We start from the raw sequence: 52,498 nt of genomic DNA on the forward strand, positions 1-52,498 counted from the left end.
CGTTCCTTTGGTTGGATAAACAGTCGGTAGCAAAATTGTTGCAACGGGTCCTGTTAGTGAATGTTTTAATTATTCGATAATGTAGATCAATGTTGAAATAAGGACAATTCATAAATGAGCTTCTGTCGTTGTTGGACCCAAAGACTTCGATGTATATTTTATTTTAATAATATTGCTAAAGACTTTGAGCTGAGCTGAGCATCTTCTGCTCTATGTGAGATTTGCAAGACGTACGTCGACTCGTTAGAGATCAGAGTACGAGGATTTAGTTGAAAAGAGCTTAAGGTCAGTATGCAGCATATTTTAATAGTATAGAGGCTTCAACTATTCTATTCTAGGCTTACCCTAGATGTTAAAGCTAACTTTACATTTTTCGAGTTTAGGTACTAATGTACGGAACAGAAAAGAACACAGTTCTTCGTACGACCTCGTGTAGCGTTGTATCCCTCCAGAGAAATGTGAATTTCCCATATCGCTGTGGCTCAGTAAAATCAGTCATTCCAAGAGATGCAATAATAATTTGAATAAAAACTAATTGCAGCATTTACCTTTAAGAAATGAGGCCATTTCTAGGCATTTGGCCATTTCGATAAAAAGTAAACCATAATTTGTTGTATAAGCTTTGCATAAGATTTGATGCACCCTATTACATTTCATGTACCCAATAACGAACTATAATTCTTCATTTGTAAGAAAGGGTATGAAGAGATTTTGTCATTAACAATGGCTTACTGTTGTACTGTCCAATTGCCGTCCCACAATTCTTCACAGATTATAGTTTTAGGTGGAGAACTAATCATCACTATTCCATAAATATGTCGATTTAAATCGCATGACATTCGTGAACATCATCTCATAAGAATTAATTATAGACCTAAAATTTAATCACAGTAATAGTAAAATGACAACTTCCCCCAACATTTGTCACCTACTGTACCTGGTGCGTCTTATCGCTAACGGTAAAAAAACGGGGAAAAACATTTGTCATACAGTCAGGACCTCGCTCAGCACAAAACCGAAGCATAGTGTAAACTTTTACATACCTATTTTCCAAAGTTTCTGCTGCAAACTCTAACCCAAAACACAAAAAAAACGGAGCGCATAAATAGTATCATGAAGCTTTCGTCTAGTGATAATAATACCTGTTTAAAAGCGGAAGTTACGCCGCAAGTTCAAGTGTTAATAATAATGTATGTTTGGTACGGATGAGAACATGAGATTAGTGCGGCTTAGTGCAATTGGTGTATACGGTGTATGAGATGCTGGCAATTCTGTTTCGTTTTGTGTCTAGTGAAGATGTACCAGACGATGTTTTGGGGGAACTTTCAACAATGTTTCGCCAATGAGAGAGTTTGGGTAGGATTTTTCTTAAATATTGACAGAACCATATTGACGTATTGACGTTTATGTCCTGGAAATTCCTGATGTGAAATTTCCAAACTTTGGAGTTTGCTGGAGTGATGCCCAACCTCCAATCCCGACATGCTTTCTCCTGCTGCACGTCCTTATGCTGTTTGGCTCCCAAAAATGACAGCTTGTCCCCAAACAACACTATCGCGTTGTTGGAGTTTTCTAAACTTTCGAGCACTTCAATCCTTACGCCTCTTGCTGTAGTACAGTATCACCATCTCAAGCTTTGTAAACTTTAAAGCACTTCAATCCTTACCCTCTTGTCGTTGCTGAATGCTCTGGCATCAACAATAAAACTGCACTTAAATTCCACTACAGCTGACGTCCTCCTAGCCCGGCTGTTTTAGCTACACCGTATGAAGCGTAGACTCTCTTCGCACGCCACCGTTACAAGAGACCGTGCTTATCAAGTACTGTGGTTACGTTTTTCCTGTAAATCACACCCGTCATCCTAGGCGTCCTGCGCGTGTGTGTGTGCCCAAAAGGGGAGCCGGGAAGCATAAATGTCATCACCATACATAAATCATCATTATGACGTCCAGAGAAAGGCGAGCGAACGGCACATCAGAAACCCTGGAGCAGTTGAGCCTTTGTGGAGTGCTTGGGAAAGCAACTGTGCGCCACAATTTGTAGTATCATCTCTCACACTTTCTGCAGCTACAGGCTGGGTCAGATCCTTCCGGGTGCTGAAGGTGTTTCTCTTCGTGTGTATCTCGTATGTATTGCACTACTCGCAGTCCCCTGAAGTGCTGATGTGTTGTTAAATGTGTCGTCGCTTTCCATCAGCACAGCACCACAGGCGCAGGGAGTGTGCCGGCGAATCAAGTGCGAAAACACACACTCCGAATGTCGACTCATCAGCAAATGGTAACGATCATTAAATCGAATCTTCATCTTGCTGTGCGCCTGTGAGTGTTTTACTGCCCCAAAAAGAGAAAGAGGAGCGAGTCCTTGGAAGGGATCCGGAGTCCTACTGGTGCACGTGTGCCCACCAACCAACCAGCCAAGTGTCTCTGGACGTTGTTTTATGTCATAAATATAATAACATAAATTCCCTTCTCCCGAGGCCTCCTGTTCGGCCGACCTCTGCTTGTGTGTTGGGACGTGGAGGACGTATCTCTTCCCAGTTCTTTCCCGTTTTAATGGGAAGCACAACACTTCATTGCCGGCCGTTGTGGCGGGCCTGTGCACGTTCGCATCCCACTGCGTCACTCCGGGTTTGGTGTACGTGCGTGTGTGTGCGTGTTGACATAAATGATAGTATTGTTACCCATATTTATGGACGGTTGCGTCGTCGTACGGTTTTTAGCACACACAGTTACGGGCTTCCTCGTGTCTCCCGAAGGACACAGCACACCGGCTGCACAACACACGCCACTGACCTTACGCACATGTGTGTGCGCGGCGGTGCCCTGATGTGGTGCGTGCGTGTGTTGGTGACAGCGTTAAAGGACAATAAATTTCGTACCACTTGTGCGAGGCGGTGTGTCCCGGGACCCGGGGTGTCACTTTCGCTGGCGGCCGCCCCGGCCCCGGGATGGGACCGTTTTGCACCGGTGAAGTGGATTTTAATACGGCAGAATAGCGGCAAGCGCCAGATTGAAGCGACACACACACACACACACACACACTTTTTCAAATTATTGTATTGCACGTCACGATGATTTCGGGGATGTAATTTACACACTCTGTGTGAATGAAGGGTGATCCGATCGCGTACGGTGCACGCTGCTTAGACTAAACTATATCCCATATTTGCGTGTATATAACTGTGTGATGAATATCTGTTGCAAAAGGGTGCCCTACATTGCAATGGGCGAAATCAAAGGGCGATAATTTATGGTTATGTTCTCGGTTGGGTTGTTTTATTTTTGCATTCCATTTTCTCTCTTTTGCTGAGTGCTGTGTGATCCGAAACATTGGGGTTCGATTAAGCGAAATTGCATGTGATCTTTGCTCTGTGGGTTGTATTTTTATGTTGCGACGGAATGGGCACAAAGGAATAAAGGTTTTGCTGTAAGCAGATGAGTATTATGAAAAGAAAAAAAGAAAAGCTATAACAATACTTACCTTAGCAACGCACGTACTCTAGTTTTATTACGCCTTGAGGTATGCATTTATTGTATCGCGAGTTAAGTGTATGTGTTTCGGATTCACAAATAAGAACGTCTGTTCTCGTTGGATTCTACTTACAGATTAATTTTTATTCGAAACGCTCGCTTAGATTTAACCTATCATTCCTATGTGCATGCATATAAGCAAAATAGTATTGCTAAATAGTATTGGTGTTAACTCCTCCCAGCTTAAAAGAACGATGCCCACATCGTAAGGAATCATATGATGAAACTATAACATTACAGGCATATAACCAAACAAAAACAGAGATGGGAGAAACATTTTATGCATAGAGCCGATGTATGAAATGCCAGGGTGTTCGTCCATAATCTCGATGAAAAACTCCTGTTTGGAGTTGGGTTCTTATGGTTTACCATCCCTTTTTTGCAATCTTTCTTAGATGTTCTACCTGCATCCGATATCAAGCACGAAATAATGCTTTTTGTACATACGTTGCAAAATTTTCAGGTGATTGGCATTATAACCATATTGTATTATCCACCATAGAAACATTACAGTTTCACGGATATTTTGTGTTCGAACGATAGTGGCCTTTTTCATAATTTTCAATTCTCACTCAAATCTGAATTCACAAGTGTTATATGTCAGCAATGCTCACTCAAAATATAAAGCCTTATATGGGACGAGAGCATGGGAGTTTAACGTGAAACTGTAAGATAGTTTTAAATTTCTGTTTCACATATTCAGCTGGTTTGAGTTATTTAATTTCTTTTTTTTATAACAAATTCTTCCACATTACTAATTATTAGTTAGATATTCTATCTAACTGCTAGTAGCCTGTGCAATACATGAAAATGTATATGAACAATGGTGCATAATTATTTAAATTTCAAAATTGCTAATTTCAGAACTCTTTTCTTCAAAAGAGACAAAAATAAGATTTCACATGCATCATTTCATTGATCAACTCAACTCTAAACTATCTCACAATTTTCAAATCATTTTTGTGAATTTTTCTATTTTCTTCAAGGTTTACTGTACTATTATTTACCTTAACAACTGTTTTCTTTTTAAATCTGGGTTTGTGCTTTAATCTCGCTTTAGTTTTTTCATAAATAGGTTTGTTTTCTGCTATTTGTATCACCTTTCGTGATTTATTGTGATACTTTAAGTCCTGTGATTGTTTTTGAATAAGATTTTGATAAACTGTTTCTATTATTTTAGATGAGTCTATGGAAGGTAAGATAATCTCTTGAGGTGTGTATTTTGTGGAGGAGTGAATGGTATTATTGTATTTTTGAACTGATATCTGTATGATATCAGGTGGTGATAACGTCGGGTTTTCCATCTTTGAGATTCGATAAATCTCTAAAATGGTTGAATGAAACCGTTCTATAATACCGTTGATTTCACTGTGACCAACAGGTGTGACGTAGGTAGAAATTTCAAGAGATTGGAAAAAAGTTTTCAATTCACGACTGCTGAAGGTCTTTTCACCGTCTAAGACTAGTATTTTTGGAGGATGGTATTTTGTAATCAATTCTTTAATAATAGGAACTACATCTATAGCAGCCCGTGTTGGAGTCAATTTAATTTGAGCAAACTTAGAAAACTTATCTATGTAAGTTATGAAATGATGATTTTCTATAAAGAAGATATCTATATGTGTAATTTCAAATGGTTTATGAGGAATAGGAGTTTTTTGTAAAGGGTAAGATACAGGCTTTCTATCGTATTTATTTATGTGACAAATTTCACATTCTTTTATAAATTCAATAATTTTTTTTCTTATTTGAGGAAAATAGAATCTTCGAAGAATCTGGCTTTTATTTTCTTCGGCACATCTATGAGCTCTAAAATGCTCTTTTTTTATTAAATTGTACTGCTCCTCCTCATCTTCTATATCTTCTAATATTTTTTGAGAAAAACGAATTTTTAAAAGTCTTTGATTCCCAAAATGGGTCCTATAGACTTCTTGAATTTGACCCATAATAGCTTCAGTAGTAAATAGGCCATTTATTTTGGAGTGATCGAAGTTTTCTTGCAAAATTTTAAGAATAGAAGCTTCGTTAATATTACTGATGGAAATAGTAATTCTTTTATAACTATTAAACAAAATTTTAGTTTCAATATTATCAGGGCCCATTTTTAAAATAATTTGTTGTTTAAATACGTTAATTGGAGCTTCTGTAGCAATAATAAAAAAATCGTCAGAAGTATCTGCTGAGTGTTGCGTACCTGTCATCGAAAATGCAATTCTACTTAGAGCGTCCGCAACTACATTATTTTTACCGGGCCTATAAATTAGTTCATAGTCGTGCTCTTCCAAATAACTTTTCCATCGTTTTAGCTTTGCATTAGAATTTTTCGATGACAGTGCAAAAGTTAAAGGTTGGTGATCGGTAATGATTTTAAAGGTGGCTCCATACAAATAGTTTCTGAAAGTTTTAAGTGCCCAGAAAATCGCCAACATTTCTTTTTCTGGTACAGAGTATTTTTCTTCTGCCTTTGATAAGGTACGTGAGGCAAAATGAATTGGTAGATCTTTTCCATCTTCATCCTGTGATAACACAGCGCCAATAGCAAAGTCGGATGCGTCTGTGGCCAAAACAAAAGGTTTTTTATAATCAGGATAAATAAGTATATCCTCTGATGAAAGTATTTTTTTCATCTTATGGAAACATTCTATTTCATTTTTTTCCAATTCTATTTTTTTGTTGGATGATGGACTCTCCTCTCCCCTTAAGAGGTTTGTAAGAGGTTTTGCAATTTTTGCAAAATCTTTTACAAATCGCCTGTAATAACCCATCATCCCCAAAAATCCTCTTAGTTCTTTTAAGGTTTTTGGAATAGGGTAATTGCTTATTACTTCTATTTTTTTAATGTTTGGTTTTATACCATTACATCCAATTACGTAGCCTAAAAATTCAATTTCAGAGTGCAAAAACTCTGATTTGTCGAGTTGAACTTTTAAGTTTGCTTCATTTAATAGTTTCAAAATTTTATCTAAATTAATTAAATGATCAGTTAAGTTTTTTCCAAAGATAATAACGTCATCCATATAAACATAACAAGTTTTACCAATTTCTTCTCGAAGGACGTCATCAATTACCCTTTGAAATATGGAAGGACCGTTTTTAAGCCCAAATGGCATTCTAACAAATTCATATTTGCCGTTGTTGATAGCAAATGCCGTTTTTTCTATATCACTCGGTCTCATTTTTATTTGATAAAAGCCAGAGGCTAAATCTAGCGTCGTAAAAAGAGTGTGTCCTTTCAGTTGATCAATAACATAGTTGATTTCAGGCATGGGATATCGATCAGCTATTGTTTTTTGATTTAGCTTGCGATAGTCGATCACCATGCGAAATTTTTTTTCTCCAGAGGCGTCTGATTTTTTTGGAACGACCCATACAGGTGCCGTCCAGGCAGAGTGCGAAGGTCTGATAATACCATTATCCAGCAATTCTGTTATCTGTTTATTGACCTCTTCGGTATACGCTGCTGGATAAGGATATACCTTTTGGTGTATTGGTATATCGTCAGTGGTATTTATACAACACTCAACTCTAGTAGTGCATGTAAGTTTTAATTTGGGCTCATAGAAAACAGACATATTTGAATCTAACACTTTTTTAAGTTTAGTTTGTTCAAAATTATTTAGGTGATTTAATCTAAATGAAGAATTTGATGACTGTGATGAAGAGGTATAAAAATTTAATGGTATTTGTAATGTTTGAGAAAAATTATGTAATTTAAGTACCCGTTTTTCTAAATCGATACTTGCATTTAAGTTATACAAAATATCTGTTCCAATTATCCCTACAAAAAAATGATGAAAAGAATGTAACATAAATCTACAAATGCAATTAATTTTAGGATAGAAAAAATTTAAATCGATAGCTGATTTCAATTGAAATTTACCACTAGCACTGGCTATATTTTTTAAAGGTATTTCAAATGGTTTAGCTGTTTCGCAAGATTCTGCAATTTCAGGATTAATAAAACTAACGTTTGCACCTGTATCGATAAGGAATGGAAATTCTCCTTTTCTATTTTTAATAACAATGTATGGGAGAACAGGTTCTACCATACATTGTTCATTCCTAAAAAATGGTTCGGTTGCTCTTGTGTATTAATATCTTTACCAGGTGCTTGGTAATTAGGTAAATATGTCATCTCGTTGGTATGAGTGATGCGAGCTTCTCTTTCTAACGGATGAATTTGCTGATTAAAATTTGATGGTGATGGTGATAATGAGCTATTAGTGTATTGATTATATAATGTATTCGGATATGTGTTAGTAAACTGGTTATAATGAGCATTAGTGTGCTGTGTAGGATTAGGGACGTACTGGTGTGGGATCGTGTTAGTTGGTTGGTAGAATTCGTTAGTAGAATTCGAATCGCTGTATTGTACAAAATTATTGCTTGTATTTGGGTTATGTATTGCATTTGAATAAGTATGTGTGGAATGATTATTGTATGCAATAGGGTTAGCTGAAGTATATCGGCTTCTAATACTTTCATCTACCTCCATGGGTACGGGTAGATCTAGTCGCATTTGATGGCTTCTGTTAGTATTTGTGTTACCGATCTGGTTTGGATTATAGTGATTGTTAAATGGTTGCCGGCGAGGTAACGGTACCGGGGGTTTTTGAACTTGAAAATTACCACGTGGAGTGGTAACCGGCAAAAATGGTACCGATAGCTCTTTTGGTTTGGGAATCGGAATAGAAGTATTGTTCATTCTATTACCACTAATGTATGATCTACAATCCATATTTTCATACTCTAAGCAAAACTGATAAGCTTTTGCTAATGACGTAGGGCTAGCAGTTTTAAGCAAAATTGACAAAGGCTTGTCCAAGCCTCGAATGAAAGCATCCAATGCTTTTTCTCTAAAAAAATCAATATGAACACTTGCGTTATTTTTATAACTATCTTGTGTCTGCACTTGTGTTACCAAAGATGCTAATAGTTCGTTAACCCTGCCATAGTATGAATTTAATGGTTCACTTTTTCCTCTTTTAACGGTTGTCAGCTCAAAATCTAATGTTTTTAAGTCTCGTTTATCGCAATAATATAATAACAACGTTTCTTTAATCTCTGACCATTTAGAAGTAATATTGTTAGAATTTAAGACGTCGGCAGCTTGGCCGCAAATTTTACGTCGGATTGTCTTTTGGATCAACTCATACATCAAAGAAGTTTCTCCTACTCGACACCGTTCGCAAAGATTCATGATGCTTTCTACATCATCTATCCAGTTATTCAACTCGTTTGGTTGTCCATCGAAATTGCGAAGATCTCTCACAAAATCGGGCACCTTACCGAGCTCCAGAATATTTGGAGCCGGTTGAACAAAACTCTGGCTGCCGTTGAACATTTTTTTACTTCGACACTGTCACTTTGCACCACACACTATGAATACTTACAAAATAATACTCACACAGACACTATTGTTGCTTACCAACGCTGATTTTCGTCGTGCTCCGTCGGTGATGCTCCGTTGTAACTCGTTGGTGATACTCCGTTCGGGGGAAGGTTAGGCAGCTGGTGGAGGGGAATCCTTTTTACCGGTCCGGTTACTAGGGGTCTCGTACAGCGATCGGGTGATAACCACAGTGTCCCAAGCTTCGCTTCGCTCTTTTGCAGTAGTGGCTCTTTGGACCACTGTTTCAGAGAGTATTGCTCTCTGAGATTTGTGAAGACTTTTTTTTCTGCTCTGAGCTTATCTCTTCCCGTCTAGGGCTCTCCTGATTCGGGCGCCAGTTAAGTGTATGTGTTTCGGATTCACAAATAAGAACGTCTGTTCTCGTTGGATTCTACTTACAGATTAATTTTTATTCGAAACGCTCGCTTAGATTTAACCTATCATTCCTATGTGCATGCATATAAGCAAAATAGTATTGCTAAATAGTATTGGTGTTAACTCGCGTAATTCAAAACATCCTGGATGTATGCAATTGTCTTGACAAAAGGTTGGTTTTACAAAGCAAAGCAAAGCAGCAGGGCCTTTCTTCCTGATAAACTAACAGTTTTCTGGAATAAAACATACACATTATTACAATACTAGTTAAATAGGTATCATATCATACATAATCAGTACTGATCAGAAATATAATTTAAATGTATGGAAGAGTGTACGAAATACTTTGTTACATACATCTTTTTAGAGAGTGTTAGCTCATATTGAGAATTCAGTATTAGTAGTCAGCCACTTTCCCAACCACCACCACCAGCCACCACCCAGTAGTATCTTGGGTATCATCAGTATTTTTCACAATTTTTTTTGATGATTTTCAACTGTTGTATTACGATGCTAATATATATTTCAATTCTTTCAACATGATTTTCAACATGCGTTAGACAATTCTTTATGATGTGTTGAAAATCATGTGGATAAATGAAACATTATTGTGATGCAAGTACAATGTGAAACAGCTTTTGAAGAACATCTGGCAGGCAGTGAAAACAGGGTTTTTTAAGTCACTTTCCAATGTGCACATTACAGGGTTTTCCAAGTCAGTTTAAAACTTGAACGTTGTTATTCACCGCGTGCTGAATGTTAATCCACAACAATCTGATATTCCATATCCATCGTTATAATTTTTTAATTTCTTCAGCATGATTTTCAACACGCCTTAAGCTCGATTGAGTTAACAGTTCTTTGTGACGTGTTGAAAATCATGTGTAAAAACTTAAATTTCGTTGTGAAGCAAATACACCATTGGACAGTTGTTGAAAAACATCTTGGAGGCGGTCAAAAATACAGGGTTATTCAAGTCACTTTCGAATGTGCACATAATTATTGCAGGATGAAAATGTTGAAAATCATGTGGAAGAACGCAAAGATTATTGTGATGCAAATATAATATTTAACAGCTGTTGAAAAACATCTCGCAAGCAATGAAAAATGTTGCAGACATTGGAAGTTGACTCGGCAAACCCTGTAATGATGTGCATAATGTGTAAAAGTTATAGGTAAATTAAACAAAAATCTGCAATCGCTTCTGATTCTAATGACAAAAATTCTCAAAACCAATTGAGTGTTGCTATGCTTTGATTTAATACTGCCATGGACTTGGATTAGGAACATTTTAGCATCTTAAAACCTTGTATGTCCTTAAACTCATTGAAACACACGCATTCATGTACACCCATTACAAGTGTTGCTAATATGGTTAACCTTTTCAGTGCCAGCTGGAGGCATTTTCAACACCGCCATTATCACTTTGCCAACGATATTTCATTCTCCCTTTTCCACCCGATACGGAAACACTCTTACCCACTGCACTGCTTACCATTTTGCATATATTCTCGCAAATACCCTCTTACTCCTCTCACCCCAGGGGGAAAAAAGGAAAAACAGCAACGCACACCCGATTGTGGCAGCGATCGTTTAATTGTGCGCGTCGATTTCGCCGCATTATTTTCCATCCAGCAGCAGCAGCAGCACTACGATTGGGTGCCATACGCATTTGCATAAAATAAACGCATAAATCCCTCCGCGAAATTATGACGTGACGTGCCTCGCTCTCACCCCGGTACTACTTACCCCCAGGTGGTACGCGGGGAAAGGACCGCAAAAGTGTTTTGCCATTATAATCTTTCTTCACGACGGCAACGACGTTTCGTCAAGGAGTGTGTTTGTATCGTGCGCGCAGGGCGGGATGATTGAAAGGCACTCAACCGTTGCTTTTGCGTTTGTCACGCACGCACCAACCGATACGGTTAGAACGGTTTTCCAATACCACACACACACACACCCTTACCGTTCGGTTTCGGTGCGCATTTCATGTGGCGAATTAGTGAAATTTATGACCCGCGACTACCGCCGCAGCTAAAACGCGCACCGCGGGAGACTGAACGTTGCCGATCAGGATTTATAATTGAATTGAAACGCGCCTCGTCGTCGTGAGGATAGTGTGCGTGTGCGTATGTGTGTTTGTGGAAAACAATTGGACATCGGGAAAAATGGAGAAACGCGCCAGCCCGGGGAATTGTTTACCCGTCTGGTAGTACCCGGCGTTGCGGCACAAGTGGACACGCGTCACGAGAACGCACGCAACAACGCACGATCGGCTGCGATGCGTGGCACGCCAGCGTTTACGACTCCCCATGGGCTGGTTGATGGTGGTGGTCCGGTTTCGCGCATTGCCCAGGCAGAGAGCCCCCTGGTTTTATGCGTGTTTTCGATTATTGTTTAACGTGTCGTTCGGTGGAAGTTTTCCTTCTTTTTTCCTGGGGCATGGTGGTGATCGGGCGACGATGAGCCTTTCTCAAAGTGGCACTTTTCCCTAATGAATGTTGATTAAATTGATACCGTCGCTAATTGGAAGCGAGAGCGGAAGAGAGACGGAGCTGGGAAGGGACAGAACTGCGCCTATTGTGCTTGTGGGATGCTTTGCCCTTTTGCCCTATGAGGGTGGGACAGTTGGTTAGGGCGGTTCGAAGGGAAAAAAACGAACATTGAATTAGAGATGTTATCGAGCATACGCACACTATTTGTTTTCTGTTTTATGGCTGTCATTGTAGATGTACTTGGCCAGTAAAAATAGCTTTGTATTATTTAAATGCATTTTGTTTAGTTTCAAACTTAGAAGCAAGAATTTGGCATCCACAAAGTCTTAGCTTGGTGCCTTAGTGTTGTGTGTCGATACTAAATTCATCATTAGTCTTGCTCTATTAAGAGACAGCACAGGAATGGTATATCTACGGAAGTCGTCTACTATTGTACCGATTGGAATATCAATCCGTTTGACAGCTAAGATGTACTGTTTCCAATCGGTCTTTGTCTCTAACCTTCGTCCTTCTCCGTATTCCTAGTCTTAATGACAATTTCGTAACGATCCAAGCTCAGCTACCGGCGAATATTCATGATCCATGTCTTCGTAGCAGTCATTGCTTCGGGCCAGAGTTTAATTCTGGTTCTGAGAAACACGACACATATGCTGTCCTTGTTCTAATTTGTCTGGCTTGGTCACCGTTACTATACTCCTGTTAGTGCCATGCTCCACGGTGACGACTCTAGTTCTGGATCTGATCACAGACGTTTCACTTGTTCCTTTCCGCATTTTTGTTCTTATATTAAACGTTTTTCAAATGTTGTACAGCTTCCTTATACCGCAAATGAATCAAATTACGGACTGCTTCAAATTCCGGACATTCGGCATGTTTGTATTGAATTTCTTCTTATCCAGTTCCTGGCCATACCGCTTTTTAATTTTACATGATTGCCACGATGTACTAGAATAAATTAAAAATGTGTCTGATCCCTAGTAGGCCCTGGTGCCACAGTAAATAAATATGTTCTGTCAGTCAGTTAGGTTCTTAGCAGTTTTACTTCAAACCCCTGCCAATGTTATTCCTTCGATAATTCTTATTAGTCGCGTCCACGTATTAGATATTGTGATAATAAGAAGAAAACAATGATATTTGAAGATTAATGTGACAAATGCCTTAATGACCGTACGGGAAATCTCGTGAATTCGCGTAGCAGTTCTTCGGTTCTATGCATCTACGAGTACAAGAGCAAAACAGCAGTCAAGCTCCGGTTTTTTAAGGCTGTCGTTCTGTCGTTCTAGAAGGATTCCTTCACCAAGAATTGGTGTTTGGCTCTTTAAATAACTTAAAAAACTAAAACGCTGTAGTGTGAGTATGAATTTGAAGATTACATACGAAGTTTTAGGCTGTCCGGAATTCGACTCGTCTACGTAACGTCTGAGTAATTGAAACATGGGCTCGAAACTGCCCGGAATATGAATCAAAATAGCGATGCAATATTATGATTTTTCGCAGTGTTTCTAGTAAATTTATTGTAATTATTGTAATTATAGTCAAATGTAGAAGGTATACAGACCGATTTAAATTGAAATAGTTAGAAAATATTAAATGACAAAAATCCCTGAAGTGTCCGTAACTTGAAGCATTACGGTACATTGCCGTTTTTGAGAGAGGAAAAAAGCGTTGTATCTTTTGTGGCGAATGATGTCATTACAACTTATGGATTACTCATTACAAAGTCACACGCAACAGCTAGTACGTTTCGGAAGTTCTATCGATATCTCTAATCGATCCCGTTTATCCGGTTGTCTCGCTTTCACTAGTGTGAGAAGATGTATAGCTGCTCTCTATTATTAGCCGCTTATCACATGTTCTTATCATACGAGAGGAAAGATGACGAGCGGAGTGTGTATCCTTTCTCTCACTTCCTCCGCTACCTTTGAGGGATACTGCGACCAATCGGAACGCTACCCGCGCGGGCCAAAATTCAAACTATCGTACCAGGAGATCATCCAAATCATCCTAACATTTTATTTTGCATTTCGTAATGAATGTTAAACTCCTTCTCTCCCCCATCGTAGCAAAACGTAACGTTTGACGACATCCTCTCCCATCGTCACAAGCGTTACGTACTTGATGGATGACGCCTAAACAATTATTCTCGCATTGATAGCCTATTGCAAGACATTTATCAAACCATCAGGAGGTGAAACCGGATGATCATAAAATCATAAAATCCCATCAAAAAACCTCACACGATTACAATAATCATTTGCAACGTACATCATTCCTAGCAACGATTCCAAGAGTGGCTACGACATCCACATCACAAAATGATTCACTGACTCCTGTTCCGTAGCGAAAGGACCTAGCGGTTATAACCCTCCCATGCTAGATCCTATGGAGAAGACTCCGGTTGGCAGATATTAATTAGCAAGCATTCATCATCAACAGGTTCATAATCGATGCCCGGAAGTCCCGGGATGCTAAAGGGGGTTTCTCCCGTGCGTGTGTCTCATAATGTGTGTGTGTGCTTCTCATAATGTTGTGCAGTTCGAAGGGGTCACACACGCTCTCTATCGGCAGCGTTGTTCCCTATTCAAATCACATCTGTTCCGATCGTATGTGTGCAGTCGCGCATTGTGGTTTTGCATCCCGCAGCGGAAAGGGCAATTTCAGTTTCCTTGCTCAGCGCTTCGTTTGGGCTTTATTCTAACTCTCTCTCTCTCTCTCTCTCTCTCTCTCTCTCTCTCTCTCTCTCTCTCTCTCTCTCTCTCTTACAGCCACACGGCTCCTTTTACCCCGTTTGGAAAGCACTCGAGCTAAACAAGAATAGGATAAACAGAAGGAGCTACCATCGTTTGTCAAGCTGCTGCTAGTGGCTGCTCGAGAGAGGGGACGCACTAACCCTGTAAAATGTGCTTCTCCCCGTTTTAAAAGGGATGTAATTCTTCCTTATATTGCCTCGTTTCAATGCTACCGCCGCATCAGCGCACACCAAACAACACGTAGAACATCAAGGATTGAAAATTGAAAAACCAATTCTCGCTGGCCCCAAAAGTGCGCCGAGCCCGGCGCCCTATTACCACCGTGCGCGTGCATGCAGTGGAAAACAAACGACGCTGACGATATTATCCCCGTTCGGCGCTTCGCCCGTTTCAAAGGTTACTTTGCGAAACGGGGCAACGAGAAGCGGTCGACCGTTTGCAGAAGCTCCGTTGCTTAACAACCGCACGCAACGCGGAGCACACTCGCGCAAAGGACGCCACATGGGAAATGGGCCTATCAATAGGAAAAACATAATCATAATCGTAAACTAATAGATCGATCCCTGCCTCAACCTCATGTGCTGCATCTTTGCCAGATTTAGCTTCCCATCATACACTGCGTTGTTTGTCGGGAAGAGCCATAGCGCAACCCCTTATATTTCGCACATCCAAGTACAACCACGTGCGTCGACAATAAACTGAAAAAAACCCCGAGAATTGCTCCCGCACGTGTGAAGTCGCGAAAAATTGTGAAAATTGTGCCAGCAGCAATCTTATCGCAGCGCAGCCAGCAGTACAGTGTGGCTTCGCTGTGTCATCCTGCGTTTGATGCGTGTGTGTGTGTGTGAGAGTGTTTTTTTTTCGTTCAAAATTTTGCACACACTCACCAACAAAATAACACTGAAGGGAGGAAAAAAAGCAAACAATTGTTATCCTCGTTTCTAAAACGGATTCAATTATTAATATTAAAATTGTATTTAAGTGACAATCGTTCCCTTTTTCCATAAGCAAAAAAGGAGAAAAAAACGAGCCCTCAGGGAAGAGGGTACTGTGTTGCCTGGATGCCATTATTAGCTATTGAAAAATGAAAATAAATCTAAGAAAAAGCAAAAAAAAAAACGCGAAAACTGTCAATAGGTCAGGGGTCGAGCGGCAGAGAGAAAAGACGCGAAAAGATTAAAGATGTAAAAGAAGAAGCAGAAAAAAAAGCTGAACCCAAACCCTACTTTGAGGGTGCCAAATTGTAACAAGAAGCGCTTTGAACAGTGAACAGTGTTCGCGCAAAGGGGCAGGGGACGGGTGCAAAAGTGTGATTGAATTTCAAAACCCAAAACCCAAACCAAAGAAGCAAAAAAAAAAAACTCCTCTGTCAGGACCGCCATTGAAAAGGAGAGGAGACGAACAAAAATGAGGGTGAAAACAACTCAATGTGACCAATTGTGTAGTATGGTTTTTTTTCACTTTGATTTTCTTTCCTACTTTCTCTCGGTTTGCGGTCGTTGCCCTCGCCCGGTTCGGTGGACAGGGGATAATAATAAGAGCTTTAAATTTAATAGCTCTAAATATCCTGTATCGGAAAATCGGGTTCGTATTGAATTTCAACTCCCGATCGAACTTCCTTTTCCCGAACGAGTTGTGCGATAAATGTCGCAATTCGTGGACATTTCACAGCTAATTGCATTAAATATTACATTGCAAAAGGACTCGAACAGGGAGGGCGATCGGAAGCTAATAAAGTTGTAGCTTTCAAGATAAATAAACAAGTTGTTAGTTAAGTAAGGGAAAGTACAAAATACATATGAGAATTAAAAATTATTATGAAAATGGAAGAATTAATTGTGGAAATAACCGAATTAATATTAATTATTTAGATTGAATTGGAATAATTTAGGTTTTGATAAAAATGTTTCCGTAATATAGGCGTTGCTGCTAGTTTTTTTTTAAATCTAACTCGCCTATTTTAGTCTATAAGGCAGCAATTTTGGATAATGTTCGCCTCTAAAGCATCAATTTGTTTGTTTTTTTTTTTTTAATTCAACCCAATGTCTCAAACTGTGTATTTCAAAATCAGTCAGTTTAAGTTATTAAAAAATATATATAAATTAAATATTTGTCAAGCAGAATTTGGAAGTGTAAATGGAGTGAAAAAATTGACATGCCTTTTCTGGTGGAAAAATGTCTTGAGAATTTATTAAATTTTTTTAGTTCTGTAAACTAAAAAGCAATCAAATTAACAGGGTTTTGTAGTGTTTTTGTGATATAAAACTATCGGTGCTATAAATCTTCTCCAATACCTTTTAAATTGGTCAATTAATGATATCTTCAAGGGTAAAACATTGTTCACTTGCAAACAAAAATAGGCGCGTTAGAGTCAAAACTTGATGCTCACTGACAAAAATTAAAGCCTTAGAGCCATAGTTTAGTGGCAACGACTGTGTTTTCGTTTTTTTCACGAATATAACGATTGTGTGCATAAATAAAGGGAAAGTTATACAATGTTATTCGTTTTAGAACTTCACATTCTACCTTAATTTAATTTAGTACTTTCATATGCTTTCATGCAATATATGTAAAGTAATAAATGTAAATATAACTATGCCTTAAAGTCTTCATAAGTAAATGTAAAATGAAATGTAAATGAATATTGCAAAAAAGGACGATTTATGGTGCCACTTCCAAGCTACCATCGCTAATCATTTCTTTTGACATTATAAATACATACAAATTCGTGATTTTACGCAAGATGTGTAAAGATTCCTCATCCAGTAATAATCAAGCAGTGAAATATTAGTCCATATATTAGGACTGAAAAATGATACAACAGAACACTAAATAGTAGAGAATAGAAGAAAGATGTTAGAACGCTGATTGTAATAAGAACATATTTACACTTCTAATATCTTGTTTCTAGCATCCCATTTGTTTGTTTCGATTGTTCGTTGTCCTTTCTCGTTGCATGCCATAGTACAATAATTCAATTCAGTCGCTAATTGAATGTCTTCAGGCATTCCTGAAGCAGAGCAAATAGAGTAAAAAGCCTAATTCTAATGTGGGCTAGCCTGCACCATCCCACCGCTCACATCCCAAAAAGGTTCCCAACGGTGAGAGCCTACATTCTAATTAGTGGCTGAGAGGTGGTGGTAATAATCATTATTATTTTGGTACATCGTACATTTGAATAGTAGGAGAAAAAAACCCGCGATTCCTTATCTCTTGGTGTTCGCTTGTTCTTTAACGCTCGATGTAAATTTGCTGCTGGCAGGCAATTGTATCACAGGGGTGTGTTCACGGAAAAAGTCCCATAGCCCATTGCAACACGGCACACAACAGCTACGATTTGATGTGGCTTTAGGAATGCTTCCGCAAACCAGCGGTTTTAAAGGGTTAGTTAAGGCTCGGGGTAGAGACAGCAAAAAAAAAAAAAAAAACTCGGGCGCATTTAATCATGAACAATCGCGCGTTGTAATTCAATCCATTCCGCTCGTCAAAGCTGCTTGTTATCAACAGCTACTGACTGGCGTTTTCTGTTCTCTCTCTTTCTTCTGAGTATCTCGCTCATTCTCTGTCTCTTTTCGTACCTAGTGTATTGTCAGGGCAGTCAGGGGGAAAACAGGCTCACCAACTAACCAACCCGTGCTGGTCCCTGTCCCTGGGAGTGGTATTAATTTCACGAACACGAAAATACTTCGCGCGTCCATAATTTACCATAATTATCTGTGAATATCTTGTCGGTTCGCGCTTAGCGCGTATTTTCACGTGATGGTCATTCATGTTCGCTGTGCATGGTTCGCTCCCTACGCCGCACCGTGCCTTGTTTTCCCCTTGTGGTATTTTCCGCCAGGATTCCCTCTCGGGACGGAGGATTGTGCTTCCCATTTGTGTGTGAGTATTGTGCTGCTTGCGTCCATCATTGCGTGATGATGTGTTGTGCTTTTTTGTTGTGGTGGTAAAAAATATTCTAAAAAAGCAAAAAAAAAGTCCCACAGAGAGAATTTTCATTTGACAACTTGACGGTTGCAAAACAAAAAAACGAGGTATTTCTTCTGCTTTTTAGATGCAATCTCGGCAATGTCGTACGACCGTGACGGGGAACTGCACACTAAAACAAAAGCAAATTCATCATTAATAAGAGGAAAACCCGATGAGCAGAGGGAGCATTTGGCGAAGCAGAAATTTTAATAAAAGCCATTTGATTTCCAATGAATTCTTCTCTACTGGACAGTAATGTGCTTTTCTTGTGGCACTGTATTGCTCGATGCTATGCAGTCAACACAGGTTTAGTGAGAATTAAACGTCTTTCTCTTTTTTTTGTTTGCCCCCAATAGCATAAAGAGCACTACGACTTCTCCAGATGATGGAATTTATTCAAATAATATTAACTGGTTTGCAGAATATTCCCAATCTACAGCTATATTTCTCCCTCACTCAATAATATGCGCTGTGATGTAAGATAAATAGTTACTCATTTGCTTGGCTCTTGAAGACTTCAAGTAGTATGAACATTGATGTCTAACATGTCGTCTACAGAACACAAAAGGATCGTTTGGAGGAAAATTTGTTGACATATGGCCAATAGAAACTTAAGATCTTTGAACAGAATTATTCAGAATAAGTATACGATTCTACACCACAAGCGACTTGTTGAGTAATATTAAACTTCTTGGAAGTGTCTCAAGGTAAGGTACATCTAAAGAATAGCGTTTTAAAGTAAGATCCGGTAGTAACCCATACAGGTTTTTTGTTTTATTGGAATAATTTGATTGTTCAGAACAGTTTCGCTGTCTTACGATACAGGTTTTGCCAAGGTTTTTTGTTTGTTTCTCAAAAATTATTGGTTGCTTCTCATATTTTTGTGGGTGTGTTCCCACGATGTTTGGGCATTTTCCAGAATTTGTTGGTTCAATTGTATTGATACAGTATCGGACAGAAAGATAGGGCATTGGGTTTTTAACGCACCGTGCACCCGTTGGGCCAAGTTTATGTGTGGTTTGTATGTGTTTGTGTTTGTGTGTGTGTGTATGTGTGTGTATGTGTGTGTGTGTATGTGTGTGTGTGTATGTGTGTGTGTGTATGTGTGTGTGCATGTGTGTGTGTGTGTGTGTGTGGATGTATGTTTGAATGTGTATTGATGTGTGTGTTTGTTTCACAAGTAGGTCGTTTCGGATAGATTTGTAAGTAGCTTTTTTGTGTTTTGGGTTAGGTTTTTGGTGTGATAAGCAGGACCACCGCCCTCGCGATCAGTGTGTTTTCGATATATTAACAATGTTACGGTCTTCTTTCGCCGTGGTCTTCTGAGGACGTCCGGTTGACTTGCGCGTTTCGGTTGTCCAAGCGCGTTTCAGTTGTCTAAGCACGTTTCGGTTGTCCGAAGCGCGTTTGCCACAAAAGTGCGCGATCGTTCCATTACGAACTCGATCCTTTTGCGCTTAATGCCAGCAGCAGCCATTCGCTTTTACATATGGCGCTGATAATCGGTACAACGTTTACCTCGACCCATTGTTACTAACATTGCTTGCTTGGACCGTCAAGAACGCGCTGGTTAAAAACTTGGACACGGCTGATCCCGTGCTCTGCCTGCGTTCTACTTCTATACGCGATGAATTACATCGTTGTCGAGCAGCGAAAACATCGCATGGATAAAAACTATCAACGAGTACGCGAGTAAGCGTCTTCCCTTCAAAATCGAGAACAGAATACTGCCGCGCTCATGAAACAAAACGCCCATTGAAAAGAACAACTGCGCGCCAGCTCAATGCACGCACAAAGTTTACCATTCGCACACAACGTGCAACGCAGAGATGCACGAAGGCCTTTCAATGGCGTGCACTGGAGAAACACCTGTGAGAGAATGCCGAGTTCATTGATATTGTGCGTGTGTCCATTTCGCACCGGTGTCGCATTCACATTCATGAAACAGCACACCTGCGTTTTCGTCCGAGGAACAAGGGCTGCTGTCGATGCAAACTTTAGTTTTTATCCAAGTGTAAACGCACAATGTTTCACATGATAACACACATAATAAGAATAATTTCAACGCAATATGACATCATGGCAAGCTATGTTTTTCAAACACAAACCCGCGCACTTGCAAATACACATTAAAAAGCACACTCACTTTCTACTACTACTACACACACACACACACACAAACACACACACACACACACACACACAAACACACACACACACACACACTCACACACACACATACACACACAAATACACACATACACACACACAAACACGAGTAACGTGGCAAAACAAGTGCACGGTGCATTGAAAAAAAAGGGTCCTATCTTAATGTCCGTTACTGTACCCAGCGGGATGATACCAATCGTTGAAACGAACCTAAAGTCTACGGGAAACTATGAATAAATCGTGAGACGGGCCCAAAAATAATACAGGAACCAACCAATAAATCGTGGGAAACTCTGAACGAAAGGATCCTCAAACCTTTAAATTACACATAACATGAAATAGTACACCATACAAAAATAACAAATCCAAAAAAAACCTATTTACTAAACCTTTGATTGCGAAACCAAACACTCCGATGGAATTTATTCGACTGTTCTACTCCATCCACTGAATCATCGACGTTTACTGTCCATTTCTGGTCGTCCTGGAATTACTGCCCAATTCTCATCCTGAAATCAGGATATTTTTTACCACCTCAGCCAAACATCTCCCTCCGTACATCATGTTCTGTAACACTCATTGCCACGCAGTATTGCGTCCAATAATCTAGCGCCGTTTATGAGTTCATCTCTTCTCCTCACCATTCCTGCCCGAGCTCCAACGCCAAACAATTCCAACGCAACATCATCAACAACAACAACAACAAAAAACTGCTGCCAAATTACATGCAATAAACCACGCGCTTCTAAGTTCAAGCCACTGCTGTGTGTTTTGCGACCCATCCTTATCCCTCTCACACAGATTTTCGTTTTCATTACTCACCATCAACTTTTGAGCAACATCCTTCGGTTGGCCGGCGCAGGTTCACAGATTCCCGGGGTTCACGGCCACCCTTCCTCCGGAAAACTACCCCACGGGGCAGGAATTTTCAATTAAAACTTAATTACACGCACTCCAACCGAAGTGTGTATTTGCGCAACGCAGCAGCAACAGCAGCAGCGACGGGAGAACGCACCATCCTAAAAGTATATTTATGGAAACATTCCCTCAATTTCTACGAACTCTGCAGCCTCTGCCAATGGGGGGAGAGTTGGAGCGTTTTTAAGGACACTGTAACGCCCGAGTAGTGATGGTTTACAGGGACTGTAAAACCTTTAATTAAGATCTTCTCGCATCTCGCTTCCATACGTCAACATCGCTCAGTTTGCGGATGACTTGACTAGTCTTGTTGTTGTTTTTTTTTTTGGTGTGGGTTTGTGTAAAAAACTTCCTTCCAATTTCCGATGTACAACCTCCTCTTGCGAATGCAACTGATATTCCACTTCCGGGAAAGTGCGCCATCTAGGCACGTGACACGACACAGCGCTGCCCACCATACACAATGTGGTGAAGCGCCACTGACCAAACGACCACGTGCGCGCATGAGGATGATGCCGTTGCTAGTACGTACTGGGTGTAGTAGTAGCAAGCCATGAAACCTCATCGTGCATTCAGCTCAGGATCATAATTACCAATTTTCCTCCACCGGACACGAAGTCACGATTTTCGATTTTAGAAAACGAACCAACTGGGTTTTTTTTTGTTGGTGAGTGTGCTGTGATTTTGTGTTTTTGGAACCAACCAGTGAGCTGAAAAAAACAAACCCAACGTACCTGAGGAGAACGCGACCACCATCATCCCGGGGGCTAGTTTGACGCTCGGGAGGGGGTTATGCAATGGAATGTGAAATTGTGCTTCCTGGTGCTGCGCTGGTTCCAGGATTTTAATTGGCCGTCCACCACCGACCGGTGCAGCGAACGGCGAACAGGCGATTGGGTTCGGAATTTATCTGGAAAAATACCTAAAACAATTAGTGTGCGCGCGCCACCCCGAAGTCTCCATTCTCTGTGCTTACAGTCGGTGGTGCAAGTGCAAGAAACGTTCCCAATTATAAAAATACCTCGTGAGCCGTTTTAACTCGATTTCGCCACGACCTCGAACTGTTCTTTATCTTGTCTTTGCCGTGGTTCTGAGAGAGCCCCGTGAATGCCAGGCATTGCCAACGGCAAAGCCGGATAGAATGGCTGAAAGTAGCCCGATCAAGTAGCCCGGGGTGGGGTAAAAGTAGAAAGTACGGCAAAATGGATGACAGCTAGCTCATAAATAGCCATGGCTACTACGCTTGGGATTGCACACAAAAACACACACAACTTCCCTTTGCTGCTCTCTTTCGCTTATCCCTCGCGCCTGAGCAGCAACCCAGAACGACAGCGAAACTGAAACAATATCTTACGCCCTCTCCCTCCAAAAGCGCCTTCCATTATCCTTGGTTCCTTTCGTTCCCAGTGGTATTTTGTTGCGGACGTGGACACACACCGCCAACCGCAGGCAGAGGAACAGGAGTAGCAGAACGGCAGAGTACACGGGTAAGGAAAATTCTCCCTTCAACAGTGGGCAAAAGGGAAGAACTTTCGAATCCAATATTTAGTTTACGGTGTTCTGCAGCGACCGAGAGAGGGACCGCATCTTCGAGCCGGACTGGCAAGAATACTCCTCCTCCCACTGGTGCGAAACTGGGGGAAGGAATTGAATTTCAAAATAACATTATTGGCATAATAACCCAACCAGACGAAGGACAGCCGGCCGCACCCCCTCAAAACCACCGGGCTCTGGGTGACAGAATCCAGGCCTCGGTTAGCATTGGTCCGATCGGGCTTACTTGCTTGTCGGATGGAAAGTCAGATCTTGTGGGAGCTTAATTTCCCACTCCTCCCCAACTCCACTGATGCGTAAAGGACGCGTCACAGTACATTCGGTGCGTAATTTTATGCCTGGTGCCTTCAAAATCCAGAACCCCGAGATCCGTGAAGGAGAAGGATGCTGGCTGTGTTTCCGAAGAGATGTTTGCTCTATCCTGGTTGAACACGTTTTCAACGTTCGATACAGCTTGTAACGACAAAGTAGATTTAAATTACAGCTTAATGGGGGCGAGCGCATTTGATGCGCCATCGTGTTGGTCCTTCGAACCGGATACAGCGCGTGACGTAGCAGTGGAGGTGCTACTTTGCGGCAAGAATCGTTTCTAACGATGTCGTCGATGGCGAGAGAGCAAGACAGGGAGAGGATGCATTAAAAACGCTCCGATAAACCAGTGATATATCGCCGAGCAAACTCCACCATCGCTTCCACCAAATCCTTATCAACGATGAATTATCGACGAACTCCACGTCTCGGATGTGTTCGGTCGCAAGCAAGCAGCTTGCCGAAAAGTTTCAAACTGCACCTCGTTTGGATTGCAGTTTCGTGCGGAAGTTACTTAGCATGTACCGCTTCCCAAGTACTGCCAGGAATGAAGTTAGCTTCAGCCGAGGGAAATAGCACACCGTCATGTGCATGCGGCTTTGGGACGTAAGTTGGGCGTAAAATGTGTGACCTGCAAACCAATCTACGGCTTCCTCGCACCACGTCTGTGTCTCGGTCAGGGCAAGCCAAGTACATTAAAACACTGCGGAAAAGGTGTCTGTGTTCAGCCAAAACTACTTACTCCCGTTAAACACTCACTCGCTCGGGGACTCGGAGATCAGAACAGAACTACGAAACCTGCCTGATCCACTCCATCGGTTGCTTTCTGCCCTGGTGTGCCTTAGCTCATCTGATTTACAATCCACCGGGGTAGTAGGGTCCACTCCCTCTTCACACGCCCGCGGAAGGCGTAGAGCTAACTTTGTGGTAATATTTTTCCAAGACGAATTGTGTGCCTCTGCTGCCGCCACCTTGGGGAGTTCCCAGCAGCAGCAGTGCTCTCGTGTGCATATGTGTGGAACAAGTGAAGTGTATCCGCTTTGCTCGTGCTCGAGCGTCGTCACACATCTGCATCTCTTGCCTCAATCCAGGGACACACCGCCACATGGGCGAAAGTTTTCGCACAACGATCACATTTTGAATTTAAATTACTTCCACCCAACGACGACGACGACGAGGACGACGGTTGTGCCAAACTTAGTCCTCGGCTCTCGTTGGTCTGCGTCCTTTTGCTGAAACGACGACAACGATGATGATGATGGTGGTTAGTTGCTGGCAGCGCTGGCTGGCTTTCTAAAGAACCGAAGGAATTATTAGCCCGAGTTGGTTCGCAGTGTAGACACGGCACCGCGCAGCCTTGACTTCCGGGGAGGCCGCACCGGAAGCTGCACGAATAATCGCGCAGCGAAATTAAAATTATATGTCATTTTCTTCGCCGAATTGAGCGAGCGCGCCCAACTTTGTGGGCTAGGATAATTATTCCACCCAACACAGCCGGTGGTCTCGGGGACAACTAGCCCGGCGACAAACGGCGCTTCAAACTGTCTGCCGTGACAACTTTGTAGCCAAATGCGCCGTGCGCATCCTTCTTCGCTACTGTCTGATTAAATTTACTTCTCTCTGTGTCGCGCGTTGATTTGATTCACCCGACCATCAGGCTCACCACCACCGCGCTTTCGAGAAGGCTTTGATTTTTGACCGTCGACTGGAGCTGCTAGCTGCCCTGGGTAGTACACACACACACACACACCTAAAATGAAGCCTAATTACACCTTTCGATTCAACCTCGTCCGCACCAACCGAGCTACACTACACTCAGCCAGTCTTCATCAGTGTGTCGCATTGTTCGGGTAGTGTCTGCCTGCCTACCGGTCGCCGGTTGGGTGCTGGGCGTTCGACTTCTCCCAGGCATTGGGGCATTGCATTCTCCGCGTGTAGCAAAACAGTTCGGTTGGATGGGGGAAAGAGTGGAGTGCTAATTAGAAGGAGACCGCGCGCGTAGCGTTAATTAGAGACAAGCCTGCGTAACTGTCATATTCGGGGTAGAGTTTGTCGCAGCCCGACATCGGTCTTGGTTCGGTGGCTCTCTATCTCTCTCTTGCTTCGGACGTTAATTTGAATTCGTCTGAATTGGGGTGTCGGACGAGACAACAAGCTATTTTATTTTATTTTAATTAGCACCGATAGAGAGCTGCAAAAGGGATACTTCGATGAACCTTATTGGTACCTATTCATGAACTCTCGCTGCGTGCTCTAGCCGCAACTACGCGCAAATAATTACAGCCTTCATCGTGAGCAGCTATGTTTGATAAAAAGGATGCTGTGGGAGGCTTTTTGACTGTCAGGAAAAAAAAACCGCACATTATTGCGAATGGCAATTAAAATTAACCCGTTCGCTGCTGTGGTTGTTTTTTAATTGCTGTACATTCTAGAAGTCATTTCATGACAAGAAAAGATTAAGAAAGAAAGGTTGCAGTATTTTTGTTTGCGTTTTCGTATGTATCTTCAATTCACTGCAAAAACTACTTCAAAAACGAGCTGAAACGATATTAATCAAACATAGATGTTAATTTTGCACTTAAAACTACCTCCACGCTGCATACACGCCCTCCCACATCAACGGTTCCATGGTGTAATGGTTAGCACTTTGGACTCTGAATCCAACGATCCGAGTTCAAATCTCGGTGGAACCTGTCAAAAATTATTCTCTTTTTTTATATACTTTTTTTTCAATTATCTTGATTATTCCTAAGGCCAGTATCTGTACAAGAAGGTAGTAATTTACTAGCATATTTAAATTTACTAATTACGCAGGTAATGTGGGGCGCCATCCGACAACCGATTTTAAGTGAAACGACGCGGTTGCATCAATGTCAATAATTACCATTCCTTCTGTTTCAGATTTTCTATGCTTTCCTAGCATTATCTTCAGAATATTATCGAAGGTGTTACATCAACTTATCAGTACATCATTCAACAACGACGTACTTAAGGGACACCGAAAGTTGGCTTACGGTTCGATAGCTTACAACATACTTTGGATTCGTCTACGGTCTCGATAGGCTCAGGTAATGGTTCCACCTTCTTCAGTATAATATCCGGTATGAAATGTTGGACGTACCTTTTCGAACTAAACTCTTTTGGTTTTTACTTTTTAAAGTAAATTTTTAAAAGCATTCTGTCGCGAAAACCTTCAAAATAAGCTACACGGCATACCTTACTTGCACAAGTTGTCTCAACTATCTTTAGTTTTTAAAGCTAAACTGGTTAAAGCCACCAACATTTATATTTTGAGGTAGTACATTTACAAAACAACGAACGATTTTCCAACATGTTGGATAGTGATCCCTTCTAGCGTATAATAATTTAAATATTATTATGGCTGCCGTGGCAAAACAAATAATTATACCAAGAAGAGTACGTTCAGTCGCCAGTGAAATGGTCTATTTTGCTACAGATTGGTCGTTAACAACGCCCTGCAAGTATATATTAGAATATTCGTTTATCAATTAATCTACAATGTGAGATGTGATGTTAAATTGCACCGTTCTGATATACCCTTTCATCCTCTTCCATTGCTGGATGTTGTACTCAAGTCAACTATCCCGTCCTACTTGACCCCTGTCTACAGATTTGTAATCCGATTTCGTACAACTAGTTAATATGATTAATATTTTGCCATTCTACCTGTAGTTATCTTGCATAAACAGTAATATTTAACATTTTGTATTATTGTATGAGCAAAATCACATACCATGTTTCGAATTGCACTCCTCCTAATACGCTTGACCTTTGCTCCAAAACCTTAGGAACGTTCCTTCCTAATAAACGACTCCGAGCCCGAGCTTCTGTTTGCAGCCGCTACCAGTTGCAGCATTTTGATGCGAATTTTTAAATTTTCCTCCGCTGGCATATCGTTCAAAAATGGCGTCAGGCTCATCAGGAAACGACAGTCCGGATTTTCGGCATCAGGCTTCACCCAGCCGCCACCGGTCGAGGTGCTCGAAGCGGATTTGCTGGAACGCGGCCGGAACTTATTCTTGTAAGTAACCTCACTGTCATCAATTGATGCATCATCCTCCTCCTTGACGTCCTGCTCATCGATCGAACGTTCAGAGGGACCTATGTCGTGTTTGATGTCCTCCTCGATCGGTACGAACTTGATCGACTGTTTGACTTCAGTCTCATTGGGATTGTTTTGCAGCGGAGAAGACACACGTTCCGGCCGGCATACCGTTTTTCCACCGTTTTTGCGTGCTTTACTCTTCTTCAGCCGAAAGTGACCGTGCAGGAACTGCATGTGGTCGTACAGTGGCCAGCGGATTGCTGAGATCGTGCCATCCTCTATACGTTTAGCCTCCCGGCGGAAGCAATCGCGCAGTGTTTTCCAGCGCACGCGCAACTGATTCACTGCAAACCGGGAAGGTGATTGTAATGTTGTTTTGTAAAAGATTTTTAAAGCTCATTTCCTTACCACTGATCGTGCTGAATTCCGTCCGCTGTATTTCCTCCCAATCTTCGATGCCCGACGCTCGACTGCGCAGATACTGGCGATGCCACAGTTTCGGTCGTTGGCGAACACATTCGATGAGGCGCAGCGTGCCTTGCTGGCCGAAAATTCGCTTCCGCCCAAATTCATCTTTCACCTCCGCTGGAAGCTGCTGCTCCGGGGCTGATTCCTCCTCCATCTCTGTTGCGTTCTTTTACCTGCGAGGCAACAACCCCGGCTGCTTGCTGTGCTGTTCGATTGTGTTGCGGTACGAACTCGCGTGAACACCAAAACACGCGCACCGGTCGGTCTGGGGTACGCAATCGTTGGCGATAGTGTGCTGATAAGAACGGCAAGAACAGGTGAGAAACTTGTTGCAGAACCTAAAATACAAAGAAACACGTTCATTGGGAAGGTTATTGCCACTGGTTCTTGTTCCATTTGCCGGTGACGGATTGACGTGTGCGCACATGAACTCACATGCGAATTTGGAGCGCTTTTCTTGTGTGTGCGTACACGAATTAGTTGTGTTTTGTACTTACTCGGAAAGTGTACCGCTAAGCAATGACGAAGTTTAATCCAAATCAAAACTGTACTTCACCTTTTTCTTCACCAAAATCCTTTCGCGTTGAAAATTGCACACCGCGACTTGCGTTGCGTCAAACTGGATCAAACGCTACGCGCACACACAGCTTACCTTGATTGGACCAGTTTCGTCTGCGTTATTGCTGTGCGTTTGACAAGCACGCACGCAGCTTCTTTCTCCTTCGCGCAGCCAGTTGCAGGACGTCGTCAATGTGACAGCATCGGCTACTAGATGACAGGCTCCCCCGCTGCTGGCCGCTCCAAGTGTTTTGTATTGAACAATCGTAGGCAAAAGGTAAATCCTCTGCTTGATTAAGTGTGTGGCAAAGGGCACGATGAAGTAACGTTGAACTTTCCAAGTTGTTTCAGGAGAAATTAACATTATTTACGGTTTCTTTTCTAGGACCTGCGACCAACCCGTTCTTCATGATGCGTGGACGAGTGCGGGACCACTTGGTTGTTTGTAAACACTCGGTAAGAAGGAAATGTTCTCCGTGCAAGTCCCTAATCTAAAACCGAATCCTCTTTTCACATGTCTTTTAGATAGATGCTGGACATAAGCGAAGCTGCTTTGGTGCCTGAAGCCCACCAAAAAGCTACTGAGCAGTGATTATTATCCGGCGTTGGTAGAAATTGCTATCGCGAACAACCTCCTTACGTAAACATCATTTGCATGCGTGATCCGGGAGTGTGGCTGTATGGAAACGATAAAGAAATCGTCTAAAATAGCTCAGTACCGATAACAAAACGGTGGTGTGCCACGGCTTGGCATGCATATCGTTTTTATTCAGGCGTTAGAACAGTTAAACCTTCATTTTAAGCGAATTAAAACTAACACATTGCTATTTTTAAGGTAGTTAATGATTGTTTTTGTAAGCACTGGTTGCTGTATGATCGATACAAGTGTTCTTTTCCTAGTGAATTTTTTATAATTGATACATTCCAATGCACAATATACCAATTTAGTTTTTTTTAGTAGAATAAAGCTTTTATATCGAAACTGCAACTCACTCGCCTATAAATAAAACCCTTGAACGCTTACTGAAGCAATACTTTCACCCGCGTATATTCAAATTTACGTCCAGAGCCAACTATGACAAACAAGTTGGCCATACTGAAGCTTGCTTGAGTGCGCAACGGTGGGCCCAACAACGCGAAACGAGTGTTTGCTAAATGTATCATTCTTTCTGGGTTCCAGGCTTAAATTTCTAGGCAAAAAATTGGATCATGATAGAATTCCTAAGACCTTCAGTAAGTAAATCACAAAACGCATTTGAATTAGTAAAGCAGCATACATCCTTAGCGGGAAATGCAAAATTCTAATATTTATTTAATTAATTTATTTAAATTGTTGCATTCAACAAGCGGCCATCTCCTGCCAGCCCAATCGGCCAATGTATTAAATTAAATTAAGAGGAAGAAAAACAAAAAAAAAAGCTCTCCGCTCAAAGAACATCTGCGATGATACGTTCGTACTTTTCACAGCAGCGGACCAACTCTTGGCGTAAAGCAATACGCAAAATCTCCTGCAATTTCTCATTGGACCAGCGCGTCTGGGGGCGTCGGCAGCTCCTGAGCACGGGATAGATTGCTCGGGTCAGAAATGCAGTGTCCGAATCGTAACCGGCGTCTTCGGCGGTTTCAGCGGTCGGGTTCGGGTCGGCAGCTGGCTGGGCTTGCTGCTGTGAGCCACCGGCATCGGCACGTACCCCCGAGGCAGCAGTTGCGCTGGCAGCACTGGATGTAGCGTCGGTGGAGCCGGACAAAACTGAGGTTGTTGCAGTCGTAGGGTTAAGCAAGTGCTGCAATAAAGATTGCAACATTTGGTTGCTGCTCGTTGGTGACGTCACACTAAGGCAGGCAATATGAGCGACCGTTCTATTCGCTCCGGACGATTCGCGCGTGGTTTGGACGGTTGGTGCCGGTTGGGAGCCGGGCTGCAGTTGCTGCGATGATGGCGCAGTAGTTGCCGGCTGCTGCTGTGATGATGGCGCAGTTGTTGCCGGCTTAGAGGCCGGCCGCTGCTGCTGCTGTGATGATGGCGCAGTTGTTGCCGGCCGCTGCTGCTGCTGTGATGATGGCGCAGTTGTTGCCGGCTTAGAGGCCGGCGGCCGCTGCTGTGATGATGGCGCAGTTGTTGCCGGCTTAGAGGCCGGCCGCTGCTGTGATGATGGCGCAGATGTTGCCGGCTTAGAGGCCGGCCGCTGCTGTTGCTGCGATGATGGCGCAGTAGTTGCCGGCTTAGAGGCCGGCCGCTGCTGCTGCTGTGATGATGGCGCAGTTGTTGCCGGCTTAGAGGCCGGCCGCTGCTGTGATGATGGCGCAGTAGTTGCCGGCTTAGAGGCCGGCCGCTGCTGCTGCTGCGATGATGGCACACTCGGTTCATCGATGCGCTCTCGTTTAATGCGCACCTCCGACGGTTCCACAGTTTGAGTGGATTGATGCTGCAGCTTTTTCACAGCCACAACGAGGAGGCTACGGCTTTCGGATGGAGCGGCGATGGAGGTGCCCGGTGCCGGATCATCTTCAATGATCTGCAATGTTTGTACGGCTCGCAATACTCTGCTAGCGCGTGCCGTGGACGAACGCGGCTGCTGATTAGCGCTTTCCCAAGTACGTTTCGATGCCATTTTCTTGATCGGAGTGCTTTTCGTGCTGGTTAGGAGGAGGACTGGCTTGATCGGAAGAAGTTACGTAAGTGAAAATGTTCTTGCTGACGCAATCGTTAGCTGCTTCCACGTGTCACTTCTTGATGTGCGGTTGTACCATTTCCAACAGTTTGACATTGATCTATGGGGGGGGGGGGACATATCGGTGTCATTACATGCTTACATGTTGACTACATTTTAATGTAGATTAAAGTAATAGAAGGCCTAGGTAAGGACAAGGACTGCATCTTAATAGATCTTAAATTTTTAATTTTAATATCGGGAACACAAATAATAAGTTTTCTTATCATCCTTCTTCAATTTCAGGGTAGTGGATACACAAATACATTAGCACGTGGTGACACTACACTTACCCTTGGAACTGTCAAACTGTCAGACCTGGCCGGCGATGACGAAGCACAATACGTGGAAGTGACAGTCGGTTACATAACCAGAAAAAAGAGGTTTCAAATGGCGTCATCCTTTCCCTAGAAGATTCTAGAACATTTGGGGACAACATCTGTCTTAGGGACTTAGTAATTATTAAATCGTATCTGCAAATAAACGATTCTCAACAAACATCGATCGTAATGAAACCAGCGAGGAACAGATCATCCAAAGGCGTCGCAACATTGGAGACTTTTACAAACAAATCTGAAGCCGGCATGGCGTCTTTACCGGGTCCCTCCATTTGTGCAACACCGTACCAACGGCGTCGTGGCGTTCAGCACATCAAGCAGGAACCAACTCCATCATCCGGAAGCGTTCAAAGTGAATCGGTACGGCCAGCAAAGGTGAAGCAAGAGTGCATCGATGCCCCAAGCCAGAAAGCAGCACCGCTCGTGCCACTCCAAGCTTCGTTGCAGTCATCTCTGCCTGACGAGATCGCCAGTCCACCGGTAGCGCCGAAACGGAAGCCACCTCAAGCACGTGCCACGACGACCCGGAAGCCAGCAGCAGCATCACCCTCCCGCCGACCATCCCGTGCAGCCGTCCCGCGGACAGCCGCTGCCGGGAGCAAGCCGCAGCAAGCCAGCCGGGCGGCGTCGTCCCGTAACCGCAACTACCGCATACCCATTCCCGATCCGGCCGGCAGTACCATCAACATTGGCGAGGATCTGGACTACGATTTTCTGATGACGCGCGTCTATCCGTACGTGTCCTGCTTTCCGGCCGCCCGCAAGCTGGTCATCTACGACAAGATGCTGCAGCTGGTGTACCGCGAGTACATGCGGGAGAAGCGCGCGCTGGACACGGCTGCAATTGCCGGTTCGGAGCTGGCCTGAGCCGCGGAACAGGCTTCCCTCAACGTGTGGGGGGTTGTAATGTAAAGTAGCTTTGTTTTTGTGAACCTCATTGTAGCTCAATTCAAATACATTCTTTGTCCTTCTGCGAAGGGAAGAAACATTGCTCGACATCATTGTGTGTGTGTGTGTGTCTGTATTGTTCTGAAGTAACCTCTCGAGAGCGCTCGGTGGAAAATTGTACAATACGCATGCTTTTTCGCAAAACGGAGAATGCGCCACCAACACACCCTTAGCCGGCTTTTTCCGCTCTCACCAATACACGGACTACTCTGTACGGGTTGCTTGAGTGTATGTGGATTTCGATTTCGTTTTTCCGTGCGTTGCCTTGGTGTGCGTTGCTGCACGGTTCATCGTTCGAAGGTGGCAGGAAGGCATTCGCCTCGGTATTGCGCAATCTCTTCCCGTGCTTCAAGGACTTTTCCAGAGGTTGCCTAGAACGAGTGAAAAGAGAGAGAGAGAGAATGGTAGCCAAAAGGGATGCATAGTATGTGTTGCTAACCGCACACCCTTGCAGGATATAGGACGCCTTTTCCTGGGGGCAGCTTGGACGACGGGGTTTGCTATATTTATATCCACTCATCCCCCATCTTTGTGTCGGCAAAGTGCAACATGCGTGTTTGATTGTGTTTGTGTCAGCTGCCGGCGTTTTTCCTTTTTCTACTGTTATGTAAAGTTCCGGACCTGTGTGTGTGTGTGTGTCTGTGTGGATCGATTCCACTTTTCGTCGACGTCACGCCACGGCAACAGCTGAGCGGTGGCCGTGTGGGAGACACGACCCCCACACGCCATGGTGGTGGTGGTGCAGGAGCGACCGTACATAGGCGATTTTTCCCCGCTTTTTCGAAAGGAAAAGTGGTGGATGTGCCCCGATCAGCTGAGTGCCCGCCCACATGTACACCGGGGAAGGCACGCGTACGGTGGTACGGCTGTATGCAACGGACGGGCCCACTTTTGCCTGCCCTGTGGGGCTTACACGCACACAAACACATATCCAGCAGGCTAAACTGCTCGAATCGAGTAGTTTTTCTCGGTTTTGGGGTTTTGGATTTTTATTTTTAAATCTATTTTAAGGTCTGTTTGTTGCTAGTTTTGCCTTGATTTTATTTTTCTTCCGAAATGGGTTTGGGGGAATTTGGGGGAACAAAGTGTGTGAAAAGCACCCGTGCCAGAGCGAGATGGAAAGTGACAACTTCTTACAAACGCCAGAAAAACATATGAGATATGTGTTGTTTTAGCATCCAAAGAATAAATTGCAAAGAACACTACAAAAAAAACACAAAAATAAGCGGAACAGAGGTTAAAGTATTTTTGATAAAGGGGGAAAACGAACCAGCTAACTAGGAATATACTATTTGGGACGAGGAGAAAAAACATCATTCATCGCTTTCTGAAATGGCTGTGTATGTGCGTGCATGTGTGTGTGAAAATTCGTGTGGAAGGTTTACTCTTCTTGCGATTGTTCTTCCGCCACTAGCACTACTACCACGTCTGTCAAACGCACCGTTCGAGTGACAGATGAAGTGACGTGGCAGCACTGGCTTGCTTTGATGAGTGGATTGGCAAAATGCTGTGCTCCTCCTTCCCTCCCTCCACCCCTTTCTCTTCGTAAGTAAGTGGAAAACAACAGTCGAAACGTGTGCGTGTGTGTGTGTTGCTTTTTGTTTGGTTTTTGCAAAGTTTTTGGCTGCTTTTTTTGCTTCTTCTGTTGATACTGTTTACCGCTGTTGTACAGTGTGTTGTAAGTACGTGAGTACACGTTCCAGGTGGGGTGGTGTGCGTAACAGAGAAGCATTGTTTTCTTGGTGCTGTTTTTTGCATTTTTTTGTATTATTCATGTCATATTAACACTTTTTTATGTGTTTCTGTATGAGGTGCCAGGAATAGTTGGAGATATGAATTGTTTTTTTTTATTTATTTTGAATTAATTTTCAAACTGGTTTTTAATTATTTAAAAAAAAGTATCAAAATTTGTGCTCCACCATACAGAAAAAGCGCAAATATTTATTTAAAAATTATTTTCCCAACAAAAAGCAATCATTTTGCGAAATTTGAATCTTAAAAAAAATAAACTTAATAACAGATTTAACAAAAAAAAAAAACTTAACCACTTGGTGATTGAGAGGGTATTTCAGGTAATCAGGAAAATATACTCTTTATATTTATCATTTTTTTAAACAAAACTCGACCCGTTTCATGGTTTCCTTCGCGACCAACAGCGTCTCCCGGCTGCTGTTCCCATTGACGTCAATTGGATGTCGGCATGTTTCGGCGGGTGGTGGGAAAGTAAAGGGAAAGCGCTACTAAGAATGAAAATCTCGGACCCAGCTGTGGGGGAAAAAAACGGAATGGCCAATGAAATGGTGGAGAAAAGGTGGTAGCAGCAAAACAGCAAACAACAAGAATCCGTCTTTGTGCCAGAAATGGATTTATATGCTTGTGCGTATTTTTGTGTATGTATTGTCAGTCCTCCTCTCCACACGCTCGTTTTCACGGATCGATTCTCCTGCTTTATCTTGCTCGCCAAAGTACGCAGAACACACCCATATACACATACACCTTAACACATCAAACTAGAAGGTGCAAAAATGGGTAAACATAGGTTAAACATTCTTGCGCAATTTACCTTTTCGGTTGCAACTGAAAGTGTGGATTTGTTGTTCTAATTCGACATTTCTTTTCGACTTCCCTTTTTGTTGTTTTCAATTTTTGGCGACTTCGTCGAAGGTCATCCCCACGACGTTCGTCACGTTTGCGGTGTACACAAACCACGTTGGCAAAACAACCTTCTTTTGCAAATAGAGCAACCAAAGGGAAGCGACCCAAAAAACAACAAACCCTTGCTATACACTTCGCCCAATTTCTTCCCTTCTTTGGGTGGACGCGACCAATGCTCTTTAAAACCCGTACAATCGTTTGTTGGTGCATGATTGTTGATATTCCACGTGCTCTCTCTCTCTTTGTGCGGCCCGCTACGCTTCCGGGAGTTGTTTGCGCTGCTGCTGTCCGCTGGTTAAAGTATTCGTGCGTAAGGATAGGCAGTAGGCGATGCTAGTGTGTGCGTTATTGTGTGTGAGATGGTTTGGATCGAGGTTTGCTTTCGTGTGCGTTTTTTTGAAATTCATAAAGTACCATGCGCCTCCATCGTGGTGGAAGATTGCGCTCACAATGGTTTTATTATTTAATTCAAAGAACAGAAAAATAAAGAAAAATGGGTCATGTTGGCTTACTTTATGCTGCATAGAGCATAACGACCAGTCGCATTTAAAACGTTCATTTATCATTATGACATGCTTTTTTCTATACTTTTGGTACAATTTTCGGCTACAATACACCAACCTTACCAATTTTAGTCAACTTCGTAATGAAATAATTCGATAAAAATTCGATCCCTTCCTAATCACTTGACCATCCTCTTTTCTACCTTCATCAAACTGTAATTTAATGCTACACACATTCCATCTTCCATCCTTCCTGTGCGCCATCTTCATCGGCACAGCTTAATTGTACTCGCTTCTCTAATACTACATAAGATTCCTGTTAGAAAAAAAGAAGAAGCAGCAAGTGTGATTTCTCGTTACGATTTTTCCACGACACCCTTACCCTAAACTCGATGCAAAACTCGATGTAAAGTTTCTGTCCTTCCAGGAAATGAATCCAGGGTGTGCCGGGTTACGTTACGAACCACCACGGCACCCCACCCACAGCGCAAAAGAACGTAAGAGAAGCACGTGGCCACTTGCTGGCTTGCGTAACAAGCGCGCGAGGGATTAATGGAGCGGTGGGGGGGGGAGGGAGATTGGTTTGTGAATTGGAAAGCATTTTGCTACGTGGTTCTCTGCCTGCCTGCCTGCCTTTGTCAGTCAGCGCGTTTAAGCAGCAGTGTTGTGTAATGTGAACGACCGCTAACCGCTACACAACGTGATTTAGTGTGCTTTAAACTGGGGAGGGGAGTGTGGATTTTCCCGGAAATCGGTTTGAAAGTGGGCAGACAAGTAGCTAATTGTAAAGTGGGATTTTGGGTGCCCAAAATTTATGACACAGTTTTGGGGAAAATCTTTTTGTTTTTGCGGTGGTGAGGAAGGGGAGTGGAGAGGCAATGCATTTGAAGCTTCGCTTTTCGACACGTTCAACACACACGTGACGCTCTCGGCGCTGGCGTTGGTTTGGCTGTGACAGGTCGTGAAGAGGACTAAGGCTTTTCTAAATCGCTCAAAAAACTGTTGGGACAGATTGGGTATTCTTGATTTAAGGTACTGTAAGCAGTGTTGCTAAATGTCACTGTCAATGTCATAAAAGAAAAATCTGACAGAAACAAAATCTATGTCAGCGTCACGTATTCGATTGTGATAATCAGCGGTGATACTCAAAACGATTGGTGAGAAGCAATGCGTGACATTTTTGCAACCATCGCTTGGTCAGTCACTGTGTCGTGACTTTTTTCTTCTCTGTGATCAGTTCTGTAAAATGTCACTGACATAGTCATGACGAATTCAGACAGAAAGCAAAATAATGTCAGCGTGACGAGCTCTACTGTGATGATCAGAGGTGAGATTCAAAACAATTGGTGTGACCATCACATGCTTGGTGACATTTTGTGCAACCAACTCTTGAGGTTAGTCACTCGGTTGCGACATTTTCTGTTGCTGATCATCACGATAGTCACGGGAGATATGCGGTGCGTGCGAGTGGCTTCAAGAAACAAAATGAGCATGTTCTTTCGCTCTGTTGGACCCGACAGACCATCAAGCAGACAGAGCGAGAAAGCATGGTCTTTTAGTGGTTATCACCGACAGAATATGTTGTGACCATGTGAGTGATCAAGTGTTGGGTGTTAAACAAAATGTTATCAAGCAAGTGATTGATCCTCCAACTGTTTGAGTCTCACCTCTGATCATCTCAGTTGTGTACGTGAGCTGATTTGAGCTTCGTTTCAGTCATGAGCAGTGTTGCGAACGGTGACGTTCATCGACATAAAATTGTAAACATTCATTCGATTTGAAGCTTCCCATTCCCATCTCTCTCTGTCATTTGACATTCCCGTCAAAAAATGTCATTTGACATGAAGACATTTTCAAGATACATTCATTTGACATTCGCCAACCTGTATGAATCGTGAACTGTGTCGTATTGCAAACGGCCGTATTCTTGTCAAACTACATCAGAGCGTGCGGTGCAAAGGTTTTCATTTCACTAGTTTTTGCTATTTCACTAGAATTCAGCGACGATACACTTCATAATCCTCCGATCGTATCGATTTGTGTTGTTCAAAAAATGTCAAATGACATTCAGACTACATTGTTTACATTTCATGTCATTGCATCAGCCCTGACGGTAGCGACACGAATGAATTTCGGTTAATGACAGTCGTGTCGTGGAAGCATTGAATGTCATCAGCCAAAAATTATTTTGACCGGCTGTTTACGGTGACTGTCATGAAAAATGTCAACAGTTAACAACACTGGTCATGAGTGTTGGTGACTGAAACAGCAGGCATTTGGCAGCACTATTCACAGCAAGAAAAAGTCATGATTATCACTGCATGTCATGATGGCATGTCATGACGCAGTTTAATTGAGTATCAGCAATGAGCATCAAGCTACCGCACATATGTTAATTGTTTTCGTTGGTGAATATCACGTGATGCTCATGACATTTTACAGCACTGACTGTAAGTCAGGTTTGGAAAGTTGATGGCTGGTGTAATTATTCTTTCTTGCTTTATTTCTTTTATATTTTTTTTTAAATTACAATTTGCGATTGACTTTCATAACCTTGTTACAAAGTCCAAAGCTTTACAAAAACTATTTCACAAAATTATAAAAAAATGTAATAAAAACAGCGCGCTATTTGCGTACATTTTACACTTCAAAACATACAGAAAAAAACCCCACCAACCTTACCATTATCGTTTGCAAATCTGCCCTTTAATGTAATCACCCAACCTTTCATAAGAAATCGGGCTAAATCGAATCGTTTTCCTGGAAAAAAACGAACACATCCTAAACGACACATGAAACATAATTCTAATAAAAAAAAAACAGCCACAAAACCTGCCAACCTGTGTTCCATCTTCTCCGATTTTCAACCCCCCCCCCCTCCCCCCACACAACCCCACTAATGAAGCATCCCACTTTCCCCGCGCACTCGATGGCATCCATTCGATGGATAAAAGGGAAGGAGCCAATTTTTGATAAGGCCTGCCCCCTCGTAAACAGAAGCATGCAGGCAACCTTTTCCGTTCCATCCTTCGTACCACTTCCCCCCACACTGCCACACAATATTAACCGCATGAAATATGAGAAAGAGCCGCCAACCCTGCCGACAGCAGCAAAGAAATGTTTGGTGCCCATCGTCTCCTCCACAACGCCGCGCTGCGGCGACAGTGTGAGCGACTTCTTTTTTAATAATAAATAAAAATACAATTTATGCGATTCGTTTCCCGTCTTTGCTGGGGTTTTCCCTCTTGTGCGCGAAACCACTGTGCCACCAGGGAACACCAGGGTTTGCCTGTTCGCTGTGTTCGGGTGAATGTTTCTTTAATTTAAAGCTGTTATCATCCTTGCATTCGCTCGGTGGCTGGCGTCGCCGGATGAGCATGTGTCTGCCTTTTTTCCCGGGCGATGAAAGGCATTACTGTGTCGCGCTGATGTACGATGAAAGCGATACTAGATTGATACTGGAAAATGAATAAAATACCAGCCGGGTGACATCCCATCATGTGTGTGCGCGTGTGTGTGTGTTTGTTCTTTTCTAGCGTTGGCTTAAGTTGCCGCTGCTGATCCGCTTTCTGACTTTATGCGAGGGACGGGAAAAGCTTTTGCTTTCCCTTAGATTTCGTGAACAATATTCCTGTCTTGGTGGGATTTTTTGTTTTCATTATAATTTCATTTTGAAGCGATTTACATTTTCTACCGCCATCGTGTGCGTTTTTAGAGCGACTTTTCTCCCTCATTGGTTGGCATTTATTCGCCTGGAATGATATTTACATATTTTGATGCTTTTCCCCCCGACATTTATTGTCTTATTGCTTACTTCTTTTAAAATGCAGTCCGAATGCTGTTTGCTACCAATCGATTATCTTGAGGTAGACAGCAAGCAAATGAAGTATGGAAGATTTTGTAAAATAATTCTATTCTCAACTGCTTCGCTGCATCTGATCAGCTAAGTATTGCTTGATGGTACATACTTTTGTGAGTTAATTTATTAACGATATATGGAAGGAACAGACGCAAAGTGGATGAATGTAAAAATATGTATTGCCAGCAATCTTGCATTTCAACTGTGAAAGGAAAAGGAGAAGAAGTAAGTAAATTAGTTGTTAGGCAAGGAATACGAAAGAGTTACAATTTCATGAAATATCCGATGTTTATTAGTTTTCTTCATTGAAATATTCAATCACGGGTGGATTGAGCTATTTTACTCTTACAACATATCTTTACAGGTTGAGCCCCGAATTTCTGGGTAAGTCAAATCGCGCGGTTTACATCCAAAATTGTCGTATAGTTTCGCATGTGATTTCAACGTCTAAATCAAAATAATTTCTCATTTAATTGAATTTAAAAAAAAATAATCAAAAAGGTTAAGAATTACAATTTTGATTGATTTTTAAAATTCGTTTAAAGGGAAGTTATTTTGATGTTGACGTTGAATGTGTCAATTCAGTGCAATTTGCTCAAGGAACTGTCAAATTTAGAAAACTGAATTAACTAAATATGTTGAAACCACACGATTTGCGAAATTAGAGAAATCGTTTCCGTTTGTTAAGTGTGGTTTTGTTTGACTTAAGTAATTGGCACAATAATAGAACATTTAAATTTGTTTTATTTTTTTTTATTCCAGTTTTCGAAAAGTTTTAAAAATATTGAATAAATTAGTAAACTATTTAGTGCGAGTATATAATCGAAAAAATTAAAAGATGCTTTGCTTTATCCGTTACATGTACACGAAAAAAACATAAGAATATTACCAAACAATTTTTGATAATAATCGAGATAAGCAGGAAGTCAAATCAAACAATTAAACTAATGTTCGGAAAATTGTGCCAAAAAATGAAACAAAACCAGGCAAAAAGCAAAAAGTTCAAACTAAGAACATCTCTCTACAAATTAATGTAAAATGTAAAAAAGAGACAAAAACAAAAAACAATAACAGACAAAAACAAAAACAAAAGAGACAACAACAAAAACAAAAAGATAGAAAAAAACCCAGATAAAACATGTTTTAGTCACTGTAGCCAACTGCAAATGGCAAAACACACTCACACACAAAAGCTGCAACAAGAAACAAGTGTTAACCGTACTTTCGTACCCGTTTTAACGAGTTTCTCATCAGCCATGGATGTGCTCTCTGTGTTCCCCCCCCCCCCCCCCCGCTGTAGCTCCTCTCCACTTCTCAATCGGAAACACTTCGTTCGATCGTTCCGAACAACTCCTAACGTTAACGCCGTTCTGTTGTTCACTTTCTAGCGCGCAACAGCATTGATAGTAAAGCAGAAAAGCCAGCAAGAAAAGGAAGCACAGCAAAGGAGCGGAAATAGAGTCTTTCCGCGCGGGGGGAAGAGATGGAGGGTAGTCCGGGGAGTCCATTCGCAATTCGCACGGGCGATATCCACCAGTCGTCAGCCATCGTTCACCCGATTGATAAATAATGCTTCGGGAGGAAATTAATGTCCTGCAACTAATGGGGTCGTCCTGCGTTCTGCGTCCCCTAATCTATCCTTCCACTCTTCCCCCTCCCGAGAGTCACAGTCACAGCCAGCTGCTAGTGGCTGGTGTTCTGTTTTCGGTACAGCCGTTCCCCATACAGCCGAACCAAAGCGATTGCGTATCGAGGCGGGCGCGTGATGGAAAGCAGCAAATGGCAAACCCACCATCGTCGGTGAAAACATCTGATTGAGAAGAAAATCCCGGGTGTCCCGGGTGTCTCATTCAGTATCCGCCGGGAGGATGGTTTTTTTTGGTGGGGCGAGGAACGTCAGAGGCACGTCAGGTCGGTCGTGGGGCACGCGCCAGAAGCGAAAGCCGGGTTTTTCCATTTCCTATACATTTAATGATAAATTTATCGCATTCGTTCTCGTCGACGTCGCCGTTTCGTTGTGTCGTGTTTGTACAACAGGCAACGGGGGGGTACGCGGGACATACCGGAATCTGCCCCTGAATTCGTTTCACCGTGCCCGCTCTAAGTGGGGGCTGTTGGCTGTGAGGCGCAACCTGACAAGAAAGGAAACATAAAGTACGAACCTTTTTTCTTCTTTACCCTGCCGAATCGTCGTCTTCCTTGATCACGGTTAAGAAGGCACCACCTTTTGCTTCTTGAAGCGTGGCCATGGGGATGTGCCGTTGCTTGTCTCTCGGGGTAAGCCCACAACTCACACACACACACTCTCTCCGCTGCAATCGTTTTCATTTGATGAGCCATAATTTTTAATGCTCATATTTTTAGCATCATCATACGACCGGTTCCATTTGTGCGTGTCTTTCTGTATGGGAGAGAGAGGGGGAGAGAGAAGTCTGTGCTTAAAGAAAGGCAATCAGCAGACACTAACCTGCGGTGTGCTTTTTTGTTCTGTGGACATTGTGCTGCATCCGTCAGGTAAAAGACGCACTTTCACTATTATTTAGGGTTGTTTTTATTGTTGCCGTCTTGTTTATCCTGTTGGGTAGTTTGAGGTTAAGAAAATGTGTTTTTTGTCCGTTTTACCTTTCCTCATACCTAAGCTTTGTAATCGAGGTTCATCCTTAATGCAGTTTGTTTTTATTCACTTTAGTTCCAATTTTCGTTGTTTATTTGGAACTGTTTAGTTATGTGTTGTTACAGTATTATGCAATTATTATAGATTTTGAGTAATATTCTTCTCAGTTTTTTTTATATTCTTCTCAATTTAGCATTTGCTTTTGTTGCTTGCAATCATGTTCATGTTCAAATAAGTTGTTTTAACAATTTTTGCATATCTATATGTTTCCTCTTTTAATTTATTCGCCTCTCTTTTTTCAGTAGTTTATAGTTTTGCTTTTATTAATTTATATTTTCGTCATTTTTCTTAGCTCCTTTATGTGTACTGTATGTAGCTTAAACTTAGCTTTTTTTAGTTGTAGTAAATATTTGATTTGAATTGCTAAAAATAAGAAATAAATGTTTAGCGTGCAGTGAACTATAAAATGAACTTAATGCATCGATGTTTCACTCAATGCTAAATAATATACATTTTTTTGTATTTTCTGTAATATAATATATATTTGAATTCCGTTTAAGTAACTTACATAAATGGAAATAATGCCAAAGCACAAAAGTATTCTGAATAATTCACCAACATCGAATGTTTTCGCTGATGTATGACATGAGCATCAGCATAATCATGAGCTTTTTCTCGCTATGAACAGTGTTGCCAAATGCCACTGTTTCAGTCATCAGCACTCATGACTGAAACGAAGCTAAAATCGGCTCACTTTCACCATTGTGATGATCAGGGATAACACTTATACAGTTAATGGACCAATCACATGTATGGTGACATTGTTTTGTGGCACCCAACTCTTGATCATGACATTTTTACGCTATGATAATCATGACATTCTCGGGCCAAGCATGTGATGGTCGCACCAACTGCTTGAGTCTCACATCTGATCATCATAGTATAGCTCGTGACACGCTGACATGATTTTTTTTCAGTCTGAATTTGTCATGAATATGTCAGTGTCACAGCTAATCATAGAAAAAAAGTCACGACAACGAATATCAACTATCGTTGATGAAAAGTGCTGCGGAAAAACATTAAGTTTGTGGGCATGGGTAGCATGAATAGAAGCATAACACATTGCTACCAAAATATTACAAATATTACAATATTACAAATATTACAAATAATTGGCATAATGATGCTGTTTTGCCTTTCAAACACTTTGATGAAGGTGACGAAACATTTCAACTTCTGCTTACATGAAACATTTGACACTTTTTTTTTCAACCAATCTGTAAAGAGTTGAATAAACAAAAAAACCTCCACAATAATACCGAGTACATTCTTTCCCTTGACAACAAACACAAGTTGAACAACAATCGTTTCGAGATGGTTCTCCGCTTAGCTACAAATGGTTCTTCCTTTTGCCCGTGTGAACCATCATTAGGATGCTTGGAGGTGGAACCAGCCAACCACCACCAGCACCGAACACACAACTTCGTATCCTTCGTTTGTCGTGTGTGTGTCATGCAGCAGTGAGTGTTGGTGCTCTGTTCTTACCATGCTGCTTGATTCCTGCTGATTTTTAACCATCACGTGAACGAACCACCCAAGAGCAAAAAGAAAACATGTAAAAGCACACTAAACACACACACACACATACACACATTAAATATGGTACACTCACTTGAACTTAAACGGAAACGCTTATCAAAACCATCTTTAGCGCTCATAAATTCCAACCGTTATTACATCAATCCCCGTCGTGTGACTCTCCTCTCCGGCATTCGCGGAAAAGAAACAGAAACATGCTAAGGTAGTAATAACGGTGAAGCAGAGCATGGGAAGGAGAGTCGGTTTGCCATGCCGAGTGCCAACCGGTGGCACATGTCGTTTTCATAAAATATTAAATCTGATTTATTGCGATATGATTCTGCGTTGATGGGCCACTTTTTCTTTAGTGTGTGCGCTTTTTTTTGCAGCAGTCTTTCGCTCGCTCTGTTTTTAGTTGAGGCATCTTCGTTTTTTTTTTTGGTGTATTTGCCTTTAGTTGAGGCTTCCCCATGTTGGAATAAAAATTGAAACAGTGATAAAATTGTGGATCCTTTTTTACTCCGAGCTCCGAAGGATGAGGGTGTCACATTCATCTACAAAACGATCCAACTTTGGTACGAAGAGAGAGAGTCGTCGTACGATATTAATCTCCTTTCGAAGACATGCCAGCTGCCCGAGGACATTGCGAAGGAGCATCCCGAGCCTCATTACCGTTTAGTGGTAGTAGTGACCGATATTCTTCGATACAGAAGCGAACAGCGCACAATTCCCTAAATGATATTTGAAATTTATTTCCAAAACCACTCTATTGGATATAGTTTGGACGCTGCTTACTATTGCTGCCCTGGTTCGTTGGTTCCTCCTTTCTTCTTCACTTTCATCACTCCCCCCAAGAACCCGCATGTCATCAGAGGCTTAATGTCTCAGCCCTTAACGTACTCCCCACAGATCGGTTTCGCATCTCCTCTACAAGAGCAAAAGCGTTTTTTTTTTTCGCTGCACTTCGTGCCCGTGCTAAGGCCAAGACGACACTCTCGACACTCCTGGAGCGCCCTTCGGATGCTTGTGTCTTGCGTCTGTTTTTCTTTTTTTGGGCTGCTCCAATTTTGCTTTACTGGACCGCATTACTCTGCCACTCTTCCATTACTTATGGGTTTCATATTTTCTCTCAAATTTAATGAAATTGCCCTTAGAAAGCAGATATCCCCACTTTTTATCCATGCCTTGTACTCTGTGCTCGTTGGCTATACAGCGACCCACTCCGGTGACGGTTAAGTGAGGTTAGCTCGCTCGCAGTGGAAGTGTCATCCTACGCTGCTGCTGCTTCTACGGTGCGATGTATCGGATGGCGACGAAATATTGGCCCCTTGGTGAGGCGCCACTGACACACCCCTTACATCGTCACTGGGGGGGTTCGCCGTTTGGTTAAGCGACTTTAGCAGCAAGGACAGTTGAGGCACTGTTGAGAGGCTTAACGAGGAGTATGGCGAATACTAGCAGCAGCAGCAGCAGCAGCAGCAATGAACCGAAAACCTAACGATAATCCGGCTGAAAGCAATCGAACACATCGCCATCACGCTATTAGCTTGGGGGTGGGGGATGTTGTTTTTTCTCTCTCTATCTGTGTCCTTTAATACTGCTCATTGCTTTCTTGGATGGGAAGCGAGAAGCGTTTTCCCTTGTTTAACCCATCCAGTAAGCACGGGAAAGCACGGGCCGTGGAAAAACGGGTGCTGACTGCACTTTTCTGGGGACTGTACCGGGTGGGGGAAAGACAAGCAGCCTCCCAGGAGCCTGCAGCTGGAATTTGTGATGCCATAAAGTGTCTACATAATCCTCGATTTATCCGATTACTTAAAATCAATTCCATTTAATTAAATTGGCTATCACCCCGTTAGCGCCGAGTGGGCTTGGGCATCAGGCCGTTGGAGGCATTGAGGCTTTTCCCGTTAAGAGAGGTGAGGGGACGGCGGTTTTTTGCTGTTGTCTTTCCGTGTAGTATCTTTTGTTAGTATCAGTCGCGCTTCGATTACGCTAACGAAGCGCTGAAGTTGAAGAAAAGTTAGAAAAGGCTTTGGAGAGTTTAAAAAGGATAGTGTGTCAATAGACAGTAAAGGTCTATTTTTTAAAGGAAGTTTGTTGGATCGTTTAAAAATACCCCCACGTGAATTAAATACAGTTTTGTTTAGGGTTTTTTCTTTTCAAATTTTACACATTTGTTGTAATTAAATTAACACAAAAACAACTAATTTCTTTTCTCTTGTAACTTATTATTTTGCCAATAATGGTTTTTAGCAATTGATGGTTGAGCATTGTGCCACCATATCGTCAATTTTAGTGTTGATACAATATCCAGTTTGATACTGTACCTATCTTCATTTACAGGGTTTCTCTAGCCAGCTCAACACCATAAGCAAATAAATCAATCCTGTAAAATAGATTTTAAACAATAACTATGGCAACTCGAATGATTCAACCTAATCAAGGTGTTCGAACGACAAGTCGAACGGCAGGTAAAACGGAAAATTGAACGAAGTTTCGACCAAGAAGATTTTTTTTTAAACATTTTTATGTGTTTCGGTTATTTTAAAAGCTTTGAAAATTCGAAGTATTTGAAATGTCACCATGATAAGGCTGATTGGTTGCTTTTTGTACGTGTACGACATACATTTGACATTAGATGAATTGCGATTTTACGGAATAGAAATGAGGCGTTACAGTGTTGAGCTGGCCAGAGAGAAACCCTGTAATTATTGTTTTAATGCAAAAATGCTTCCTACCGTTCTTTATTTATTTTTATTTTTACTTTTTGTATTTTAATGAACGTTATAGACTTATCGAGAAGCTTTTCTATATATTTTGACATTAAAAAATGTATGTTTTTGGGGTATAGCCTAAGAGCACGTTATATTTTAACTTTTTCTTTTAAATTGCTAGGATCTTGTTTTGTTACATATTTCGCATGGTTTAAAAGTAATATTTGGATGCAATTCATTTTCAATTAAAGCATGGTTACGCATACTCTGACAAAGGCCTGACAATTGCTGTTGTTTTAAGCTAATAGTCTTACAAGTGACCTAAAATCCGGCGAAATCCCGTTGGAAGTAGTTCAATAGTACACGTACTTCTCTGATCATGATCGATGCATTCCACACGAACATGATGCGTCATTTTGTTCCATAGATATCTCCGAATGGTATATTAATAGACTCTGAGCCATATCACGAATTTGACCGGAGCTTTTCATTATTACTTTGCCATATACTTGATAATTGCTGCGAAGGTTACTTACAGAACGATATACGGCTAAGTTAGTTGCACTTTTACTCTGCTCCAAAATATAGAGTAACATATTCTATCAGGGATGATATAATTCACTCTTTGTGTTCCTTGCTGTATTTTTCCATTTTATTTAATATTATTAAGAAACTATCTTTTAATCATATGTAGTATTCAACCTTGATACACTCTGTGTAATCAACTGTTTGGTGTTTAATGTTCGATTTTCATATTTGAAATCACAATTGGTTGTTTACGATCTAGATCAGGGGTCTCCAAACTACGGCCCGCTCAACACAAAAGCCTGTAATGCGGCCCGGGACGACATGGTAGAGGTTAAAATAAATAGTTAATTTTGTTTCTTAATTCATCAAAACAATTTTTTTTACTTTTGAAAGACGAAAATTAGGATTTGATAAAATAAAGCTGTTGACATTTGATATATTCAGTAAATATTTTCAAATCAAATTAAGATTTGAACATTCACTCATTCTATAGCTAACATCAAAATGGCCCTCAACAATGTTATTTTTGAAGCAATGCGGCCCGCGAACTGAAAAGTTTGGAGACCCCTGATCTAGATTACTAGTTGAATTAAATTAAATTACATTTTTTCAATTATATTTTTAATTAACTTAGGTTCCAAAATGTTCAAATTGTACCGCATGTCCCATAGAAGAAACTCGTAGACTTTATTTAGCACGCGGACCACTGGTTGCTTCTGTCTAGCTTACTGATAACCGGTGCGAAATAGCTGAAAAGTAGCTGAGTAGTAACGAAAAAAAAAAAAAAACATTGCATAGCTTTGAGGCGTAATTTCTTATCACCAAGACGATTGATATGAATGGAGGCTGTCGTTCATGAAACTTATGCGATTATTTCGTGGTTGAAGTGTATACTAATTTCCTTTAAGTGATGAATTATTTAATCAAAATGTAATAGCTTTATTTCATACAATTTGTAACAAGATAGATCCTAAATCCAACAAACCGCGTTGCTCCAAATACACTTCACCAGGACAAAACGTCCCCGGTAAGCCATCGTTACACATGCTCAACTTAAACGCCCCTATGACATTTAAAATCTACATGCGTTACGAAAATTAATGTCCCTTTTTTCGAACACTGGCATTAATCGCTCGGTTCAGCCACCACTCGCCGCACGACCCAACTGCTCGGAACTGACACTACATTAGTACATTAGTGGAAGTGGAAAAAGCCAGCCCTTCCCTATGCTATGACGCATTTTCCACCTTCCGAAAACAGATCGAACTCGCTCGTCGATCCTGTCCGCCCGCAGGAGCTCGGGTAATTTACGCAAATGCGGTGAACTGAGTTGCTCGCAAAAGTTCGCTCGCTAGAAATTAATGTGCACCAACAGCGCGCGTAAGAAGGCAAGCTCGCTAGGCCGTCCAGGAATGTAAGCGAGAGGTTGTGGAGGAAAAGTTTGTCTCATTTGTTTCCCCCCCCCCCCCCCCCCGTCAAAACCCAACATGTGCCCGGTGCGGTGTGGATAACGACAACCACGGGTAGTTTTCACTTCATTAATGCACGGCTGTATATTAAAGCGGATTTTAAGCTTTCATACCCGCGACGGCCTACACACAACTGCGAAGCGAACACACGATATAGGTGGCATTAACTATTGACACCGTAAATTCCAGCCCGAAGGGGGTTGAATTTCCGCGTTTTAGTTTTTGGGTGGGTAGATTTTCCCCGATGCTGCTGCTACATTCCATGGGAAGTTTCTGGCTCTGGGCTTTACCACCTTCGTCTTTCCTTTGGGGAGCAAACTTTGCTCCCGTAATTCCAACCGAACCCCGGAGAGGGGGCCGGTTCCAAGGACAGAACACGGTGGTCGCGGGGTTCACCAGTGTCGTTATTACTTCTGTGACTTAAGCCAACCGAAGGGACGGAAAAACTCGGTGTGTACGTATGTGTGTGTGTGTGTGTATGTGTGTCTCTGGAACGCTAACGAAGCGAAGCGTTTTGCTCGGAAAAACGACACTCCAGTCGCTAATAAAGTTAAATTATTAATCTCATTCTTGCGATAATTTTAACCGTGTTTGTCTCGCGCGTGTATATGACACGGCTTCTCCTCCATCCAGGGTCGAGGGTCCTCTCACATTGGGTTGCGGTTTTTCCCCGCCTTTGCACGACAATGAACTGTAGCTGATCCTCATCTGCCGTGCCCGAGCCAACCGCTCCCAGTCTCAGTATCAGCAAACCGAAGAATTCCTGGTAGAGTTTGAGGAATTGCTGGTTTTTGAAATTGAGTCGAGGTTTATGTTAAATTGAAGTTTCGCTCAACGAGCTGACTGTAAACGTAATGAGGAGGAGGGCTTTTTCGTGTGTGGTGTGTTGTATTGTTTGATACATATAACAAGAAAACCCTCCCCCCAAGAGTACCGCGAAGATGAGTTTAATTTCACAACCGAGCGGTTTAACGATGCACAAGGAAACCTCCTCCACACTAAAATTCGACGAAGTGTAAATATGTGTTATCATTAAGGGAATGTCGGTATCACAATTTTCCCGAAAAAAGTACACTCCCAGCTTCGGTGAGAGTTGGGTTTGTATTTTAATGGAAGCTGTGTTGCTTTGATGCTGATCGTAAAACAATTTGAGCGTGCTTTTGAGGGCGTTGGCGATGGCTGAGGATCGTTCGATTTTACGAGCGCCTGGCCTGTCTTTCGGGATAGTAATTAGTGTTTCTTCTGCCACTTCTTAGATGGCTTAAGATTAGGCCGAATGAGGCTGGGTGGGTGCTGGTAATTAGATATAAAATTAATCTTGTGAAAAAAATAAAAATGTACCATAGGACCAAAGCGGTTTTAAGAGGTTGTGCAAAAAAAGGGCATTAAAAGTGAAAGTAATTATTTGCTGGCAGGATTGATGGTGGTCATGGAATTATTTTGCGATGTTCTACAAGACTTGTCTTGAAGGTTTATGAAGAAGAAATAATTTCAAATCGTTTTGATGCATGCAATGCTTCTCGAATAACCTTGGAAATATCTTTTTATTGCACTGTCCCAAGTGTATTGTGTATCTTGGAGACCTGCATGTATGGTTCGTGCTTTGGAAGAAGACCTAACATCGTCTCTGATGTGCAATTCCAAGGTTAATTCTAAAATCTCTTATCACAGTCTTCTCAGTTCTGAACGGGTTTCTTATTACAGTTCTAAACGGCGGACGCGTACACGTCAACTTCGTACTTCAGGCCTTAAAGGACTTCGTGGACCGTGGTGTCCTATTCCATGCGTGTAACATTGGCCAGTCCATCGAAGCCTAGGGTACATATTAAGCTGCAAAATAGTGAGATCGGCACGACAGCTTGTAGCGGCGCGTACATTGTATGGAGCTACACATATGGGGCCACAAAACATTCTGGAGATCTTATTCTCAAACTCGGACAAGAGGGATTCGGCAGATTTGGTCAGTGTCTATATCTTAGAGACGTGCTTCATTGCTTACCTTTGTCTCGTTGAATTACAGTTCGCAGTTCTCTATCACCTCCGCGATCCATTGGTAGGCTTCAGTGGCAAAGTAGGACCAGTATACTAGCGTTTTCAGTCTCATCAGCATATGCCAGTATCTAGGATGCTTTGCAGAAGATGGCTTTCAACCTTCGTAATTCTGATGGCCTTATCTAAATGTAGGAGACGGGCAAGAGAATTTAATAATTTTATAAGCCTAGAAATTTCCCCAAGTACAGTCGTTTACTCGTATATCTTACTAATATGCTCGTCATGGGTTGAAGCCTCGTATGGATCGTGCTATCTAGACTGAGCTGGGAACTGTCTATCCTGCTATGAGTAATCAAAAAGTCACTGATAGTCAAGCCAATTAGTGGTACAAGGCAAGCTTGGTTCAACAAAGGCCTTCTTGCGTTAAAAAACAAAACAAACTTTCCACCTGGTCTGGTATCTTATAGGTATTCAATAGTTGTAGACTTGACTTTAAGAATTTCTTGGACTTAACAAAATTCTCTATAGGACATATTTTGCAACTTTTCGTTTGTGCAAAGCTTCACCATCAACACCGCACACTGTAGGAGCCCTCAAGATAAAAATTGGAAGTTATCAATTAAAAATTCTCAGAAGAGGATTTTTGCTTTCTAAACTCATCAGTCCTCAACAGGTGTTTTAAACCTAATAGTTTTGTCATTCAACCTAAGCTAAATTATTTCCCCTGCATGAATTTTGTCGATCAGAAAGAGCGATCAGAATCTTTGCTCCAATCCGTCAACCAATCCATCAGGATCACTATTGTTGCTTTTACACTGATAAGAGCAGAGTAGCTTTAGTTTACTTCCGAACCAGTTATTTTATATTCCCAATCGAGCTCTCAAACGCTCTGCTACTAAGCTGAATTCCATTGCCAAAAAAAAGCCATTAATTATGAAACCTTTACTGCGACTAATTAAGGGGCATTTATTTTCCTTTTTGTTTAAAATGTCGCAAATAAATGTGCAAAAAAATAAAAATCATTCAAAGTCAATGTTCGGCTCCGACCGTGACTCCACGCGCATGGTGAAAGACTGTAAACAACAGCAGCTAACGATCCCCTGCTGCCTGCCTCCTTCCTTCCCCCTTCCGGGTTATGTTGGGGGTTGTCAATGAAGCGATTGTTGTTTTTTTTTTTAAACCAAATCTCAAGAGCCTCTTGCCACCAGCACACAAAGCAGCACGCGCTACTGCGCAATTTTTTCGGCTATCGCCCGACCGGGCGATTGAAAGCGAATGCAAACGGGCCGCGCCCGCGATCATGCCACGGCGCGTAAGGGCAGGAGGCTTGTCATCGTCGCGCCGGCTCGTGGGCTTATCGGTTGTGCCTTCTTCCTGGTTCCCGCGGTTTTCTAATTATTCCGGCATGTGCGCGCGTGTACATACCTCCAAATCGCCGGTTTTTTTGCCTTTATATTGTTGTCCAAGTCAACCTTTTTTGTGTGCAATAGTGAATGGTGTTCATGTGTTTCCCTTAATCGATACACAAATGCTTCGATACACACCCTTTTTATTCCCCTTTACCCTCGGACCGTGGACGCGCACGCTATCTGCCGCCCAACCCGATGATGATGTTGGCAAGGCAATCACAAAATTCGCAAATTGTTATGATATTTGCCCAACTACCCCACCACCACCACCAACACCACCCTTCGAGAACTGGCAATTCAATCTTGATGGAACCGGTTGGTCCATCAGTGTGCAACAAGTAAGAACCGGGAGAGGGTGAGAAAGGGCAGTTGTTGTTGTTTGTCGAATGGTTCAATGGTGGACGGCACGAGAAGTGCGCGTTCTTTCGCGCAATCTCTTGCGCTTTTTTGTTGTTGTTGTTGTTGTTGTTGTTTCTATACGCTGTTGTCTCTTCTCGCGCGACCAAACAAACACACCCATGCACACATAATAATTCGCGATTAGATAAAGCGCCCGCAGGGACGGAGGCGTGTATGAGTTAGAACGCAAGAGAGTGGGACAGAGAGTGGTGTGAGCGATCCGCG

The 52,498-nt window shown here is 42.1% G+C and overlaps 1 protein-coding gene, 1 long non-coding RNA gene and 1 other non-coding gene across 5 annotated transcripts; 2 read left to right on the forward strand and 1 right to left on the reverse strand.

Annotated features, from left to right (window-relative positions):
* Window positions 1-26,082: 26,082 nt before the first annotated feature.
* Window positions 26,083-26,154, forward strand: Trnaq-cug (transfer RNA glutamine (anticodon CUG)). The gene has a single exon. It is a non-coding gene; the product is annotated as a tRNA-Gln (tRNA).
* Window positions 26,155-26,710: 556 nt separating this feature from the next.
* On the reverse strand, window positions 26,711-28,666 carry LOC3291373 (uncharacterized). 3 transcript variants are annotated; one of them, XM_061659684.1, is made up of 3 exons: window positions 28,552-28,666; window positions 27,936-28,333; window positions 26,711-27,871 (listed from the first exon to the last, which is right to left on the reverse strand). In XM_061659684.1, exons 2-3 carry the CDS (start codon window positions 28,147-28,149, stop codon window positions 27,267-27,269), a joined length of 819 nt encoding a protein of 272 aa, XP_061515668.1. In that variant the 5' UTR covers window positions 28,150-28,333; window positions 28,552-28,666; the 3' UTR covers window positions 26,711-27,266. The 3 variants fall into 3 exon arrangements, with proteins under 3 accessions (XP_061515668.1, XP_061515666.1, XP_061515667.1); XM_061659682.1 differs by having other exon boundaries at window positions 28,493-28,666; XM_061659683.1 differs by having other exon boundaries at window positions 28,431-28,666.
* A 27-nt stretch (window positions 28,667-28,693) lies between these two features.
* On the forward strand, window positions 28,694-29,530 carry LOC133393697 (uncharacterized). The gene is made up of 3 exons (XR_009766331.1): window positions 28,694-28,830; window positions 28,939-29,009; window positions 29,079-29,530. It is a non-coding gene; the product is annotated as an uncharacterized LOC133393697 (long non-coding RNA).
* The last annotated feature ends 22,968 nt before the right edge of the window (window positions 29,531-52,498 follow it).

This window comes from Anopheles gambiae, chromosome 3 (assembly GCF_943734735.2).
Source record: "Anopheles gambiae chromosome 3, idAnoGambNW_F1_1, whole genome shotgun sequence".
Taxonomy (NCBI): Eukaryota; Metazoa; Arthropoda; class Insecta; order Diptera; family Culicidae; genus Anopheles; species Anopheles gambiae.

Excerpts from the sequence above, each read along its gene's own strand:
- LOC3291373 (XM_061659684.1), bottom strand. The coding sequence starts at position 28,149 with ATGGAGGAGGAATCAGCCCCGGAGCAGCAGCTTCCAGCGGAGGTGAAA. Across the intron at positions 27,872-27,935 it reads GGAATTCAGCACGATCAGTG|TGAATCAGTTGCGCGTGCGC; the intron begins GTAAGGAAATGA and ends CCCGGTTTGCAG.